Consider the following 72,089-nt stretch of genomic DNA (forward strand, 5'->3'; position numbering starts at 1 on the left):
ATTGGAGAGTTTTGAAGGTTAAGTTACTTAGTAAATTTTATTTATTTGTTTCCTTATGCCCTAAGGTAGGTATCACTTTGATTTTATAATGAGGGCTTCTTTAAGGTTATATCATTTAAAAAAATATTAATTACTATAGAAATTTTATTCTAAGGTGAGGGTTGCTTCCCTAATATAGGATGTTATTTGGTTTAAATGAGTGTATATGGTCTTAAGTTTGTGAAGTCAACGATTAGTCTATTTCCTTTGGTTCTTGAGGTTATTTAACTTATACACATTGATATTGTGGCAATAATTATTGTCATATATTGAAAATTGTAGGTCAATTAATGATAAGGTGTCATGTCACAACCCTTTAGGGCTTTAGCCTAGAAAATGAGGTCCCTAACTTCATACTCATTTTTCTCTCAAATTAGGAGTGCTTATGTAGTGTTCCGCATATCAATGGAAATATTTCGATGAGGAGAATCCAATGACATGGATCTCGAAGTCAAACTCAAATATTTGGCCCTTCAAAAACCCTTGACAAGGTTGGGTTACATCCTTAGTCCACGTAACCAAAACCCTAGGACTTGGGTTTTCAACCATCCAAGAGTGTAGCTACCAACTTTATGCAATCCAACAATTAATAAGAAGCTTTCATTAACAAATTGACATCAATGACTGCTGGTTTTAGTCAAAGTCAAACCTAGTCAACTCCATGGGTTGACATCAATGACAACACCATCCAACATTAACCTCTCAAGTTCTTACCTGTCCATTGTTTCGGTTCTTATTATATAGTTAGTATTATATATATATATATATATATAGAGAGAGAGAGAGAGAGATACATGGGCATATGATGTGTTGGAATAAAATTATGCGGGTTGTTGGTAGTCATTTCATAGAGTAAATTCATGATGTGCATTTTGAAATGATGCAAAGCTATAAGCCACTACTCCAAAATAACTAAGAATTTCCCTTTCGACCGCCATTGTTGAAAAAACTTTTGGCCTATAGAATTGTAATACCTATATGCAGTGGAAAGATAATACGACTTGGAGTCAAAACCACTCGCAACTATTTTAGAAGCACTGTATAAAAGTGTTGGAAAGACAGGTATGGATTCTTAGCTTTCATGCATAAAAAATTTAATTAGATTGATTAATAGTCAAGGTTTGTTTTTTGAAAATGTACAAGGTAACTCCCTATCCCTTGCAACTTTCCTCTTGGATGTTATTTATTTTAGACTTTATATGCATTAGTTTTTTCAGTCAACCCTATCTCTCATATCCATTCTTGTCTCTATAGGGTTAATATGACAAAGTGATATGTAAGCTATAGTGGATATTCGACTGGATAGTTTGTCACAATAAGTCTAATAATAATATATTAAAATTATGAATTTCTACACTTACAGTTTTATTAAATTTTAAGATCTGTAAACTTAGTTGTAATTAGTACATGCATGAGAATATAAATTATGTAGGAAAGTAGAGAATGACAAAATAAGCTCATACACACACATAAGACACAAAATATGCTTTCTGGGAAACAATTTCGGGAGAAAACCCAACTGGAAGGTGAGATCGCTTCGCTCTCTTTCTCTGTAAGAAAATATGGTTGCAGGTACAAAGAAGTCATGTTTGTGGCCCATGCATTGCTACAGTGCACAAATATTTTGTTTGTGGTCCATGCGCTGCTACAAGTGCACAAATATTTTGTTTGTGGCCCATGCGCTGCTACAATGCACAAATATTTTCTATGTGCTATACCTCCTATCTCTCCAAGCTATCTTTTCTCGGTTATGGAACAAAATTCTCTCGAAAGAATGGAATGCCTCTTTCTCCTAGTGGCTTGGTTATAACACAACCCGATAGCCTACTAGTGATTAATTTTGACTACATCAATTCTTAACTAGAGTTAAAATATAGACTCTTCTAGATTCTTTTACAATAAAATAACGTGGTTATCCCATTTTCCATGAATAATGGCGGCTGATGCGACATCCTCCCAAAATATAGGTGTGAAAAGAGGAAGGTCAACTTCTCAGTAGCATAACTTTTGCATATGGACTCTGATTGACATGCTTCTTGCATCGTTGGAAAGATCTATGTGTGTTGGACCTCTCATAAAACACTCTCAGAAGGTTTTAGACCCTGTTTTGCCAAAATGGGTCCCACTGGTAAGAACAGTCCCGTGAGTTTATTCCTCCACTTTTCCATTCCAAATGCATCGAGATGGATGACAAATAATATAATGATCCAATCTAGATCACACCTCCCCATTTTTGGATGCTTTAGGTCCCCAAAATATTCTATTGAATGAGGTGAGGAAATTTTTCCTCCACCTTCTCTCTGGAGTACCATTTATCTTTTCCTAGAAGTTGTCCCTTCAACCCAATCTGCCAAAAGCCATGTTGCCCTTGTCTTGTAGTTTTGGACATCTTCTACAAAAATGTATCATTTGACAACTCTACCTGAGCATCTAGTGTCAAATCCTGCAAAGAAGGTAGGACATGTTCCTCTTCGTGATCTAGCATGGAAGACTCATAAAGTTTTAAATTCTCCACATTCACAACTAATTAAATGCACATATATGGTGGTAAACTAAGTTGATACGCATTATCACACACCTTTTCCAGTATCTCAAAGGGTACATAGCTCAGAGCCTTGATTTTCTTACCAAGCCCCTACACCTCTCTTTGTTAAACTGTAACCATAATATGTCTCTGACCTTGAATGATTTATTTGTTCTGTGTTGATCATGCCTGACCTTATACTTCTCCTGTGACTTTTGCAATGCTTCTTGTACCTGTAGATGGATCTACCTAATATTCTTTATAAAATTTTGAGCCCTCAAAGCATCTCTTGTAAGATCTCTCCTCACTCATCCTTGCTGCCCATATGAAATATCCAAAGGTGAAGGTGGAAAATATCCAAAACAAGTTTCAAATGGGGAATTTACTATAGAAGTGTGGACTTCTCTGTTATAATAATGTTGTATATGTACCATATTTTCATCTTAGGTATTCAGATGCTTCTAGTTGTATCCCATCAGAAGTTGCACCAAATTCTTGTTCACTACTTATGTATGTCCATATGTCTCTAGATGGAATGTTGTATATCTCTTCAACTTCATGTCCATCTTCTCCCACAATGTAGTCCAAAATGCGTTGAGAAATCCTATATCCCTATCTAAAATGATGCTCCTTGGTATCTGTTATAGACATTTTTGGGCACTACAACCCCAAGCATGAAATGTCCATAAACCAAGGGCTCCTAAGTCCCTAAAAGTGTTGTTCTAACCCCTAAAGGAACAAGGTCAACAGATTACAGCTTCTCCCAGAAGTTCTCCATGAAAAACTGCTCAGAATTGGTCAAAACAAGATCATTTCAGCTGCTCCACTGGCTAAGTGCGTTGCATCTCACCTAAGTACACTGTGTGGGTGTGTTGCATTTCAAAAAGCCCTTCTATGGGGTGCGATGGGCGAGAAATGACAAATGGCAGTGTCATTCCGCGAGGTGGAGAGGCAATGGAAGCTTCCAGAAACTTCTCCTGTGACACTTGCCTCTCTGAATTCAACCAAGGATGAGTAAGAGATCATCAATGTCCAAGTGGAAGCAAGAAATATGAGAGGGAAGACACTAATCAAATCATAAGCTGATTCATCTCCATTACAGATATCTATATATGGATCCCTCATCCCAGAGATCCAGAGGCTGGAATTTTGCATATTGTAAGGAATTGCTGTTGGTTTCTTGAGACAAACATCAGATTGTTGGGTGATCTAAGCTTTCTATGAGGTGAAGAGGGGCTTCCTTGCTGAGAGGTTGATGCTGGGTCAGAACAACTGGTTGTAACTCCTCTTGGCTCTTTCTTGTTTATCAATAAAAGCTATTCAAGTTTTCCTCCATACGCTTGTGTCATTGTTGTTTGTTGCATTTGTATGGTCAATTTACATCTGATCCTAGATTGTTTATGATTATAGATCCATGTCTTTGTATAGTGCTATGCTACTGTGATCTTACAGGTACTTTGTGAAGCTAGGCGTGCAAGGGAACAAGTAGCGAAAGACTATCAAGGAAGAGAGGAATCAAATCAGGAGATTAGCGCAAGACAGAGGTTGGTATTTTTGTTCCTCTCTATCTCTAATTCATAAAGGAAAAACGAAAGTATCTTTACTCTGATTGTTTCTAAGGCAGCTGTCACACCTTAGTGGGTTAAACAGTTATGAGTAGACACTTTTACCTGTAACAAAATGGCGACTCCGCTGGGGACGAATTAGTTTGTTTGTTTATCATTCTTTGTTGTCTATTTCATAAACTTACAGGTAGCATTCGAACTGCATTTGCCATAGCAAATGCAAAGTAGATAAATGCTACTTCAGTCCATCTATGGGATCTGTTTATGATTTAAACAACTGATTCACAAACTCTCTGATTTCCCTTGTGATAGCTCTTAGATCCTCCTTAGATCTACCCCTGATTGTTGAGTTACTGATTACCTTTTGCTCGGCCAAAACCCATGAACTGAATTGCAAACTGTGATTCGGAACCCAAACAGAGTCTCGTTTCTGGCCCAGCGCAGGTACTGTTCAGAGAATCTGAACTTCAGCGCACTTCCCAAGTGGAGAAGGTGCGCTGCATTTCAAATTCCCTGTGTTACAGGTGCGCTGATCAGACTAGGCTTTGTGCAGTGTTGGTTTCTGTGATTCATTCTTTCCAGTTCTATTCCTAAATTTTGCTGCCTGTGATCAGTATATGTCTGTTTGAAACCCCTTTTCCTTGTTGTTATTCCGCCTCCTTTGTACAAAAGAACTGTAAATGTTTTTGTGTGTTTGTTGAGTCATTTTCAGTTCTCCTTAACAAAAGTAGCATAATCATACTGTCGTCCTTTGATTTGAAGCTGTCGCAAGTGTCGATTTCAATCATAGGAAAGAGTTTGATTGCTGTTGATAGTCGATTATCCTGTTACTATTGTTTTTGGTATGAATTGTAATTTTCTAGTGTAAAAAACAAGTATTCATTTCAAAATCGTAAGGTGTTGTGATCGTCTCCATTTTTTATTTCGAAAAGAAACTTGTTGATATTTGTCGCTTGAAAAGAAATTCAGATTTGTGCATCAACTTTCTTCTTATCATTCATATAGTAAGAAAGTCAAAAAAAAATACATGCATGTGCATTTGCATATAGACAGTCTGATTGGTTTGATTTAGGAAAGTGCATTTAGAGTGTGCTCTTTGCTCTTTGTGAAAAGATTATGTCTTTCTTTCCTTAGTAGCTAGGATTTTCATTGCACAAAGAAGATAAAAAGATTGTTTATCATCTTAGATTGAATTTTAGGAATTACATCTACATCTCGCGGTGAACCTGAAAGGCAAACTTCATAAACAAGATCAACTATAAAATAAATTCAATGAATCTAACAATGCTTTGGAACTTATTGCACAACATTTAGAAGTCTAGGCTAGAGACGTATTCCGGCGTCGTAAAGCCTGGTAACTGTTGTTCTCACTGATGGTTGGGTGATTCCTCCACTTTGAGACAATAAGTGCCAGTACGGACTTGTGCTCCCACATACCGTCGAGTATATTTTGGGAGACCCCAATAGGCTTAATCCTTTATCCATAGGAAGCCATGTCTGCCGCCCTATCGATCGCAATGCACTGAACACAGCATTCGGGAAGATTGACTGTCGTACCGTAAAAAGTATTCTGCAGTTTTGCGATTGGTTTCGTAATCCCTCTACCTAGATTTCCAGAGCAGTCCCTTTCGTTCCTTTTCAGACTCTTTAACAGAAAAATTCCATCTGAGCACTTGTCACTTCAGGCTCATTAAAAATCGAAGGAGACTAGAGTCATCTTTTGTTTTTTCTCAACTCTTAAAAATTGAAAAAACAAGTTGTGTCAAAGCGTCTAAAATTTATTTTAAACGGAATATTCATTACCCTTTCCTACGTTGATCTTCGGTTGAGAAAATAGAATCCACCAACCAGGGAATTCCCCTTGGAGGAAATCCTGGTCCCTTCTCCTCTTGGGGAGATGTTGGTGCACCCCATATGGCCACATTGTCGCTTCTAGGACTGACAATCGGCTTGCCTGTATGGATCCTCTCAACCTCTGTCGTTCAGAACACCGCAATTCCTGAACAATCGAATTAGCAACTAGACGAGTCCAGAGTTACCCACCAACCTTCTACTTCCTCTAATTCTTCCTCTCCTCCTTCCTCTTTGCTTGATGGGGCTGGTAAAGCCAAAATTCAAGTATTTGAGAAGAAGAAGGAAAAGAAGAAGAAAGAGAAGAAGAAGAAGGAGCCAAAAGCGAATGAGGGCAAACGAGTGTCGTCTAGCGAAAATTCACACACTGCACCGACCAGGCCTAAATCACCATGTGTCATCTGCAAAGGAGACCACTATCATAGAGATTGTCCTTGCATCCCTCAGATCTTAAGGGACTGGTCTCCTCGTTTGCACAACCCGGTGTCGTCAACCTCTAGTGATCATGTTGAAAACACACCGTCGACTAGTGAATGTGAAGCCCCAGGACAAAAAGGAAAATATAGATTTCCTTGTAAATTGTGCGAAGGCGGTCATGTCGTCCACCGTTTTCCCTTCTTAGACGAGGCTAAAATAGTTTTGGACGATCGTCCGGTTTCACCGTTACGACTTCCTCCTGGATATGAAAAACTCTTGCTGAGTCTGTCACTAGTTGAAAATCTAGCTGGCCCGCTCAGGTGGTCGGCTGAAGCATCTATCATTGAAGACAAACCATCTGAACCCATACCAGATGAAAGTCAAAAGGTCGAGGTGGCAGTTGACCCGGTCTTGCCTTCAGAGGTTCCATCTTCAGATGATACAGTCACCGAAGAGAACAAGGATGACACCGTCCAAATTCTTTTCATAAGCACAGACTCCAGTGAACATGGGGGCAATTTACCCGTTCCTTTACCACAGGAAGGAAGTTCGTCAGAGTCGTACCTGGCTATCTATTCAGTCCCACCTCCAAGCAACCTAGTTGTCTCCTTCAACTGGAATCAACTAGGCAGACCCCGTTTACCAGCTAGTGTACCATTCCGAATCATTGTTCAAATATATAGAATGGTTATGGCTGGTACCATCATATATGAAGGGGCTTCTGTGAGTATCCTTTCCTCGACTGCTTGGAAAGTGCTTGGTTCGCCATCGCTTTTACCTGAGATGAGAAATCTAACAGGCTTTGATAAAGGAACCAGTCGACCGTTAGGGATCCTTCCCAATGTGCCCATAACATTGAGGGGGAAAACCATTGAAATGAACATAATGGTAGTTCAAGGACCCCTGGATTATAATCTACTCCTTGGACGAGACTATATTTATTTCATGGGAGCGATTGTCTCCTCACTCTTTAGAGTAATGTGTTTTTCGCACGAAGGAAGAGTGGTCAAGCTCGTAGACCAGCTTTCATTCCCCGGTTCACGCATAACAAATAGTCATATACCATCCCTGAAGGGTCTTTTCATTCAAGAAATGTCTCAATCTCCAGTCCGCCTGCCTGATGAGCGCGAGTGATTCGGGGGACATGACTGAAACCCAGGGGGCATGCACCCAGGTCTGCTTCGGTAGGAAAACTTCGGGTATAGGGTAGGTTTCCGCGAGAGAATATGACTAGTCTGTACTCCCGTCCATGATTGGAAGAGGGGGTTATTCTAGAACAAGATTCTCTTGTCAAAGTTACGTGAGTGGAGTAGCCTCCTTCACTCACCTTTGTCTATTTTGGTAGACATCGCTGAAGAAGTGTTTTGTTTGTGCTGTGAATAGAACAATCTTTGGGTGACCTGTAAGAGGTAGGCCTCTCTCGGTAAAACAAATGTTTTAAAGGAAAGAAGAAGAGGTAACCTTGAAATTCTGTTTTATACCTGGGGGCATGCAAACCTTTTGGCATGCAAGCAAAGAGTGATCATTTATCTGTTTTTTGGATTGGTCGTTTCCTAACTTGCATAAAGAAAGGATGTGGGGAAAAACTCTAAAAATTGCCGTTTTAAATGGGACATTCTTATCACATGACTGGATTAATCGAGTAGTGTTACCGCAAGGTTCAAGCTCGTTAAAAAATAAACCCGCATCGAGCAGTTTTAGCACATAGTTCAAGCTTGTTAAAAAATAAACATAAGCCATGAGCAAATGTTTCCCCCCGCGTTTAAGCTCATTAAAAAATGAACTATTCCCCGGTAAACAACCATCGTGAATGTAGTACTTCAACCATTAAAGCCTTGGTCGTGTTTGCACCGTCACCTCCACTTTTGCATTGGCCGATCATTCACCTCCATTTGATTGTTTACCCATTTTGAGGAACAGCTGCGAAGAGTGATCTCATTAGCCATCCTTGTAACGCTGTCGTGATTGGAAAATTCCAAACCTTACCTGGAATCAGTGGCTACCCATTTTATCACTCGTTCCTCAAAAGACGAGTCTCCCTTAAGCTCTTTTCAATTGACTCGTAAAATATGAAAAGATTGCTGAGCCATTGGCCTCTCTAGCTCGTTAAAGGGACCAGAAGTGCTATCCCTCCTCTAAATTTTAATCTTTTTGGACCTAAGGGATTATTACACAAAAAGATCGAGCGCTTGTTTTGTTCGGCTCGTTAAAAGTATCGAAAATTCATCCCTTCTGTATTGTTTTATACTTTTTCGGACTTAAGGGATTAAATGATGAAAAAGGAATTTTGGAGTTACCTTTACGTTCCTTTTTAGACTCTCTAAAATTGAAAAGGACCGAGTTATCTTTGTCGTTAAACTCGTTAAAATTTTAATAGCGACAAACTTGTCTATAGACGAGAACGAGTTTCACTATCGCTAGGCTCGTTAAAACATAGCGATGGGTTTGCCCGAAGGGCAAATTATAGAACAAGCATATATTATCCTCCTCAAGATTGATAAAAATAAAGAGGTACTAGTCAGCAATGACTGGGGAAAAATTGGGAAGAAAACTTGAAGAAACTTTGTTGGTAGCAAGTCGCTCTTGAACATGACACTTTCGCTTCGCATCCAAGTCGAGTTGGGTTGTTTCATTCACCGGTCACATCACCATGGTCCCATCACAGCATCCACATTTGGGGTAATTCTACCAATCCATCATGTCAGTGTCGCCGATATGTTCAAGAGAAGTCATTCAGAGAATTCACCTGTGTCTCACCCACTACAATACATTTATACTCCATTCTTTCATGACCGCCACCCTGAAACTTATATCACTAGATTGTTTTCACCTCCATTAAAATCATTTGCTCCGTTCCATGTCATTGATGTGGGATTCATTAAGGCCCTCCTATGATGGATCGCTTCTTGTCGACGTCAGCTCATTATCCAAGAAGTTGATCTAGGAACACCCCATTTAGTACTTTGAAGCTTGCATGCCTCAATGGCAAGTTTCTCACTTCCGGCGACAGGTTTACGTCAATGACCTTCGATCGAAAGATTTTGCGTGGTGTTCGACACCAAGTCCTTTATTCACACCACGTGAATTGTACTGCAGTACCTTGAGGGTCATTATCATTATCGGTGATTCCTCTTGTGCTTGTTAAAAGCTTATATCGTTGGCTCGTAATCAAGCGATGTCTTTCCATGTTCGACTTCAGAACATTTCTCACATGGATAGGCTTGTACTTCGAGTGAAGATTGAACGAGATTGAAGACCCCGGATCTAGTTTCATCCATCCGAGCTGTGATATACATTCAGGAAAATAAAAACATCAAATGTACATCATTGCTGCACAGATAACCATCCAATCAAAGGGATGATGGCTCTATCAGAATCATCAGTCTACACTCAGACGATTGTTTGTCCTATGTACATGAAAATGAATTTATAAAGCTGAGCATGGGAATGCCTGCCTCAGCTAGATCATGAAAATATTATGAAGATAATGTATTGTATTGTATCTTATTACAGGTCTCCTCCCAGCTTGAAAGAACTTCGGATCCTGATAATAAAGCATTTCACCCGACATCAAAAGATTAACGACCTCATGCTTTAGGGGGCAAATGTTATAGAAATTTTTGGGCACTACAACCCCAAGCATGAAATGTCCATAAACCAAGGGCTCCTAAGTCCCTAAAGGAACAAGGTCAACAGATTACAGCTTCTCCCAGAAGTTCTCCATGAAAAACTGCTCAGAATTGGTCAAAACAGGATCATTTCAGCTGCTCCACTGGCTAAGTGTGTTGCATCTCACCTAAGTACACTGTGTGGGTGCGTTTCATTTCAAAAATCCCTTCTATGGGGTGCGATGGGCGAGAAATGACAAATGGCAGTGTCATTCCGCGAGGTGGAGAGGCAATGGAAGCTTCCAGAAACTTCTCCTGTGACACTTGCCTCTCTGAATTCGACCAAGGATGAGTAAGAGATCATCAATCTCCAACTGGAAGCAAGAACTATCAGAGGGAAGACACTAATCAAATCATAAGCTGACTCATCTCCATTACAGATATCTATATATGGATCCCTCATCCCAGAGATCCAGAGGCTGGAATTTTGCATATTGTAAGGAATTGCTGTTGGTTTCTTGAGACAAACATCAGATTGTTGGGTGATCTAAGCTTTCTATGAGGTGAAGAGGGGCTTCCTTGCTGAGAGGTTGATGCTGGGTCAGAACAACTGGTTGTAACTCCTCTTGGCTCTTTCTTGTTTATCAATAAAAGCTATTCAAGTTTTCCTCCATACTCTTGTGTCATTGTTGTTTGTTGCATTTGTATGGTCAATTTACATATGATCCTAGATTATTTATGATTATAGATCCATGTCTTTGTATAGTGCTATGCTACTGTGATCTTACAGGTACTTTGTGAAGCTGGGTGTGCAAGGGAACAAGTAGCGAAAGACTATCAAGGAAGAGAGGAATCAAATTAGGAGATTAGCACAAGACAGAGGTTGGTCTTTTTGTTCCTCTCTATCTCTAATTCATAAAGGAAAAACGAAAGTAGCTTTACTCTGTTTGTTTCTAAGGTAGCTGTCACACCTTAGTGGGTTAAGCAGTTTTGAGTAGACACTTTTCCCTGTAACAGTATCCCTAAGTGCACCCAGACCTGTCCAAAGAACAAGTTTGTTGCTTCCTTCCTGCTAATGTTATTTGTATAGGACATTAGAACAAACATCTTGTTGAACCTGTGAACTACCACGAATAGGTAGTCATGTCTCTTCTTGGTTGTTGTAAAACCTCCCACAAAGTCCATGGAAATGCTTTCCCAAGGATGAGTAGCTACAGTTAAGGGATGATATAGGATTTGTTTCCGGTTTCTAGGCTTGTTGGTACAACAAAGCATTCATCCTCTTATGAACCTAGCTACCTTCTTTTGCATCTTGGGCCAATACACATACCTCTGCAAGTTAGCCATGGTCTTCCCTACACCAAAGTGACTTGCAACCTTGTAGGTGTGAGCCTCTCTGATTAGCTACAATCACTCACCTTTAGGAACACATAGCTTATACATCCTGTAGAGTAACCCATCTTGGATATGGTAGTGAATGGTCATTACATAGACCAAATGGCATGAATGACCACTCATACAAACCTTGCCTGGTTTTGAAGGTGGGCTTCTAGGTATCTTCTTATTTGACTCGAACATGGTGATATCCAAACTTCAAGTCTAGATTGGTGAAGTACTTTGCTTTTTGCAACTGATCCAACAAATCATCTATCCTTGGTAGGGGGTATCTATTCTTGAGCATGATTTTATTCAACACCATATAATCTATACACATCTGCCAAGTCCCATCCTTCTTTGGCACAATGATGATATTTTACCCACATGGTGATGTACTCAGTCGAATGACACCCTATTCCAGCAACTACTGCAACTATTTCTTCACCTCACTTTATTTTATAAAAAAATACTTGTACAACCCAATATCTGGCAATGGGGAGCCTGGAAATAGTTGGATCTCATGCTCCACATATCTCTTAGGTGGTAACCCTTTAGGCTCTCAGAACACATCCCTTTATGATTGTAACAACTTCTCCAATTTTTGTATCTGTTTCTTAGTACACCCCTCCAGGGATGCCTTGACTCGTATTAACTCCTCTTTAGGTTGAATTTCTCTTAAAAACAATAAAGCATACTTCTTGCTGGAACTTATCAATTTCTTAGCTTCATTGGAACTTACCAATGAAATTTTTGACTTTCCTTTGTACATGTTGTCGACAAAACATTTTCCATCCTTGACGATTCAATACAAGTTCTCTCTCCTCATGAATATTGCATCACACATTTACATGTTTGGACTCCCAAACATGACTCCACATACATCAAGGGGAACCACATCTAGATCTACTTCATCAAAAAAATCGACACTTATAGCAAATCTGATTTTTCTATGTTTAGTTACCTTCAGCTCTGTATCCTTATTTACCCATCCCAGTGGATATGGGTTTGGATGATCATGAACTTACAACCCCAACTTCTTGACTAGCTCTACTGCAGTGAGATTTGCTTACGATCCTGAGTCAAATAGAGCATCCAGATTTGTCTTCTTGACTTATATCTTTATATGAAAGATTTTGGTCATTTCTTTCTTTTCATGTTGCTAAAGGCTACTTAGATTCATCTCTTTTTACACTAATGTGAAAACTATATTCTCATCCACATCGAAGCTACTTTCAACTTGGTTGCTCAAATCTGTAGCCATGAGATTCTTCTTATTATTATCTGGTTTAGCTTTGGATGCAACTTCCATAGCTTCTCCTCTGTATGGCCATCAATGTTGCAGTGGTTTCTAGGATATTTGTACTGCATGTTGTGGTTGTCATCTTTTTATATTTTCTCCCTTTTTGCTTCTTCTTCCCCTCCTTAGAAGCTTCATGTTGCTCCTGCTTCGATCCATTTGATTGCACTATTTTTAGGCCTATCTTTTCCACGTATTGTGTTTGTACACAAGCCTCGTCAAATGATTTGGGCTTGAACAACATCACTTGCTCATGTAGATGGTAGTGCAGTACATATGGTTTCTTTTGAGAGATATCCAACATTATAGGCATCTGTTTGAATTTTGTGGTGTACTCCTGCACGATTTGGACCGGATTTTTCCTGAAGTAATGCCACCAGATCCAACAGTCCACTACGTACTCGATGGGATAAAATTGTGACTTAATGAGGGTTTTGAAATTCTCCCACTTAGTCACTGGAGGTTGTCCCTCAAACCTTAGGGTTTTTGTGTCGCTCTCCCACCAAGTTAGTGCATGGCCCTCTAATTTCAACCGTGCGAATGAGATATTCTTGCCTTCGTTGATCTGATGGAGGTTGAAATAAACTTCCAGTTGCTGCAACCAGTGGTTCAGCTTCAGAGCATTGATATTTCTATTGTACGACTTGATATCGACTTTTTCTTCCATTTTAAATAATGATTAATTCAAGACACTTGAACTAGGTTGATCTTTTTTGGGTTTTTTCTTCAACCGGTTCTCCGTGTCTTCCCAATCTCTCGATCCCCCTTATGATTTATCCTCTGTATTCAAACCCCCATCTTCTCTAAATATCCCCAGATCATTTTTTAGGACCTCCATGAGGAGGTTTACATTGCGGTTTATATCTGTGACTTGTTGTTCAAGCCGCAAAAACCTCACCTCTGCAGGATCACTCAGATTTGTCGGACATGTTTAGGGTTTTACGATTTTCAACCACACCAACCTAGATCCCTTATAAATATCCAGAAATATCCAAAGAAACCTAATATGATACCAAATGATCTATAAACTACTATGGATATTCCATTAGATAGTTCGTCACAACAAATTTCATAATAATATATTAAAATTATGAATTTGTACACTATTACAGTTTTATTAAACTTTAAGATCTATAAACTTAATTGTAATTAGTGCATGCATGTGAATAGAAATTATGCAGGAAAGTAGAGAATGACAAAATAAGATCTCACACATACATAAGGCATAATATATGCTCTCTAGGAAACCCTTTAGGGAGAAAACCCAACTGGAAGGTGAGGTCGCTTCACTCTCTTTCTTTGTCTAGAAATATGAATGTAGATTCAAAGATGTAATGCATGTGGATATGGGCTGCCACAGTGCACAAATCCTCTCTGTGTGCTCTACCTCCTAACTGTCGTGGCTATCTTTGGAACAAAATGCTCTCGAAAGAAGGGAATGCCTCTTCCTCCTAGTGGCCTAGTTATAACACAACCTGATAACCTACTAGTGGTTAAGTTTGACTACATCAACTCTTAACTAGAGTTACAATATAGAATATTATAGAGTATTTTACATCAAAATTATATGGATAGCTCCTTTTCCATGAATAATGGAGGTTGCCGCGACATCCTCCCAAAGTATAGGTGTGAAAACATGAAGGTCAACTTCTGAGTAGCATAATGTTTGCATACAGACTCCAATTGATGTGCTTCTTACATTGTTGGAAATATATTTGTGTGTAGAGCAAAATGAAAAGGTGATACACTAAAGCGGTAATTTTTACCCCCAAAAAATGTCATCTAATGCCTCAAAATGCTCTGAGAAGGTTACAAAACCCATTTCGCCAAACTGGGCCCCACCGGTAAAAATGGTCACATGAGTTGATTCCTCCACTTTTTCCACTTTGAATGCATCGACATAGATGGAAAACAATATAATGATCTAATCTGCATCGCAAATTCATTATTCAGTCATAATATCTCTATTGTCTCATTACCCCATTCTTTTTGTTTTACTTGAAGTTTCATCTCTAGGTGTCATTAATATTTTCAATGGATGCACACTTTACCCCAAAATTATCTTTATGAAAAATTATCTCATATGAAATAGGTTACTGTGGGTTTTCTTTGATTTGAATTCTAACTGAAGGTGAGACTTTAGGTTTAATTTAGTTAGAGTTCCATATAAAATTTGGATGATAATGAAGCTTTAATAAGGTCAAATATTTTGCTAGATATTTTCTCCAAATTAATCTATGAAATTAAAACGTAATAAAGGTCTTTTGGTGACAAGGCTAACATATAGTTGGCTGGAAAAATAAAATTACAACAACTTTATGTTCTTTTCTATTGAGCAAGTAAAGGAAACTAACAACAATTTTGTCGATGGTGAATACACTTTAATGGACGAACTGTAGATTATTGGAGTCTGAAGTCTATGAAAAAATGACACTCACTATTGCAACTTGGGATTCCTAGGCCCAATAAAGGGTATTCACAACCAGGATTTACCGTATATCCCACGAAGTGATTAATCTTGAGACCACCCCACTCAGCTTTAAATCCATCTGGCAGTCTAGCTCAACCAAAATAGGAGAGCCCCATCATACCATGGCTATCCATAAATGGCAAGGCAAGGATGAAAACCACAATCACACATGGCAAGACCCATGCCAATGATAACAAGAGAACCAAAAACACACATGCATGTATCATGCATGCCAAAACTAGTAAGGAAATCATGCATGCAACTTGATACCTGTAAGTAATTCCATTGTAGTCATTTGATTCCTACTCTTCCTTGCTTGATCCTTGCTTCCTCTTGTTTTCTTATCCTTCCTTTTCCTTCTTTCCTCCAATTCTAGAGTGCTCCAAGGATACTCTAAGTGTCCAAGAGTATGAGAGAGTAGAGAGGATAGAGAGAGCTCCAAAACTAAACTGACAAAAAGGTTGTGAACTGATCCTCATAAGCCTTTTTATTAATGAGGTCTCTATTTTCTTCATTTTCCATTATTTCCCTTAATTTTCCTCCTTACATGTAGCTTGGGACCTTTCACCTTCATTTTCTCCTAATTTCCATTATTTTCATAAATAAAATTCCATTTAATGCCACTTTTCCTTTCCAAAGTATTTTCCATTTCCTTTGCCAATTTACTTAGCAATAATAAACCAAATGAACACCCACACTAGGATCTTTTGCCCAACATTCATATTGGAATAAATGTCCCATGAACTTGGTTATTATTTTTTATTTATTAACTATATTACATGGATTTTTTACTAGGGCTATTACAGAACCCTCCCCCTTGGGGGAACACTATCCTCAGTGTTCAATGACACCTACAACCAACAAGGCTGTTGTAAGAAAAACATACTACCCATAGAGCTTTATTACTTAACTCGATGCAATATTTACAATGATCATCCTACTGAGAAGCAAACCAACATGAGGAACATAAGAATATGATAACCATAATGACATGACACCCATACTACTTATTGGGGCTTTATAACACCACTCATGGTGGTATTGACATCCATATACATATATACATATACGAAACCATCACACCAAGACATATGCAAAAACATTTGCTCAACTAGTGAATAGAGAAAGATAAATAACCCACATCTGATCAACCTCTCCCATGTAGCATCATCAAGCCAAAAGTGCTTCCACTACAATTTAACCTTCTCGATAGCTCAGTTCTGGAGGATGAGCATCTTTCTCTGCAAAATACACTGAGGTTCCAGCTAGAATTCTCCTTCTTGCTCCACTTGCAATACAGACCAATCAATCATATGATCAACATCTTTAACATACTTCTTAAGCAATGACACATGGAAAACATCATGGACTTTCACTGTCAGAGGTAGTTAGTGTCGATAGGATACTGGTCAAATCCTTTCAAGAATCTTGAAATGCGCACAATATCGGGGTGCCAAATTCGCACATGACCTGATCCTCAAGGAGCTCTTCTTGGGCTTGATGCACAAGTACACATGTTCCCCAACCTGAAACTCCTTAAAAAACCCATTTTGATCTACATAACTATTTTTCCTATCTTTTGCTACCTTTAGATTCTTCTTGATAACCTACATTTCCTATTCTATCTCTACCAACATGTTTGGTCCTATCAACACCATGTTCAATACATCATTCCAACTAATGGGAGTATTAAAACTCTGCCCATAAAGTGCCTCAAATGGACTCATCCTCAATGACTCTTGATACCCATTGTTGTAAGAAAACTCAACCAATGGAAGGTACTCCTCCCATATCCTTTGCTGATGCATCACATATATCCTCAACATGTCCTCTAAGATTCTATTTATCCTCTATATCTGTTTGTAGATGATAAGTTGTGATGAAGGCCAACTCTATGCCCAAACTTGCAAATAACTCTTCCAGAATCTAGAAGTGAAATTAGCATCCCTGTCTGACACAATATTCCTTGGAACACAATTCAACCTCACTACATCTCAGATGAAGACATGTGCTACATCATTAGTTGATTAGGTAGACTTCACTGGAATGAAGTGCGCTACCTTTGTCAACCTGTCCACTACCACCATGACGGAATCATGTTGTCTAGATGTCCTCGACAAACCTGTAATGAAATCCATGGAAATGACCTCCCATTTCCACTATGGAATCGGAATTGGCTCTATCAATCCACATGGGTGCCTACATTATTGTTTTACCTATCGACAATCTAAGCATCTAGCCATGAACACTTCCATTTCCTTCTTCAGATTCGGCCAATAATAAAACTTCTTTACTCTTTTCAATATCTTCTGGTATCCTGGGTGCCTTGAATACATTCTTTCATGGAATTCTTGCAAGATAGTTGTTTGGTAATTTAATTGGTGTTAAGTTACTTACATGAATTATCAACCGGGGCTATTAAACTAATCAAATGTATGTGCATTGTTTGTGCTAGGATTCCTTATTACTTAAACAATTACTACATTAATTTTAGATATCAAAATGTACATGTTTCTCTATAGCTATGTAAGTAAATAAATCACTCGTAAAAATGGAATCAATTCTATTTCTCTTTCTTAAAGGAAATATCACAATCTTCTTGAAATAAACTTCACACTTGCTTCACACTTGTAAAAATAAAATCACACACAGACTTTTTTTGAAATAAAATCACACACACACTTGCTTGAAAATTAAATTTATCAATGTAAATAGATCTACTCTTGAGAAAAAAAAAGATTAACTCTACAAATGAAAATCCAATCTTATACAACTGCAATGTAAATCTATGCTACTGATCTATGTCAACTTATACTTTGTCCATGTGCACAACAAATCTCACTTCACTAAAAAATAGAATGATTAAATAAACCTACTGCAAAGCAATCATAAAATTAGATTCAAAAATAAAAACATGAGAGATTAAGTGAACTAACAAAATCATATAGGAAACACATAACAAAATACTAATTGCAAATAAAAGAAAACCTTACTATCTTGAGGAGGCCCTCTTGCGAGAATAAGGTGTTAATACAATGCCTTCATGATATGAATAACCATGCATTAAGTCACACATCATAGGAATAAAATAGTCCCTTTAATTGCAATAGCAAAATTTAGAAACAATATCCAAATCTTTGTTTGTCATGCCGAGAGGAAAATTTATCAAACACCTACGCATAATTTTTTCAGAGTATTACGTCCTTATGCTAAACAAAAATGACTAAAATTAACATTAAAATATAAAATAATGTGATTTCCTCATGATTTTGTATCAGCGAAGAAAATCATGAGGCTGAATATTTGCATTCACTAATTCCTCACTCGCTTGATTCACCTTCCTCGGTGGTTGAATTTCATTTTGACAGAGCAACTACGATGCTTTCCTTATCGATCTAGGTTATGGAGGTACGAAAAAAATTAGTGTACCATCTAATTTCCACCTGCCCATATGCCATTTTTCTTGTCTGAAGCTTCCCTAGCCATCAGACCTTAAACTTAGCTGCAGAATCATACATTAGTTTCAAAATCAATGTAATTTAGTAGCTCAAGTGAGTTAAATAATAATGAAAAATGATATTTATGAAATAGAAGATGATTATGTACCTGATATGCCATAAAAGTGGTAAACGGATACCCAAATTAGAGTTATGAAGGTCAAAAAGGGGGAAAATTGAGTATAAGAAGGTTGCCAAAAAGAGGCAATTTTGGGGTTCAAAATTCCCCCACATAGAAGACATTGCATGCACTCATGCAAAATTTCAAATTTTATGATTCTTTTCTATCACTGAGCTTCTTCAGACACCTAAGCAAGAACATCCAAGTTAGTCCTCTTTGTTTTCCTGATCCTGACAGCTGTCATACTTGATTTCTTCATCAAGATTCTACTCTGTAAACTTGTCACCTTTTTCTTAAGAAATTTGTTTTTAGTTGTCAATTTCTTATCTTTCTTATACCATAAACCAAGATGTAGCAAGATGTTATCATTTTGGGTTCTTTATATTTCGTATTACACTTTTAGTGTCTCATGCTCCTATTTTAAGTGTCTATTCAATATTTCCAATTCATAAATTTATTTCTTGACGGTGTCTTCAACTTGAACTTGTTTTGAAATATTAGAACGAATTCCTTCATTTTCTTCTTGGTTGGAGCATGATGCAACAACTTTACATGTAGCTATTCTTTCCAATGACTCTATATAATCATAAATTTCCAGTTGGACATGATCGATCTCTAGAGTTCTTCTAACTAGACTGACAACTGGAGATGGAATTCTCGGTTCCTCTTCTTCTTATAAATTGATAAATTACAGTGATTTATGAGACTATGCATGTAGCGTTTTATTAAGACTTATACTTCTTCTTACAATTGATGGTGGTTTTTTAGTAGTTCGGGGATGCTTTTAACTTCTTCTTGCTATGTTTCTTCTTTCAATGAACTTTCCCTTTTATTGTTGGCTATCTTTCTTCTAACATTCTTTTGTTTAATAGTTTCTAAGAAATTTATAAAAGGGGTTTCGTCATCAGAGTACCGCTCTTGTTGTATTTCTTGTGAAGGTGATTTTTCTTTAGGGTTTGAGGGAAATTTTCTTGTACTCTTCCTGGTGTTATCCATAGGCTCTTCTTTTTCTACTTCCTTAAAATGATTTCTAATTAAGAAATCTTCCCAATTATATCCTATGTTTCTTAGATGGGCCTCAATCAAGATTTTCACTAGGCCATGATGGTATAGGGCATTATCTATAGATTTTAACTTCCTTTGAATATTACCAGCCATCTTTATTAAGCTACGAAGTAGGAAATATGGTAGGTTAATTTCATTCCCATCAAGAAAATGCATCATTAAGCATGCATGATAAAAGAACATGTCACTGAATCTTCTTTTAGAAGTTATAAACTTTTGAATGATCATTAGAAAATTCCTCTATTTATTCTTTAAAGTTGTGACTGGTATTCCTTTTTTAAACATAGAAGTATCCATACTTGGATTCTTGAGGAAAATTTTCCATTCTTTCTCTTCAATTTTTCTGTTCTTAAACCAACTCTCTCCAATTCTTGGTAATCTGGTAGGTTCTACTACAGAAGACTATGTCAAAACCAAATTCACGTACCCAATTTTTGCTTCAATTCCATCGGATGCCCTAGTGAAAGACTTTGTCAGCTCTTTCTCATGCCCATCAAATTTCTCCATGAATTCTAGCCACCGTGCCTTCTGCAACAATTGTTTGATCCGTGGGTATCCTTCAAGAAACTTTACCCCATTTGATTCTGATCTTACAATGACCACCATGTTAGAGAATTTTAGCCCATAATTTAGGTGAGGGCAGTCTCGCAATGAAATAGGGCTGAGTGAAATGGTAAATGGAAGTATTGTGCATGAAGTGGAATGAAGAATGGAGAGGAAATGGAGAATTTCAAATTATATCAAGGTTCATGATCGACTTGGTTGACAAGACATAGATATTTCCATTAAAACTGAAGTCATGTGAGAGTAATAAGGGTAATCATTATTCAGTATGGCAGTAGAAACGATTAATCATCATTTATTTCATAACTCAAATGTTTTACCTTTATTATATAACTTAATATTTACATACCTTAGATCCTTTGTCTTACTGATTTTGATTTTTCTTTTGTAGGTTGTCAGGTTGCTCTAACTGCAATATTCATTGGATTTCCTTTTACCACGATCTTAATTTGTCCTTGTCACAATCTATTAAGTCAACTACAAAGTTCTATCAGAGTTGCAAATTGTTGACAAATTTGTAGCTACATTATTTTTCAAAAGAGAAAAGAGGAATAAAAAGAAATTGGGACTAGAATGGGGAAAAGAAAATCTAAGTTGCCAAGAACTCTTGGTTTTCAACCTAGATTTTTTTGTATAAACATGCCAACATTGTTGGCTTTGAAAAAGAAAGTTGAAGGCTAAGTTGGAGAGGAAGAAGAATCTTCCTTGACCAACTTCAAATCAAGATTATCTTGCAGATTTCTTATGAGTTCTTCCCTTGTTAATGGTTGATGATATATTCGTAATCTATGACCATTTACAAGGAAGGTTACTTTATCTTCATCAATGTTTCCAATTCTAACTGCTCCATTATCAAAGATAGTTTCAATCTCATAAGGGCCAAGCCAATGAGTTTGAAATTTTCCTCGAAAATATTTCAATTTTGAATAAAAAAGAAATGCCAATCACCAAGTTGAAATTTTCTTTCTTTGATAAACTGATCATGCCACCTAGATCTTTGCTGCTGAAATATATTGGCTTTATGAATAAGATCTTGTCGCATCTCATCAAGTTCATTCAATTGCTCCATTCTTTGTCTTTGAGCTTCTGATAGATCAAGACCCAACTTGGTTGTTGTTTTAAAAGTCTTTATCTGGAACTCAATAGGAAATAGGAATTTCTTTCCATAAACAAGTTCATAAGGAGTGTGTCCTGTTGTATTTCTTCATGTGATACAATATGCCCATAAAGCTATTGGAAGATTTTCTACCCAATCCATTGTATGCAGATGCACAGTCTTGGCAAGAATTGCTTCAATTACTTTATTAGTAGATTCAACTTGTCCATTGGCTTGTGGACGATATGGATTTGACTTCCTATGTTTGATTTTGTACTCCTCCATTATCCTTTGTGCCAACTTGGATGTAAATTGAGTGCCTTGATCTGTCAAAATTTCCCTTGGGACACCAAAACGAGTGAAAATATCCTCAAAAAGAAATAAAAATACAACATTTTCAGTAGCAAAAGAAAGTGCTTTAGCTTCTAGCCATATTGTGACATAATTTCTACAAACAATAATGTACCTTTTTTGTCTTGATGGTGATTGATTAGACCAACAAAATCCAAATCCCATTTCTCAAAAGATTCAATAAGTACCTGAGGTTGTAGAGGAATTTCATCTGAAGGAACAAGTTTCCCCGTTCTTTGACAACTATCACACCTTTTAACATATTACTTGGCATCCTTAAAAAGAGAAGGCCAATAATATCCTATGAGAAGGAATTTATAAGAAATTATTTTATTAGTGAAATTTCCTCCACATGGTTCATCATGACAAGCCTTTAATATCTCTGGTACTTCATCCTCTCTAACACATCTTCGAATGATTAAGTTAGGTCCTATCTTATACAATTCTTCATTTATTCATGAATAAGATGCATTAGTTTGAATAACCTTCCTTTTCTCTTGAGGAGACAGGTATGACAGTAAATTCCCTTTAGCCAAATAATTAGAAATATCTGAAAACCAAGGAGATTTAATAGATATTGCAAAAATATATTCATCAGGAAAATTATCTTCTACAAGAACATCATTATTATCATTTTGGATTCTAGATAGAAAATCAACAACTGTGTTTTGTTTTCCAAGTCTATCCAAAATAGTAATATTGAATTCTTGTAATAACAATAGCCATCTTGTAATTCTGCCATTAGTAATTGATTTATTCATTAAATATCTAATTGCAGAATGATCTGCGTGAATGAAGGTTTCATAACCAGTGATATAATATCTAAATTTATTGATGGCATGTACAACAACTAGAAACTCTTTTTCTGTTACAGTATAATTCAACTTCATATGGGTCAGATATTTTTTTGTATAGTAAATGACATAAGGAGTTAAATATTTTTGTCCTAATATAGCTCCTAAAGTTGCATCTGAGGCATGAGTCGAAATGTCAAAAGGAAGCTGCCAATTTGATCCTTTTAAAATGGGTGCTTCGAAAATCTTTTCTTTCAATGTTTCAAAATATTTTTGGCAGTCAGAATTCCATATGAATTCACAATCTTTTGTAATAAATTTGAAAAGTGGAGAGGCAATCTTTGTAAAGTTTTCTATAGATATTCTATAATAGCTCTTAAAACCAAGAAAACTTCTAACAACCCTTTGACACATAGGAACTAATAACTTGGAAACGACTTCTAGCTTAGATGCATCCACTTTGATTTTGTCTCTTTAAATATGGCGGCCTAAAAAAATTCCCTTAATAAACATCATAAAACAATTTTCATGGCTTAATAAGATATTTGATTCTTTACACCTAATGAGAACTTTTTGTAAATTTTTAAGAGCTTCTTCCAAATAATATCCATAGACATTAAAATCATCCATGTAAACTTCCACACAATCATGAATTAGATCAGAGAAAATATGTAGAATTGGCCTTTGGAATGTTGTAGGTGCATTACATAACCCAAAAGGAAGTACTCGGTAAGCATAGGTTCCCCATGAATAGGTAAAAGATGTTTTATATTGATCTTCTAGAGCTACTTGGATTGGTTATATCCACTAAAACCATCCAAGAATAAAAATACTTTTTCCCTCCCAATGTATCCACGACTTGATCTATAAAAGGAAGTGGAAAATGATATTTTAAAGTAGTTTTATTCAATTCCCTATAATCAATGCATAGTCTACATTTTTCATTCTTTTTTTCAGAAAAATTAATAATGGTGAAATCCACTGGCTATTTGATATTAGATAAATGAAATTAGCATTTAACAATTTTTGTAATTCCTCTTTAACAATTTCCCTTAGCTTTTGATTCATTATCCTCTGGGGTTGTCAGATTGGTCTAACATTTTCTTCAATATAGATATGATACATACAAGTGTTAGGTTCAATTATTTTCATATTAGTGTATTCCCATGTGTTGTCACTTAGTGCTTTACAAGATATCAGTTGCCCAAAGTGTAGAAAAGTAGTGAAGTTTGAAGCCATTTCCCAAGGCACAGAAGATCCCAAATTTTAGTGAGTCCCTGTCCATTGAATAGTGCTCATGATAAGATTTCCAATAGTATATGGAAGTCCAAAAATTGACTCATGGATCAAAGGTTAAAGTAGATTAAAGATACCCTTCGAAAGCTAGAAAACAAAGAGGAATAGCCCAAAGAAAAAGGCTCATCACAAATCGCAATTGGAGCTTCAAACAATAGCAAAGGAGGGCATCAAGATAAGTGATCGATTGATCACCGATATCACAAATCTCATATTGGCAGGTCCAGTCTTATCGTAAATTGACTATCGGCGGGGTCCCGGGCAATAGGCTTATGGTTTATCGGCGAGTCATGAGGTTGAACGTTGATATCCCAGGTCAGCGATCGCATGCGTAAGGAGGTGCAAACAAGGGCAGGGCCAAAATCATTGTTGAATGCCGATATCACAAGAATTGCTGAATTTGGGCTTTAGTGTTAAAGTGTCGGGAGGGCCAAAAAATGATTAACAAAGGAAATTAATGCAAAAACGGGGACAGACAGGGCTTTTTCTCTCTCCTCTAGGGGGCCACGTGGCAGACTACCATTGGCCCTTATAAATGACATCACAGTTCACGTCATCACAACATCGTGGCATGAAGGACACGTGTCACATAGAATCAACATTTTCGGGGTCCTAAAGGGGCATTTCTCGATGACACATGTCACCACTCATAGGGTGACACGTGGCAGTGATGACGTCACCCATTGCAATCGCATATCGACAATCACACAAGTCAAGTCACTCCTCCACCGTAGTCCACCGAGGCTTGATTTTTTGATATGCGAGGGATCTTATAAGGATTTTTCATTCAGAAAAGTTGGCTAATGCTATGAAAGAATGTAAAGAGGCTTCCTCTCCTGATTGCGATATGAAGGAAATTCCAGGATACGATATTTTATGTGTTATATCTTGTGAGGATTTTACATCCATACAATCAGCCAGTGCAAATGAAACGAGGTAAAAGGTCCCCTCTCCCATGTTGCGATTGCGATATCTTTGGTGGGTTCGATCCTGTAGATCGTCGATCGCAAGGGTCAAGGGTAATGCTGCAGACAAAGCACTACAAATTATCAGTATGCAATATTCTCCATAGCAAAGGAAAAATACCCCTGAAAGGTAGTTCAAAGATTCCAGCGCCTTAGGGCTAAGCCCTAGGTCACAACCCTTGGTCCTATTATGCAAAAACACAGAGAGGGGCTAAACCAAAGGGAGTTGAGGGGCATCATAGCTCGTGGTTTTGTAATGTTTCAATGTTAAAAGCCCGATTACAGCAAGGCACCAAGAGCATGATACAGGACATTGAAGGCATATGGGTTGGAAGTTGAGACTTTAAACATAAGTATGGGGGCAATGGAAGAGTGATATGGGTCGGTCCTGTAGAAGCCCCTGCAACAAGAAACCCAAGACAAAAATACCCTCAGAAATGAATTCGACTATTTGACCGTATGTCTTTTGAGAGTAAATGAAAGCATGGGGACTCAGGAAGATTAATGGCTCATCAAGGGGATCCGCTGAGATACACAAGAAAGAACTACCAGGACAACCTCCACTACTACTCTGTAAAGGGAAACTATAGTCGATCACTATCAGCTTTAGAGAGTGGGGAAGTCAGGCAGTTAAGGAGAAAGCAACAGGGACCATCTAAGTAGCTTGAGGGATGCACAATGACAGAGACACGACTTGACTAGAGGTTTTCACAGAAACCCCAGAAGGACCTCTTCCTCCATCATCCTCTAGTTTTCCTTTTCTTATTATTTCTGCAATTTTTGTTTATTTCCATGATGGGATAAAATCTTGAATGTAATATTTTTGGGGCACCAGGAGCTATGACAGGCTGAGGCAGCTAGTACATCAGACAGCGGGCATTTGGCTGAGATGTTTTTGTAACTATAATCTCGACTCCCCCTATTCTTATAAAGAGGGGGGAGAAACAATGAGAGAAGGTTCCAAAATTCTGCACCTACAGGTCAGGATTTCTGCGATTCCACTTTGGTTCTACATTCCAATCCATGAGGGACTTGAGTGATATCTTGGCTGAATGTAAACAGACTGGTATGTTGGACTCATATTGGATTAATGAAACTCCCTAGTGATTCCAAGATGATCAACGCGTAGTATGTTTTCCCTTCTGTAATCTTATTTCATATGTGTTTTCCTTCTCTAAAAATAGTGTGATGAATCTATTGGTTTCCTTTTGATTCATGGATTTATCTAGGCTACTAAATAAGCAAACAATACCTATGCATAAGATAGATTTACTTGTGTTAGCCTATAACCTACAGTACCTATGTACAAGACAGATTTACTTGTGTTATTTTATTAACCTGCAGTACCTGTGTGAGCCCATATTTACTTTTGTTGTTTAACGCTAATGGTACCCATGTTATATATGGTATGGAACCTCAGTGAGCACTTTTCTCTTCCACATCCTCTCTCTTCCATATTTCTGCTGGAATATCGTTGCTTAGGATTTTGTCTTGTCTACAACCCTCTGCATCAAATTCCCTCCTTCATTTCCTCCTCTTCAATTTACTACAACTTCAATATAACGCTGCTTGTTTTTGTGTGTCGGCCACCAAAATTAGACATTTCTCTTTGAGGTTGGCCTGATTTACCCCCTGACTTGGATCCATGTATCAGCTTGAGTTTACCTGCATGATAGACTTTTGAACCAAGCCCCATCTATTCTCTTTTTACTTACGTGACAATTGGAGTGCAAAATAAACCCCACTCATAATCTTCCATGCACTCCTCTATCTAACATGTCCTAGGCACTGATCTACAATCAACCCAGAGGCTGTCTCTAGGAGGATTTCTACGTCCCCTGAAGCACTCGTGCTGCAGGTGTTAGAAATAGCCACAACACCATGCATAAGTAGAGGAATGTTCTTGCAACATCTTTATTAATTATTTCTTTTGAGATTCTTCCAGATTATCATTAATATTCAAAGTTTTCCTTGGAAAATTTTCTATTAAAAAATTGCCAAATTTCTCCATAGAATGTAAAGCCATTTAACGAGATGATAGATATTAAATATTACATTGTTCTTGAAAACTGTGATGTTGTTCACAATATGAGGAAGATTCACTATTTTCCATTAAATTCAAAATTTGATCTTCTTCATCTATTTGGGAAGTGGCAAAATTTAGTTTTATATAAAAGTTTTCATTATCATAATCTATCCATACTTCACTTTCTACTTCTATCATTGTTTTTGCAGGAGGATATAATGTGAATTTCTTTGTCGAACTTCCATCAGTGATAAACATATCACCAAATCTGCAACTTATAAAAGCATCAGCTATAGCTAAACATGGTCTTCCCAGAATCAATGGATGTCCTCCTAGATTATTCTTCAGTGTCAAGATCATAAAGTCAACAAGATATTCCAAATAATTTAAGGATACAAATATATCTTCTAACACACCATCAGGTTTCATAACATATCTATCTACTAATTGCAATAATATAGGTGTATATTGAAGATTATGAAGTTTCAATTGATTCATGGTTTGTTTACTCATGATATTTATGGATGCTCCTAAATCAATCAATGTGTGTTTTCACAATGGGACTTCCTGGATCTAGATATTTTCAAATTGTTGTCTTTCCCATCATGATATCTGCAATTTTCCCAGCTAACTGGATTATTTTAACTTCTTTCCTTTTTCTTCTTGTTTTTTTAATACTTAAAGCTCTAATTGTCTTTGAAAATATTGGTATTTCTTGGATAGCTTGTAACAAAGGAGTTTTTATACAAACATTCTTTAGTTCATCTATTGTATCGCAATGAGGAAACAAAATCTATTTTTCTACCGCTTTGTCAATTTTCAATATTTCAGGAAAAGGTGGATTTTGAATAGAGACTAAAGGTTGTTATATAATGGGAGTTAAGTTTATTGGAATATCATTATAATGTACAAGAGTGGTTTGTTTCTAAGAAATTTCCTCTTTATGAGAATATTTCTCTTTCCCAGAGAGGTAATCTTTTTCAGACTCCTGGATAACAACATATGGTGACTTCTTTTCCAATACTCTACAATATCTAAGTTGGACATTAATTAGATCTAATGGAGTTATCATGTAAGTTTGGAAATTATGTCTTCCATGTTGTGAACAAGCTGTGAATTTTTATTTTTTGTATTTGGAAGTGGCTAAGCAGTTGATTTGGCTTTTGTGGAAATGGTAGCGAAAGTTGTGGGTTTGGATTTTGAGGTTGAGAGGGTTGAATAGGTTGAGGAAAATATTGTGGTGGAAAAACATGGTAATGTTTTTGAAATTGAGGATATTCAGGGTACCTGCCATAAATACTTTTCCATCCTTGTGCCCAAGGTTGAGGCCAAGGTTTCCAAGGCATGGGTGCAGTCCAATTACTTTGTGATGGTTGTGCATATGTTTGAGTGTTAAAACCTTGGGTAATATTTGATTATCGATTTTGCCATGGTCTCTTGGCAATAAAACAAAGAGGTTCTACTTGATTTGACATTACTTCCTCTTGATAGACAACTTTAAGATCCAGTATTGAAGGAAATTCCTTTGTATCATGATTTTCTACACATATACCACAGGTTTCCACACTTTTTAAGTCAAGAGGGAATTCTCTTAAGACATTTTTCTTTCTACATTTGGGGGAAAAGATAGATACTGCAACATTTTCAGCTTTCTTCTTGTTTTGTACTTTAAGGGTATCTATTTGTTCACTAAGACTCCCCAAAATATCAGTTTTAAATTTGTCAAGAAAATTTCCTATATCAGCCCTACTTACTATCCCAGTAGCAAATTTATCAATCCTAGACATAACAGGATCTCTTGGATTTTTCCCAGTTCTTGCCTTTCCTCTTGAAATGTTTATGAATAACTCATAAATATATCCAAATGATAACTGAGAAATATCTCCTTTACTAATCCAAGGATCTTTTGCTTATAGATGTATCAAAAGAATCACATGTGAAAATTGCAGCTTAACACAAGAATTTAATGTGCACATGAGAGAAGAAGAAGAAACACATAAGGCATAAAAGGAAGATAACAAGACTTTACAATGGAGTTCGTCCAACTTGGACTACATCTCCAGGACCTGCCCGATCAATGGGGAGGCCTTCATTCATTAAATGGCATGAAAAGAAGATAATACAGTCATTAGTTACATAAAAGGAGTCTTATACCTCCATTGTAGAAAATGGATGAGAAATGGACAACTCAGATGGAGAAATGGATAGCACCACTGCATCTGTGGCATCGAGAGGGGCTGAAACCATATAAAATTTGCCCAATTCAGACAAAATGACCTCTTGCCTTTCCCTGCAAGCTCTGCCTCGAATTGCGTGCCAAAAATCCTCTCCCCCTTGCACTTTCCACATGCATCGGGTTTTATAACACTTCCTTTGTTACAAGCGTGCTTAGATCAGAGGTCGGTTTGTTTAGAATAGAAGCTATTCAAATGGAAGGGTCGATGGGCACAACAAACCCCAAAGATAGATTTTTATTGTTTAAAGCGATAATACACAAAACATAAGAAAATTTGACCAAAAGCCTTTTAACCGGACATCAAATATATGGAATCGAGCTTATAAACCCATTAGGTTGTGCTATATCACAATCACATATCACTCTGTCAATGGCCCTATATATTGGGGGATCGCCGATCACCGATACGCCGATCCGCCGATCGTCGATACACCGATTTGATCCTAACCATTGATCTGTTTCCAATCCGATGGCTGAGATTGCAAGTCACCATTGGCATATTGCATCACTATGGCCTAGGGGTCCTGCCTTTAGCATCTGTCGACGCTGATATCAACAATTGCTATATCACATGTTGTTGGTTTTAAAGTCTTGATATCACACATAGCATGCCCCCGACTTCGATTAATCAGAGATTGCTAATCGGGGGTTCCCGTCCGCCTACCTTAAGTCCACCCCTTTGGACCCTCCAATTGTGATTTTCCCTTTTAAGGCTAAAAACCCATTTTTTAAAAGAAAATACCTCCTTTTCTAAAGGGACAGGGCAATCTTCTTTCTACCATAACTTCATCATCCAGACTCGGATTGGAGTGTTGTTCACACCATTGCAATTAGGGCGATGAGCACTTCGATCTGATGTCAAGATACTTGTTTTTCTGCCACTCTGAATTTTGAGCTTTTCCATGGCATTGTATCTAAAGATCCACCTGGATCAATCCTCCCCATTGAGGAGCTTTTGGACTACCAAAAGCTTTCATTAGTCAATTGGCAAGTGAGGGAATTGTTCCTTCACTCTTTCCTTCTCCATCCATTTTGCCTTACTGGGGTGCATCCCCTCGAAACCAACTCGAAGGTATTCCACATCTCCTCACCATGAAGTCCTGATTCTTTTGTCAAGGATGATGTATTCAGGTAACTCATCGAGATATTCTGGTGCAAAATCATTGCTGGCTTATTGGGGCCTGACCCAAGTTCAGAAATATTTAGCCAAACAAATCCCAAAACTACCGGCCCTTTCGGCAACAGTCTGCAGAGTGCGGACTTAGGTCTCACCCGAGGTAGTATGGGAGGGTGCTAGAACTAGGTTTCCGCACCCTAGCAATGTATTGATGAGGTCTGAAAGTTCACGAACCGATCCTATGCACTGCGCTACTTCCGTGCAACTGTCTGTTCAGAGTAACTACCTTTGCTGGGCTTAGAGGATGAGCACGAGTGCAAATTACCTTCTCTGTTCTTAATATTATTATAGATCTTGAATTAACTTACTAAGGCATAATACTTTCCATTACCATTTAACATAAACAGACATGCATGCAGTTAAACTGTAAACATATGCATAAGCCAGAATATAGAAATAGATACGCAATATTCCAAAACCAACTTACCTTTATTAATGACTTTTTCCAGTTACAATCCACTTCTTGCCCTATGCACATAGCTGTAGGGGTCCATGCACTCAGCTGCGGACTCTAACCAGGCCTCTGCACACACAGCTGTGGACTCTGACCAGGCCTCTGCACACATAGTTGTGAAGCCTCTATCCCCTACTACAACCCTCGATTCATACTTACAGGCTTAGAGTGACTATCATTGTTAACCACCCATACACTTTAGATCTTTTTCAAAATTTCCAAGAAAACTATCTTTGCACCTAGAGCCTTGCTCTATTTATACATTCTCATGGTCTGCAGACCATGGACAGGCTGACTCACTTTCTATTATTTTACCTTATTTTCAGGTGGACTACCCTTTGACTTGACTGATTACAACTCACGCTTCATGCACTTCACAGAGCCTTTACAATACCAATATCCCAAAATTGTGGGCTTTAAGCCCTAAATCCATTATGCGGGGGACCCCCTGCACAATAGGCCCCCAACACAAACATCATGACTCATCCTGAGTCACTTGGCCGGTGTGGCGATCTTCGCTCGGAGTCCATCTGACAACCTCTGTGCTTCACGGATGTCAGCCACACATTCCTTCATTGTCTGCTGTATCAATTGTGCACAACACTCTTATGCATCATTTTCAGAGGCATCCTCTTGCTTTTTCACATATGTGTCCTGCATTTGGGCCAGCTTGCTTTCGATCGTGGCAGTGACCATGAACACTTCCTCAAGCCAAGGTTGGATGCATGCTTTAAGCCCTGCTTCTTTTTGTTGCGTGGCATCCAACTGTTCTTTCAGATCCTAGACCTCCCTTATCTTGGACAATCGCTGGGTGAGGGTGACAATCTACGTGGTTCCCCGAACATCATCATAAGCTTACTGCAACTCCCGTGCTTCTATCTCTAACTACTGTAGCGTTGGGTCCTCCTGAAGTAAGGTGAGCATTAAGAGGGACTGGTCCCATTGGCTATTTGTTTTTCTATGGTTGCAGTGTGTGTGGGGACTTCGGTACCTCTGGTGCGCCTACTACCTCTCTAGGCTCCTCCTGGGTCACCCAGGGTTTTGGGCTAACTCCCATAACTCGCACTCTGGTTCTCGACATTGTGTTTATACTGGATTCAGTCAGTCGCGTATTCACGGGTGACAGGGTAGCTTGGGGCTCACTACTCTATACTAACTCAATTCTTAAACACCTTAGAGTTGCTTCAAAACTATCCTGTGGAATTTTATAGTGACATTTGGATTTGAATTCGGCCATTCCCTCCATTTTTGAGTCATTAGTACCTACTTGGTGGCAGATCTTCCTGAATATAGCTCGTAATTCACGTCTTAATGGCCCTCCACCTGCTCCTTTCTGCATTAAATTAGCCGTCCTGTTATGAACAGTGTCGTCAACGGTCACCCCCCAGCCTATCCGCGCAGTAGCGCATCCCCTTAAGCGCGACCGCGAGGCTTGTGACAAACAGGCCCTACGCGAAACCTCCTTTCCACGCAGATTTCTTGCAGCCTTGTTTATAGTCTCGCGCCTTCTTTCAACTACCTAGAGCACTGAGGCTGTGCCTTCTACAGATAGTTAGGTGGTCGCACCCCTGGTGCGAGACCGTGCTTTTCCCGCTAGCCCAGGCTGTGGGCACCTTTCACATGCCTTTGCATCTTGTTCCTTCATATATAGTACCTTCCCTTGTTTAGTAAGGTGTGGTTGCAGCCATGATAGCAGGGTTGCAACTCTTTCTAATGCAATAATAGGGCTAGCCAGACTCGGTCTCATCATACTTAATTTCTTGCAGCCCGCTTGTGTGGCTTCAAATTCTAGTTTGCGGATTTCTTCATCTAATGTCATACTTCTTTTCCTCAGCCATGCCCACTCATCATTGATTTCACAAAGTTTCATGCTTCCTCACCAAAGATCTTCTTGCAACTACCTAATTCCTTTACCCAGGTCCTCACGTCCTGTTTCTACTATGGGAGCCATGGTCCAAGGATTCTTCTCTGTCCTCCTAGTCTCTTCTCTTCTTGTCACTATTGGGATCATTTCCGCACTTCAATTTTTGCTTAAGGTCCTATGGGCCCATCGAACCACGGGCATACGTAGGTCCCAATCCATTCGTCCCACCTAGTAAACTTTCTTCATCAATCCACATAGCCTTGTTAATGCTCCGCCATGGTGTATTTTCGGTGTGCATCGTTCTTTTTGCTACTGCGTCGGGTCCTGATTTTTTATCCTTAGCCTGGGTTATGCCTGCCCAACACGTGACTGCACCCATCGACACAGGTGGGCATGCAAATTTCTTTTCCCTCGATTCCCGACTCATTTTGGACGCTGGGGACTCTCAAACCATAAGTGCATCCTCCTTCTGCATTCGCACCATCTCCCAATATTCTTCTGGTGCATCTGCCACCATTGTGCGGGTGTTGTGCGCAACGCCCAATCCATCGCATCGTATCACTGCTGTTTTAGTACTGACCTTCTAACTTTGTCTAAGAGTTCATCCCCACCTATGTCCCCATCATATGTTAGCAGTTCCCTAGCTTCGGTCATCAAGTACCGCAGTGATCTAATCATCATGTTACAATTTAGCGTTGAGACTTCATGCAACCGGTTCTACCAGTGTTCTATTTCTTCTTTTGAATCCAAAGTACAGGAACTGTTATGCTCTCGTGAGATTCTCCCATCTTCAGTCGAGTTTACCCTATCCTGTTCTTGTGCCGTTATTTGGTAAATGCAGTCTAGCTCATCATCGTTGTCATCTTCACACACAGGTTCAGTGTAGCACACTCCTTCAGCTGGATCCAGTGGAACTACTACGTGTAGAGACTTTTTCTCAAAATTCATTTTTCGCTTCTTTAGGTTGATGACTCCATTGATATTCGTAGCCCAATCTATCCCTAATAACACGGGGTAAGGGTTACTGTCATCCACTATCTCTATTACCTCAAAGTCTATCTACATGCTCGCACCTTCAATATCCACTGTAACCCCTTGTAGTCTTCCCATGGGCACGATCTTTTGTTGGTTCGCCATCCGTAATTGAATAGGAGACCAATCTAACACAGGCCGGTCCATTTGTTCCCAAGTCTGTTTTGGTAACACGTTCACATCTGAACCTAGGTCAAGGACTACCTGATCCATCTCATATTCGCCAATTTGCGCCGTCAACTGCATTTCCCTCCCAGTGTGTAAAGCATGCTTCCCCATCTTTCGAACTACGCATGGTTCCCCTAATCCTGCGCACCTAGTGATCAGCTCTTAGAGTACTTTAACTACCTTATTGTCTTGTAACAGCTTCATGCATGTCTCTAAAAAGGTAGTAAGCATAGACAGATCCATTCTCGGTTCAGGTTGATCCTTACTACCTGAAGTAGAGGCCTCCTTGAAGCTCTTCTTAGCTTCCATAACCGTTTCCTTTATGCGTTCCGAATCAAGCTCAGATTCCTTCGTAGGGGCCTTATGAACCCATGTATCATCCTTGTGTTGCTTTCTGTTATCTTCCCCTATAGTTGCGCCACTTCTGAGCACCATATTCACATTGGGGTCTTCTTCGCATGGTTCAGACCTCATCATTTGGATATTTTGAGTGGGAGTAGGCTGTACTACCCCTTTCTCGCGCATCTGTGCGATAAACATCAGAAAATCTACTGCTTCATGATCAAACTGATAACAATATAGATAACATATTCTAGTTGGATTCATACAGTCACATGCGTAGTGCCCGGGTCCTCCACAATTGTAGCAGATTAATTGTCCGTGCCTTCCTCTGGGTCCCATTCCTCCTCATCCTCGACCTCGCCCTTGAAATCCCCCCCATGCGATTGCTACAGCTGGATCGAGGCCTCACATTTCTATCTACATTTGATAAGCTAGGGTCCTATCCATCATTAGCTCATAGCTTTGACATGTCCGCTCATTGTGACCCACTGATCTACAGAAATTATAGTACAGTTGTTGCGGAGTCTGGGTATACTTCTACAATAGGTGAAAATTGTCCATCACATGCTTTCCTGCCACCTAACAAATCACACACTAGAGTGCGGGTGTCGCACTCAGCCTTGCTTGTGCCTTTGGTCTCAATGGCATCGGTCTCCCTCTTGCCAAATAGTTCGCGAATACAAGACAATGATCCTTGTGGTGACCCTCGCCTTTACATTTTATACACCACACTTCTTCACGTGCCTCTGGCCAGGGCACCCTATCTTGCTTCAAACTTTGCATCTCCAAGCATAGGTTTTGTAATTGTGCATGGATTTGTTGGACTCCCAACCCCAGATTCTGTATCGGTGTTTTGTGCAACCTCATCACCATTTCCAATGCCTCTGCCTAGGTTGAGAGCTTTTGTTGTGACAGTACTGTCCTCAAGTGTGGTTTCAAAGACGCCCCAAACCACGCACGATGCTGCACATCTGTCAGTGTCATATTAGCCTCGTGGATTGTAATTTTCAGCCTCTGATCCAGATCCCAGGGGGTTTCACCTGGAGGCATCATGATCTCCTTCAATCCAATGATCGACTGCGTCTCCGATTTTAGCTGGCTAAATTCTCTGTTCAATGCAATTTGGATCTCCACTATTCTGGCATTCAGGTGATCGTTTGAACGCTTGATATACCATGTCAGTGTACAATCATGCAGCGCACTTACCAATGTGGCCTTCTTAATGTTATCATCTATAACCCCGTACGCTTCCCACACTTCTCTTAGTACTAACCAAAACTGATTTGGATCTTCGTTCCCTACTCCTCTGAATACAGGCAACTTGATCGTGCTTGCCATGCTAAATTGCTGGTTTGGTGGAGGCAGTGTGGATGAAGATGGAGGTGAAGAAGGTGATGGGAGTGGTGGTGTTAGCGGGGATGATAATTGTGGAATGCATTACCTAATCGAACTGACCGCACTCCTCGAAGAAACCTAAGCGCACTCTTCCTTGCTTGCTCGCAGAGGTGAAATTAAAGGACTATTTCCGAACCCTTCGATCTCTTTGTAGACCTTTCTGCTCTACATCGTTCCACTCATTAATGTATTCACATCACCCATTTTTCACATAACAACATCTTAATCTAGGTATTCAAAGACTTGATGTACTTACCTCGTGGTCCCTTGATAAAATGTCTTTCTGCTTCACTGTAGCTGACAATTGTGTCTATCGCAAATTTATTGATAAACCCTCCTATTATCCGATCTAGCCAATGGTCTACAGCCCGCGTGATCTTATCTTCAAACGCCTCTAGTCTGCGCACCAACTCTAGAGTCCGCACTATCAGTTGATCAAGCTTGCACCTTCCCTGACTGTCTGCTAGCCTTGCGATCCAATCGTATAGTTCCGAAGAGAAGGTCGTGAAGAAGATCTCATGGATTTTTGTATATATGAAGCGATCCAACCACCTCTTCTCGGATATCTACGGTGTTTTGTTTTCCTATATTACAAACTCGTGTAGCTTCTGATCCAAGAAATCCTCAATTTCTTTCTCCGTAGGGTTCAGTGTTTCGACATCAGACATCCCTTAGGCAGATCTCGGTCTTGGCAACAGAACCATTTGTTGGCTTATTGGGGCCGAACCTAGGTTCAGAAATGTTTAGCCAAGCAAATCCTGAGACTACCGGCCCTTTCGGAAACAGTTCGCAGAGCGTGGACTGAGGTCTCACCCGACGTAGTATGGGAGGGTGTTGGAACCAGGTTTCTACACCCTAGGGATGTCTTGATGAGGTTTGGAAGTTCACGAACCGATCCTACGTGTTGCGCTACTTCCGCGCAACCGTCTATTCAGAGTAACTACCTTCACTCGGCTTGAAGGATGAGCGCGAGTGCAAATTACCTTTTCTGTGCTTAATATTATTATAGATCTTGAATTAACTTACTAAGGCACAATACTTTCCATTACCATTTAACATAAACAGACATGCATGCAATTAAACTGTAAACAGATGCATAAGCCAGAATATAGAAATAGATATGCAATATTCCAAAACCAACTTATCTTTATTAATGCCTTTTCCAGTTACAATCCACTTCCTGCCCTGTGCACACAGCTGCAGGGGTCCACACACTCACCTGCGGACTCTAACCAGGCCTCCACGCACACAGCTACAGAGCCTCTATCCTCTACTACAACCCTCAATTCAGACTTATAGACTCAAAGCGACTATCGTTGTTAACCACCCATACACTTTAGATCTTTTTCAGAACCTCCAAAAAAACTATCTTCTACACCTAGAGCCTTGCTCTATTTATACATTCTCATGGTCTGCAGACCATGGGCAAATTGACTCACTTTCTATTATTTTACCTTATTTTCAGGCGGACTACCATTTGACTTGACTCATTACAACTCATGCTCTGCACACTTCACGGAGCCTTTACAATACCAATATCCCAAAATTGTGGGTTTTAAGCCCTAAAACCATTACGCGAGGGACCTACTGCCCAATAATCATCAATTGTAGGAACTGTTCCCACCTCATCGGTGTCCATGATCAATGGTGGTTCATACAGTTTTAAGTTCTCCACGTTCACTACTGAGTACATCTGCATATATATCGACAAATCAAGACGAAAGGCTTTGTTTCCAATCTTCTCCAAAATGGTGAATGGACCATACCGAATTGGTCATAACTTCTTCCCTTCTCCCTTCATCTTGTCCTTGCTGATGTGGAACCACACTTTGTCACCCACTTGGATTTTATGGTAGACTCGGTGTTTGTCATGTCAAGCCTTGTAATGGGCTTGACTTTTCTCCAACTTCTCTTGTACTGCTTGGTGAATTAACTAGATTCACTGAATGAACTGCTAAGCTTTGTCCCTATCATTACGTCCACTGGAGCCATCTTCCCTTCCAAAGACCATATCAAAAAGGTCCTTTGGCAGGTAACCAAAACATGTATCAAATGGTGAATGTTGCATAGATGAGTGCACTACTTGGTTGTAGGAATGTTGCACATATGGGAGATGCTCATCCCACAACTTAGGATGTTTCCCACAATAGCCTCGTAACAAGTGTACCACGGTGCAGTTGACAACCTCTGTCTGTCCGTTAGTTTGTGGATGAAATGTCGTACTTCTTTTCAACTTGGTGTCCATCATCTTCGACAAGTTGGTCCAAAACTCTCTAAGAAAGTGAGGGTCCTGATCTCTCACAATCGATGTGGGTAATCAAAAATGGACCCAAACATGCTGAAAGAAAAGATAAGCAGTCTGCTTTTCAGTGATCTGCTTTTTACAAGGAATTGGAATACACATCTCGTTAAAATAGTCAACGGCGACATACAAATAGTCATGACTCTTTCTAGACAAAGGCAAACCTCCTACAAAGTCCATCGACACACTTTCCCATGGATGACTCGGAATAGGGAGTGGTGTGTAGAGCCCAAATTTTCTATTAGAGGGCTTTGAAACAGAACACATCACAGAACCCTTTACATAGTGAGTCACAATGTTCTTCATATGAGGCCAAAAACAAAATCTTTGTACATGACATAAAGTCTTTTCGACACCAAAGTGTCCAGACACAAGAGAGGTGTGGGCCTCTCGAATTACATGTACTCTTTCCCCTGTGGGAATACATAATTTGCCAAGGTGATACAACAGTTTCCCCTACAAGTGATAGTTGTCCACCTGTGAACCATGGGTTAGTTTTGCATAAACCTATTTAAATTCGTCATTGTTAGCATATTGTTCAGCATAACTCTCAAAAGACCACAACGCATTATGCAAAATAACAGAAGCAAAAATAGGAGGGTGAGATAGCATATTGGCCACTTTATTGCTAGTGCCCTTCTTATACTTTATTACCAGATGAAACTGTTGAAGAAAACCCATCCACCTGAAATGAAAAGATTGCTGCAACTTGGTTTGTGACTGAAGATACTGCAAGGGCTAATGATCCGTATGGATGATGGTCTCCTTGCCGATCAGGTAGTGTTTCCACTTTTTCACACTCTGCACCAAGGCATAAAGCTCCTTGTCATAATTTGGATAGTTTATCACAGCCTGAGAGAACTTCTCATAATGGTAACATATCGGCTTCTTTTGCTACATCAGTATAGCTCCCATGGCATAGCTGCTGGCATCGGTTTCGATCTCAAATGGTTGTTGGAGATCTAGTAAGGCTAAGACTGGCATGGTGCTAATATTTTCATTCAATGTTTCAAAGGAATTTTGCTGTCTTCCTCGCCATTGGAAGACCTATTTCACACTTGTCAATGTGTGCAAAGGTGCTACAATAACAAAGAAATTGGCAATAAATCTCCTCCAATATTGGACTGCACCTAAAAAGCTGTGGACCTCGGTTACACTAGTAGGCTTAGTCCAATTTACAATTGCTTCAACTTTAGAGGGATCAATTTTTAACTGACCATGACCAACAATATGACCTAGGTAACCCAAAGAGGTTTTCTCGAACTCACACTTTGACAAATTTACATAGAGTTTTTCTTTTCTCAATACATCAAGCACTTTCTTTACATAACACACATGTTCATTCCAACTTTTACTAAAGACAAGTATATCATCCAAATATACAAGAAAAAATTCATCAATGAAAGGCCTAAAGAGATCATTCATGACCCTCATGAAAGTGGCGGGAGTGTTGCAGAGTCTGAATGGCATCACCATCCATTCGAACAGAACATGTTTAGTCTTGAAGGCAGTTTTCCACATGTCCTTCTCTGCAATTCGGACCTGGTGATAACCACTGCACAAATCCAATTTGGTGAAATAAACAACATTCTTTAACTGATCTAATAAGTCATCAATGTGTAGAAGAGGGTAGCAATTTTTCACTGTGATTTTGTTTAGTGTGCAGTAATCCACACACATCCTCCATGTGTCATATTTCTTTGGCACTAAGACAATTGGTGAACCACACAGAGAAGTGCTCAGCCTGATGACCCCTTGGTCCAACAATTCCTGCACCTGTTTCTTGATTTCCTCCATCTCAATGGTTGACATCCTATACATGCCAATATTTGGTAAAGGAGCGTCATGCTGCAAATGGATTTCATGTTGGATTTCCCTCTTTGGAGGTAATCCCTTCGGTTCCTTAAGCATCTCATCATAATTAGAAATTAATTCACATAATTATTATTTATGTTCCTGATCATAACCCTAGAAAGCATCAGCTGATTCTGCCTCTTTTTCCCTTACAACCATAAGCATGCAACCCTTACTGGAATTCACCAACCTTTTCATTTGTCTAGCACTTACAAGGCTATCATTGATTTTAGTTTGATGAGCCCTTACTATATATTCTTCCCCATCTTTTGCGATTTGGTATTTGTTTTCATGACAGAAAAATACTGCCTTTATATCATATAGATACGAACTCCCTAACACCATGCCATAGATATCCAATTGGATCACATCCAGTTCTCCTTCATCCACTAGCTTAGAAGCGATTACAAATTTTACTTTACACTGCTTGGTTACATTCAGTTTTTCTTTATCATGTATCCATCCAAGCAGGTAAGGTTTCGGATGTGGTTTTGTTTTTAAGCTGAGTTTCTTTACCAAGGATTCTGCAATTAAGTTTGCATGGGATCCGGTATCAAATAGAGTTTCTACTTTAGTATAATTTATGACAACTCTGATATGAAACAGTTCAATTCTCTTTCGATCATTAGGGAGGGACTCATTTACAGAACTAGTGCCTTCATGCGATTCAGAATTAACATGAGGTGTAAGAGTACCTTTTGTTCCTGCTGCTGTGATCAATGCTTCATCTCCCAAATCAGATCTAAGGTCTTGCTACGCAGTCGCCACCTTCTTCTGCTTGCCTTTTCCTCCATACTTCTTCGGTCTCTTTTCTGGGTGCTATTTCCAATAGTGATCGTCATCGTGACCTTCCTTTTTGCAGTGATTGCAATACGGACTTTCTCCTTCTTTGGCTGTTTCCATTTTCTTCTCCTTTCCTTTCCATTTCACTTTAGATTTGCCATTGGGAGGTTTGAACACTCGTTTTCTGGAATGATCATCTTTTTCATTTTTTCCCCTGTTCTCAATATGAATTTCCTTTATGCTAGATGAGTCAATAGTGTTTGGTTCAAACAACAATAATGAATGCGTAATGTAACTATGTAGCAATCCAATATACTTAGTTACTACTTTAGGTGTATCAAGTGCAATACCCAAATTAAGTGCTTGCTTTCTAAACTCATTTATAAAACTCTGAACATCCTGACCTTTTCCTTTCCTTAAATACTACCAATTCATTAATGCTTTTTGCTTGTAACCCAACGGATAAAATTGTTCCTTTAACGCAGAAATAAAATTAGGCCATGAGGAAAAGAGGTTATCCACATTCTTACTACTCTACAATTTTCTCTCCCACCAAACGAGAGCAATGCTGCTCAGCCGTAGAGAGGCTAGCTAAATCTTTTCCTCGTCCTCCACGATATGTTGAATCCTGCAGTAGACCTCCATCAACCTAATCCAATTATTAAGCTTCTCTACATTACTTTCACCATTAAACATGGGAAGATAAAATTTGACATCTAATTTAAAGAAAGGTTTCTTAGATGCATCCCTTGAATTTCTATGATTATGGTGGTGAGAGGAAGAAGAACTTTCACTCGTGGAAGGAGAAGGAGGGGCTTCTACTCCACCATTTCCATGCATTGAACCTTGTTCTTCTTGGTTTCTCTCTTCTGCTTTCTCCAGCCTTAAAACCAACTTACCGACATTCTCTACCATGGAATAGAAGGTCTTACAGAAATTGCACTCCTCTTCAAGATGAGCTTCATCTTCTGCCATCTTTCTCCTTCGATGTGCATACCCCGCTTCGAGATTGAAAGGCTCTAGTTCCCCTTTGCCTCTTTGTAGCATGTTTCTTGTTAGCATACAAACATACAATTCACATCTAAAAATACCTACTCTGATACCACTTGATCCAGGGATCTTTTGCTTATAGATGTATCAAAAGAATTACATGTGAAAATTGTAGCTTAACATAGGAATTTAATGTGCACATGAGAGAAGAAGAAGAAAGGCATAGAAAGAAGACAACAAGACTTGATAATGGAGTTCATCCAACTTGGACTACATATTCGGGCCCTGATCGATCAATGGGGAGGCCTTCATTCATTAAATGGCATGAAAAGAAGAGAATACAATCATCAGTTACATAAAAGGAGTCTTATACCTCCATTCTGGAAAATGGTTGAGAAATGGACAACTCAGATGGATAAATGTATAGCATCACTGCGTCCGTGGCATCGAGAGGGGCTGAAACCATATAAAATTTGCCCAATTCAGACAAAATGACCTCTCGCCCTTTTCCTGCAAGCTTTGCCTTGAACTGCGTGCCAAAAATCATCTCCCCCCTACACTTTCCATGTGCATCGGGTTTTATAACACTTCCTTTGTTACAAGTGTGCTTAGATCGGAGGTCAGTTTGTTTAGAATAGAAGCCATTCAGATGGAAGGGTCAGTGGGCACAACAAACCACAAAGATAGCCTTTTATCGTTTAAAGCGATAATACACAAAACATAAGAAAATCCGACCATAAGCCTTTTAAATAGACTTCAAATATATGAAATCGGGCTTATAAACCCATCGGGTCCATGCTATATCACAATCAGATATCGCTCTATCAATGGCCTTGTATATTGGGGGATCGCCGGTCGTCGATCCACCGATCGCAGATATGTCGATTTGATCCTGACCGTTGATCTATTTCCGATCTGACGGATGATATTGCACAACGCCATTGGCATATCACATTTCTATGGCCCAAGGGTCCTGCCTTTGGCATTCGCTGACGCCGATCGCCGATGCCGATTGCCGACGCCGATCAGCGATGCTAATATTGGCAATCGCCATATCGCATGTTGCTAGTTTTAAAGTCCCGATATCACACATAACATGCCCCTGACTCTGATTAATCAGAGATCACTGATCGGGGGTTCTCGTCCGCCTGCCTTAAGTCCACCACTTTGGGCCCTCCGATTGCGATTTTCCCTTTTAAGGTTAAAAACCCATTTTTAAGAGAAAATGCCTCCTTTTCCAAAAGGGACAAGGCAATCTTCTTTCTGTTATAAATTCATCATCCGGATTCGGATTGGAGTGCCATTCACACCATTGGAATCAGGGTGATGAGAAATTTGATCTGATGTTAAGATACTTACTTTTTTGCCACTTTGAATTTTGAGATTTTTCATGCCGTTGTATCTGAAGATCCACCTGGATCATTTACCCATCAAATTGAGAAGATCTATCCATTCATCTCTAATAGATTATAGTAAGAGAATTTTCAAAGTTTCTTCACATAGATTATGCATTTTAGCCTTGCTTACATCATAATAAAATCATTCAACGAAATAATGAAGATTTTCATCTCCTTTTTGAATCATTTTAAAAACTTCATCTTTAAGATTATGATGCATACAATAATCCTTGTATTTTTCTAAGCATGTAGTTTTCATTTGTTCCTATGTTCTCATAGAATGTACTCCTAATCCCATAAACCATTTTAATGTTGCATCCTTAATATTGGCTGGAAACAATTTCAACTTTTGAATATCAAGCAAGTAGTCATAGGATCTACACAAAACTTGAAACTCAAAGAGAAATTTTTCAAGATCCTCAATTCTTGATCCTTGAAAATTAGTAAGGATGGAGGGTGAGATATTTTTCATTGTGGATGTGGTATCTTCTTTGAGGATGGGAAATCCAAAAGGTTCTTGATCTCCTCTACTAGCTCCTCTTCCTCTTCCTCCACCTTTCCCACCTCCAATCCTAAGTTGTTAACCATTCACATTATGTACTTCTCCTTTCCCTTCTCCTGCCATTGTAGATTCCTCAGAACTAATGTAACGTTCCAAAATTGGATTTTCTAGTTCCTCTTGTAGCTCCTCTGGTTCTTCTAGCAATGGAATGTTAAAATAGGTTTCTTCTTCTTCCTCTTCACTAGGGATTTCTAGTTCTTGTCCTAGAAGTTGTTTTCGGGTTGAAGATAGAAAAATTACTCCTTCAGTTGGGGATGTAGGATATTCTTCTTATACTACAACTTCAGTAGAGGAAGTTGGTGAATCTTTAGATTGGATTTCAGATCTATGTACCTCAAGAAGTCTATGTCTGCCTGCAATTGATGGAATATGAGTTTGGGTGGATGATATGGAACTACGAGATCGTGGTGGGGTGAGTGGTGATGTTGGAATCAAACTCCCACCTCTACTTACAAATCTACCTCTAGAATTTTTTTCCCTATGAATATCATTTTTTATTTTTTAATGAAAATAAAAAGAAAAAGACTCCTATATAAACTTCCCTAGCAACGACGCCAAAATTTTTGGTAATTTAATTGGTGTTAAATTAATTACATGAATTATGAACCAGGGCTAGTAAATTGATGAAATGTATGTGCATTGTTTGTGCTAGGAGTCCTTATTACTTAAACAATTCCTAAGTTAATTTGAGATATCGAAATGCACATGTTTTTCTACAGCTATGTAAGTAAATAAATCACTCATAAAAATGGAATCAATTATATTTCTCTTTCTTAAAGGAAAGATCACACTCTTCTCGAAATATACTTCATGTTTGCCTCACACATGTTAAAAATAAAATCACACAAATGCTTTGCTGGAAATAAAATCACACACACACTTGCTTTAAAACGAAATCACACTTTCTTGAAAATGAAATTTAACAATGTAAATAGATCCACTATTGACAAAAAGAAAGATTAACTCTACAAATGAAAATCCAATCTTATACAACTGCAATGTAAAGATATGATTTGATCTATGTCACCTTATCCTCCGTCCATGTGCATAGGAAATCTTGCTTCACTCAACAATAGAATGATTAAATAACCTGCTACAAAACAATCTTAAACTTACATTCAAAAATCAAAACTTGAGTGATTAAATGAACTAACAAAATCCTATACGAAACACTGAATAAAATAGTAATTGAAAATAAAATAAAACATTACTATCTCAAGGGTGCCCTCCTGCAAGAAGTAGGTGCCAACACAATGCCTTCACGATATGATTAACCACACATTAAGTCACACAACAGAGGAATAAAATATCATCTTTAATTGCAAGAGAAAAATTTAGAAACAATATCAAAATATGTAACTATCATGTCGAGAGGCAAATTTATAAAACTCCCATGCATATTTTTTTTTAGAGTGTTATGTCCTTATGCTAATAACCAATGACTAAAATTAACATTAAACGATAAAATAGTGTGGTTTCCTCACAATTTGCTATCAGTGAAGCAAATCATGAGGCTGAATATATGCATTCACTAATTCCTTGCTCACTTGATTCACCTTCCTCGGTGGTTGACTTTCGCTTTGACTGAGCTGCTACGATGCTTTCCTTATTGATCCAAGTTATGAAGGCAAGAAGAAATTGTTGTACCAACTAATTTCCACCTACCCATATGCCCTGTTCTTCGGCTGAATATTCACAACCCATCAAACCTTGAACTTAGCTTCAAAATCATACATTAGCTGCAAAATCATTGTAATTTAGTAGCTTAGGTAAATATTGAGTTAAATAATAAATACAAATGATGTTTATGAAATAGAAGATGATTATGTACTTGTTATGCCATAAAACATGTAAAATGATACCCAAATTAGAGTTATGAAGGTTAAAAAGGCGAAAATGGAGTATAAGAATGTTGCAAAAAAGAGGTAATTTTGGGGTTCAACAATAGTCTTCTTGAGCTCACTGTTGTTTGACATATAGATCATGTCCCAAAATATCACCAAACCATCCACTGTGAGATGATAGTCCACATCCTGATCACATGTACCATGTTGTAGCATGTTCCTAAGCTCTATGTACTTGTCATCCTGTTGATTCTTAGACATTGAATAAGCCAACGCTCCCTATGTGTTTGGCGACATGGAATAACTACCTCTCATCATCCTTATCTCTGGCGATGTGATCATTGACTAACACCTGCGAGTTTTGGTCTAATGAAAATCGTGATTCCCAACAAATGGTATCAGAGTGTAGGTCACGAGTTCTCTACACACTCGACTTGCGTTGGGGGGAGATTGTTGGACATTGGATAAGCAAATGCTCCCTGTGTGTTTCACAACGTGGACTAACCGCGTCTCATGATCCTTATCTTTGGCAATGTGATCATTGACTAACACCTATGGGTTTTGGTCTAATGGCAATCGTGATTCCCAACAGTCCTACCTATAAAATATGATCATGTAAGTTCCCCATAAGAACTCATAGCTGCTATGTGATTCACCTGCACACTCCTGCTAAGAGTGTCTGCAACCATATTTTCCTTTTGCTTGATGTACCATATCTCAAAGTGAAATTCGGTAATCGTGGCCAACCATCTAGCTTGCATCACATTTTTATTTGGTTGGTCAGATATATACCTCAATCCACTGTGATCGCTCATCAATGCATGGATGACCACTTCCAACTCAAGATCATGTGTTTGATAATTCCACTCATGCTCATTCAGCTTCCGTCACTCATAGCACACTACCTATCCTTCCCGCATTAAGACTCCACCAAGTCCTCTCTTGCAGGCATCTGTACACTCTACAAAATCTTTGTCTGCATATGTAATATTTAAGACTTGAGCATTCGTCAACCACTACTTCAATCGCTCAAAACTTATTTCACATTCTTTGATCCATTCAAATTTCTTAGCTTTCCTCTGTAGTGAAGTAATATGATATGAAATCCGAGAGAATTTCTTAAAGAACCTCCTATAGTAACATGTTGGCCCCATAAATGATCTTACCTCATCCACATTTCTAGGAGTTACCCACTCCATGGTAGCTCTTATCTTCTCCAGGTCCACTTCTATGCCTTCCTTGGAAACAACATGTCCCAAGTAATGTACCTCTGTCTGAACGAAACTACATTTTCTAAGCTTGGCATCCAACCAATTCTCTCTTAGAAATCTCAACACTGCTACTAAATGTTCGGTATGCTCTTCCTCATTCTTAGAATATATCAATATATCATCAATGAATACAATAAAAAAATTCTCCAAATAAGGACGCAACACACTATTTATCAAGCACATGAAAGTGTATAGAGAATTAGTTAAACCAAATGGAACTACAAAAAACTCATAGTGACCATACTTGGTCGAGAAAGTAGTCTTGTAGATGTCCTCTTCTTTAATGCATACTAGATGATATCCAAATCTCAAGTCAACCTTAGAGAACACTATTTCTCCCTTCAACTGGTCGAACAAGTCATCAATCCTTATAAACAGATACATGTTCTTGATGGTCACCTTGTTCAAATGCCTGTAATCAATGCATAACCTGAGAGTACCATCCTTATTCTCCACAAACAACACTGGTGCACCCCAAGGCGATACACTTGGCCTAATGTATCCCTTTTCAAGAATTTCCTTCAGTTGCAACTTCAACTCTACTAATTTTGGTGTGCTCATGATGCCTTGATGTTAGTGTTTCCCCTTGTACCAACTCAGTAGAGAATTCCACTTCTCTGCGAGGTGGAAAATTTAAAATATCTAATAGACACACATCTTCAAACTGCTGCAAGATTGGGTACCTCTTCATAACTTTTGCATCCTCAACATCCTTACCTTTATTAATAGAAATATGCACTGTAAATAACACACACCCTTTTCTGTGACTACACTTTTCCTGCATAGTTGTCACCATTCTAACTGATGTAGCTTTCTTATTACCTTGCAAGATTCTTTGTTCCCCACTGCCATCCAAGCATTCAATAGCTTTGTCATAGAAATCCACCTCAGTCCTGTGAAGATACAACCAGTCCATACCCAAAAGCATACTATATGATCCCAACAATAGTACATTCAGATGTGTTGAGGTAGACATACCATTCAACTCAAATGCATAAGCTCTTACCCAATGATGAACTCTCTTTTTTGTACCTGTAGCCAATTGCACTAACAAAGATTCTGCATGCACTTCTTTATTCAAACCACACTTGTCCACTAGGTCAGGACTTACATAACTATAATTGGATCCAGGGTCAATCAAAATAGAAACAACTTAATCAAAAAGCTTACCATCTATCTCAATAATATATGCCTGGTGTTCCGCCTTCCAATTATCCAATGCTGCATAAATCCAAGGAATGCTCTGCCCAACATACCCAACTTCTTGTATGTCCTGTGCACTATAAATATGATGCCTACCACCCTGATTCTTTGGACAATAACTCTTGAGATTGCTATGGGAATAATACAACTAGGTTCTGGGTTGAGAACCCCAACAAATTGAAGTAAATACACGAATAAGATGCAAGAAAACAAGTAATCCTCAAGCTTAAACTACTAAAGTAGGAAGAAGAGAAAGTACCCAAAGGTCCTATGTTTGAGGTCATTCCTGTAGGGTCCAAACTCTCTACTTCCTCCAATGCTTCACAACTTGCAACTCATTCAAGAAAAGCATATATACTAGGAGTAGTTCAAAGCATGTTTAAGATATAGATGTTAGATCATATATGCATATAAATATAAAACATGAAATCATACATAATTAGATTATAACATGAATTAAAGCATTAATATCATAACATCGGGAATAAGACAAAGCTTCTTTATTAATGATTGCAAGAGAATGTGGAAGAATACAACCTAATTCATTCACGACTCCAAGCGAAACCTTCCTTTGGATCCATCCAGCCCAAGCCTCAACAATCCTATATCTATCTAAAGGAGATAGACATCTCTATGACGAAACAAGGGTTCCCTATAGCTGGGAGTGCAGGAGGCATAGGAATAAATCAGACTTGATTAGGGACCAATTGGATATAATGTCAATATCCTCTCTTTCTCTCCCCATAGGCATTCCCCATGAGGTGTATTTACATCACCTCAAAACAATTTTTTCATTTGGGATATAGTTAGGCCATGGGCTCCTATAGGTAGGCTTCTGGTGTAACCCGTAAACCCCACCCATAAAATAGGAATTTTATATTTTTTCATATTTTAAATCATATACATGGGTTGGGTATAATTGAACCCACATGTGCATGCACCTTTTGAAGGGCAGAGTCACTTATGGAATTTAAAATAATATATTTTAGTAATTGGACCATGTTTAAAGGGAAAGGGCTACCCAAGGCCATGACTCAAAGCATCAAGTATATAAGGGTGATAAGTGATGCTATAACAAGATGCTTCTTGCCACATATCCAACATTACAACTATCCCTTGCCATCACCTTTATTCTGCTACCCTCTAGGCTATAACCCATTAAACTTCTTGTAAGGTGAAACATTTTCTTTCTCTCTTGCATTCTGAGGTATTTTTTGCTTCAGCTGCCATTTACCTTTATCTTTTTATTTTTCTTTCCAACCTTGCTAATATTTCATATTATGATTTTATTTCTCATAATAGTGCTTCAATTTCCCAATGACTTCTTCAAGTGACTGAGGCTCATCATACTCAATCTGATCTCTAAATTATAATGGCAATCCACTAAAAAATCTCTGAACTTTGGTTTTTTCATCCTTAAGATATGGTTCATACATCAAAAACTCCAAGAACTTGGTCGTATACTCCTCATCTGTCATTTACCCCATCTTTAGCTCATAGAATTCCCTATCTTTGTTTCCGTAGTACCTCTCTGATAAATATTTCTTCCTGAAAAGTCTCTTGAATTCATTCCAACTCAACTCCTTTATCCTAATGTCTCTAACCCACTTCAAATCTTCACACCAGATGCATGATTTCCCTTTGAGGCTAAAGATAGCTTTTATGGCCTTCATGATCTCTGTGTAATCATGTAGCTTAAAGAAATTCTTCATTCGAAGTAGCCATGCCTATGCATCCTACGAATTCTTTAAATCCCCATCAAAAGTATGTGTCTTGGCTTTCTTGAATTCATCTGGCAAATATCCCTTGTCACTCCTCTTGTAAGGATGATAATGATGATGATCATCATACATGTCAGAACCAAAACTAGAATAGAACCTCTTTCCATTACCTCTTCTATCTGGCATGTCCAAGAACCTATCATCTCTGATCATGTCATCCCTATCCAACCTCTTCCCACCATGAGATATACTTCCATATACCGCATTAATCCTATCCTCCTACCCATGGATGATCCTATGAAGTCCCCGTCTCTGCAAGTCTAACTAAATCTGAAGGATTACCGCATTAAATTTTGTGTGTTTCTCCTGTCCCTGAGTGATTCTTTCATTATCCCCTTTACAACTTCTCATTTATACCTTGAAACTTATAAATGTCTCTGCTAAGTCATAAGAGTGCCCATCACCATGTTGCTCATTTGATCTATAGGTAGAATCTCATGAACTGTAATCTACCATATTTCTAGTCATCTTTGATCTTCTTCTTGCAAGTATACCATGTCAACTAAACCAAAACATAACATAATCAACATACCGCAATATAGTTCAGGGGATGATATCTCATCAAGAAGATCAAACTGATTAGCACAATACATGTGTAAACATAATCATATCAGTACGTAAACATCATTTCAACCATCAGTCAGTTACCATGCATGACTATACCAACCACAAACCATGACCTCATCCATGAAAACTATAACCATGTCAATGTATGCATAATGACATATAGACACTGACATGTATAACAAGTGCATAACCAACATACACTTATGACGAACATATCCAACAACAACACCATCAACTTCCACGAGGCAATACAATTGCAACAATGATCACCACCATGCATACAAAACAATCACATAGACCACAAGCATAACAAGCACATATGCAATCGACATGTGTGCATGATCAACAAATTATGCCCATCCAGTCCAAGGGGTGAACCATGCTCTGATACCACTTTGTAGCACCCTCCTTCCACATTTACCCAAGCTAACCAATCCACTAGGGTAAAAATTTGATGAAGAGTTACTATGATGTGATTAAACTCCCCATGTACAGTTAAGTGGAACCAACAAAACAAAACCAATCTGACCTTTCTCATGAGCTACAGAACATTTAGGAGACAACCAACCCTTCCAGATTCTTAACCCCTGAGACAACTTGTCATTTGCTGAGCTAGACCCCCAGTCCCTCACATGACAAGCCATGCATGCAACTAAGACCCTCCATTCACTCCCACAACAAGGAATGCATGCAACTGTGGCTTTCTTTAGGCAGTTCTAAGCCAATAACCCCGAATTTTGTCCCACTTTTTCAAGGCTAGGTCTCAGGCCTCTGACCAAAACGTTATGAAATTTCTAGAAATGATAAATAATAATTAATTAAAGCTACTAATGTAAACATTAATACAAGGAATTGACCTGAACCCTACTAGTGATGACAAACATTTCGTTAAACATATTAGAAACATGTAATCTACAATTCATAACCACATATTTGAGCATAGGGGTCTCATACTTATTTTAGAATCATTAAGAAGAATTGATGCCTTATCAAAATAGTTGCATTATCATCTATTAGGTCATATATTCATTCACATTTCTTGTACTAATAAAATCGTGAACAAAGCCATAACCAAAGTCTATCATGAACCATGCTTATAACCAACATATAACCAATAGAGTAATAAGAGTAGAACAAACATAAAAACCACTTATTAACAAGTACACTTACACATCAAATACCAAAGGAAAACGAGTTCTTATTAATGTATGCATAAGCCAACCAATTTGGGGATTTCCACGAACCACCTAACTATAGATTGGGCTAAACCAAATCTTTCATTCAGCTAATCAGCCCAGTGCCATATTCCAAGCATGAATGTGGGACTCACAATAAAACCAATCAAGGTTTCCTCACGATTTACTGTATATCCACAAGGGAATCCTAGGCCCAAAACCCTCATTAATACAACCATTCTTTACTGCAATCCCATTGTATTACTAGGCCCTAAACAAGCATGGATGTCTCTATATATCTCCACCTAAACCATGAGGAATTTTTCCATCTCCACCTCTCAGATTTACTGTGTATCTTTCCATTACCGTTCAAGGGATTCCTAGGTCTACGAGGTCTCCACCCTCTGGGATTTACCATGTATCCCACCATTACTGGTCAAGGGATTCCTAGGCCCAATTAAGGGTATTCACAACCAGGATTTATCATAGATCCTACCAAGGGATTCCTAGGCCTTGTGATGAATCTTGAGACCACCCTACTTAGCTTCAAATCCATCTGGAAATCCAACTCAAGAAAAACAAGAGAGCCCCATCACACCATGGCTATCCATAAATGGAAAGGAAAGGCTAAAAACCACTCTCGCACTTGGTAAGACCCATGCCAATGAAAGAAAGAGAAACAAAAACATAGATGCATGTATCGTGCATGCCAAAACTAGTAAGGAAAACATACATGCAACACGATACCTGCAAGTAATTCCACTATAGCCACTTGATTCCCGCTCTTCCTTGCTTGATCCTTGCATCTTATTTCTTTCTTTTCCTTCCCTTTCCTTCTTTATCCAATGCTAAAGTGCTCCAAGAATACTGTAAGTTTCCAAGAATATGAGAGAGTAGAGAGAATAGAGAGAGCTCCAAAACTGAACTAACTGAAAAGGTTGTGAACTGATCCTCATAATCATTTTTAATAATGAGGCCTCTATTTTCTTCATTTTCCATTATTTTTCTTCATTTTCCTCCTTACATGAAACTTGTGACCTTTCACCTTCCTTTTCTCCTAATTTCCATTATTTTCATAAATAAAATGCCAATTAATGCTACTTTTCCTTTCCAAAGTCTTTTCCATTTCCTTTGCAAATTTCCTTAGCCATAATAAACAAAATGAACACCCACACTATGATGTTTTTCCCAACGTTCATCTTGGAATATGTGTCCTATGACCTTTGTTATTATTTTTCCTTTATTAACTTTATTACATGGATTTTTGACAAGTGTTATTACAACTAAATTCCAGTAGAATCATGAATCAGATTGAGCAAATGAAATGCAAAATCATGGAGTGCATTTTAAGGATTTCAATTCAACGCATCATAGGTACCATTTTCCATAGCATAACATAGGTAAATATGCAACTTAATATTGAATCCAACAGCTACAATTACATAATTTATGAAGAAGAAAAACACATATGAACTATTAAATAGAGAAAGGAACACATGCTACTCATCTCAATGCTTGGAATCACCAAAAACTTCTTCATTAGTATTAAGAAATGATATACATCTCATAGGTCCAAATCTTGTGAAATTTGCAGAGAAATTACAACCTTTAGGGCAAAAGAACCGAGCCCTTACTAATGAGTCTTTCTTCCCTTTCATACAGAGAATCAAAATATAAAAAATTACAAAATATCTTATAATGTTACAGTTGTCTAAACTACACAGTTGTTTGAGCACAAATCTAGTCTAGTTTTCCTAATTATTACATAACTTGATTCTCTTTCTTAATAATAAAATATTTACAGAACTACAAAAATGACATGAATATGTCATGATCCACTGATAAAAATATCTTCGTTGTTGACTCCTTTGATACATTGAGGTGGACCCAGGCTCCATTGTTCAGACTCATGGTGGTTTGATAAACCAATCACATTTTTTCCACAATGTTGGATACAGTGCAGGACTGTGAATGAGAGAACTCTAAGCCACCCTCAATTTTGTAAGGTCAGTGTAATTAGGCTTAGCAACAAACAAGGTTTTCACTAGCCAAAGTAGCTGAAAATCCCTTGGAAGATAGTTAACTATAGTCCTTCCCTTGAGAGTGGAAGTCTTTTCATGTGAGGAGTCCACCTTGCTTTTTCCCTCAACTAACAACTACTCATACTACTCCCATGGAATCAGGTTCCTTTGAAAATCCCAACAACTAGGCAGTATTTTTCTAGTTCTCTAATCAAAACTAAAATTAATGCAACTACCAACTTTATCAAATAATTCACACATTCATCAACTCTATTTGTTGTTGCTTTCCTCTGAATCATTTTGGAAACTTCAATAATTACCCCTATCATGTCTATGATATACATTTCTCTCAGTTGATTAACTCATTTTTCATTTAGGTACCTAATGAATTTTTTTTGCAGTCTTGGAATTTTTAGCATCGTCATTCGTGGATGATAGGACGGATAATTCAATGGTCTTGACTACAAATTTTTGTTCTACAAATAATTTCATATGCTCCTGTATTTTCTTCATCTCAAAAATAATATAATACCATATTATTTTCCTAGCTTTAATGAGCAACATGTTACCTTTCAACTTATTGTTCAGCACTTTGATTTCATCTTGTTCAACCTGTAATCTATTTTTATTTTGTTACACACTTCCCTGGGTGGTCTCGAGTTGTTTATCCTTCTTTGGAAGTAGGTACTTGGTGTTTTCTAGGTCAATCTGTATTTTCTTGAGCCTTCTCTTTGATAGATGCAAATCAGTAAGAGCTTTGGTAAACTATTATGTAGGATTTTGTGGGTTGTCTGGCACAATCACAACACGAAACTGAGAATCATTTCTTTTTTTAAGCTTTACAACTTTTTTCTTGAGATCCACCACCTCATTATTTCTATCTATCAACACTATGGCCATGATTTCTTTCACATTCTCTACCTGGGCCAAATCCTTTGTTTTTACATGTTCTGATGCAAGAATCTTAAGTTGTTGCCTCAATGAATGGATCTCAGATTGTGAGCCTTAAATGATCGTCTCCACAACAACATTGTCATTTGGGTCTACCCCCAATTTGACAATTAGGCTCTTGAATTGTATTTTTCCTAATTTATTGTTGTGGCATCCTTCTCCAATATCTTCTAATCCTTGCTGATAGTCAAGGATCCTTTGCTCAATTCTTGGTAAATCATCTCCCCTGTCTGCTTGTGCAAGTTGATTTTGTCTTGCAAGGGGACACTAGCCATATCCAATGAAAATTCCATTGTCCTAATATGTGGCCTAGCTGGGAGGGATTGTGATGATAGATGAAATAAAGTAAACTTCATTTGATTTCTCTCCAGGTCCATGGCACCTAGAAGCTCGGTTTGGTATGGAGCTGAATGAGATGCAAGATGTGATAGAATTTCATCCCTAATATTGTTATTTTTCTCCTCTTTCATACAACCTTCTTTGCATTTAGGGATTGCTACTGATGTACTCCTTATTGAGCCCAAAATTGCTGCCCCAGTTGAAGTAGAGGTGGATTCTTGTTGAGGATCTTCTAGGAGCACTTGGAAACCTAGTTGGTCTAGATTCCTCTCAGTTAATTTTACCTCAATCTCTTCATCAGTTTTCTCCGACAGTTTGACCTTCTTGGTTGATGATGCCTCCTCCATCTTTGTATCTCTAGCCTCATCCACATTCCATTTCTGATTTTTATCTTTTGTGGCTGGTGTCTCAGCCTCCATCTCTATATTGATAGGCCAAGAATATAAATTAGCCTTCCATTCCAATTCTGGTTTAGATTCATCTTCATAAGTAGAAGCATTTATTTATTTCCTCATTTTTGATATAATACCATGGGGATCATAGTGACAAACTTATCCTATTTCAAAATTGAATTATTTTAACATATCTTCTACTTGTTGGAAAGCTTTCCTGGAGTTGACAATGAAAGCACCTACAGTTCTACCCAGCTTAAACATGAAACCTTTTTTAGTAGGGACAAAGTTGATCTAGTCAACATTTAAGTTTTTCCTAATAAACTCCAGGGAAAATATCCTCAAGGGCATAAACACAGGGAACTGATAAGGAGGCAACTCAGACCCATATACCCTAATTTTAGTGTATTCTTCAAATAGGAACTAGCCACCTACCTTGGTATCATTGTTAAGCCAAAGGAGCTCTCTCTATCTAGGCAGGAGTCTAGGAGGAGAGACATTATTTATAATTTTATATGTAGTAGACGGAAAAGTGGAAATAAACTGGAAGAAACCTTCATTGTTGGGTTTCTTCTTCAAAGCACTATCCCAATCAACTACAAACTTTCTATTCTTTTTTGAGTCTATGATACTGAATCCTATGAAGTCAAGTTCTTGTACATGAGTGTATAGGAATAGGTAAATTAGTATGGAGTATTATTTGAAATAGGAGGTAAGGTAAAAATGGTTAAACTGAAACTTGATAGTTTCAACAAGAAATGTTTGAATGTCAAGAATAGTGTTAGGCTTCATCATTGAAAGAAAGAAACCTAGATTTACTTTGGTGAAATTTTTTGTTTCATCCTCACCTAATAGCAACAAAATTATGGCTAAAATGGGTTGCACAGTTTCTGGAAATAGAGAAATAGGGAATGTCTCTAAATTTGTGGACAATTGGGAATTTGGAGCTGAAATCTGCTAGAACAAGGCTTGTATTTCTACAAATGAGATTCCATTGTAACTAAAAATGAGGGTGGTCTTAGTAAATTTATCTAGGTTTATGGATTTGGGGTAGTTGAATGTGTTTTGGATAAGTTCTAGTGTGATTTCCAAAATATTCTCCCCAATCGATGAAGTGCAATAGTTCTTTTGTTTGATGTATGTGGCTATAATCCAAGACACAATCTTAGGGAAGGGATAGATGGTTGGGATAATAAGGTAGTATAACCCTAATTCGAAGACTCAAAATAAGTCCTCTTTGTTCAGGTAAATACCAGATAGGTCAAAATGGAGGTTTGATATGTAAACACCCATCCTATATCTACCTAGTTTCATTGGCCTGCGAAGGTAAACATGAAAGTAGGAGCTACTATTTCATGACCAAACCTCCTACGTTACTTTAAGGAAGTTGGGCCGATTATGGAAGACAAAATGACAACCCCACACGTCCTACAGGGGCTGCGAGTCACTCAGAGGTTGAGTAACCACCATAAGCACCAAAAACCTAAGTTGGACACCCTTTTTTCTTATCTAAGCCCTCAACCGCTCCCACAACAAGGAATTCATGTAGTTGAAAGCCTCCAAACATTACCACAAGCTTTCTTCCCAATGGTTGCAGCCCAAAATGTTAAGTTCATAGTATGTGGTCCTAAATTCTATGCCTAATTTCCAGGTCAACCTCCAGAACACTACCCATACTCAGTGAGACTTTCTAGAATCAGTAATGGCATCAGGACAAAGCTATCCATACAAAATTTTATCTAGGACTTGACCTAACTAGGTCTAACCATGATAAAAATTTTGTCAATCATATGGTGAATATGTAATCTACAGGTCATGAATGCATATTTAAACATAGGGGTTTGATACCTATCTTAGAATCATCATGAAGCCCTAATCCCCTCTTGTAATAGCTACAATAACATCCATTAGCTCATGTATTCATTAACCATTCATCAACAAATCAAAACACATCAAGATCCATATCTAATATACATTTTATAACCAACATATAACAAGTAAATGAATAACATATACACAATGCTAGAACAACCATCAAAGAGACATAAGAACAAGTATAATTACTCATGAAAATACAATAGGAAAGATATATTATTAGCATATGAAAAATCCAACCAAGTCAGGGACTCTTATGTACCACCTGACCATATATTGGGCTGAACCAAATCTCTATTTCAGCCAATAAACCCCATGCCATATTCCAAGCATGCATGTGGGATCTCATGGAATAATCCAAACAAAAGCAAACCAGGGCTTCCAGAGGCAAAACCACCTCAAACCTCAACCAATGATTCCAACTCATGGTCGGAAATCACTAACACCAACCAGATCGGTCTCTACCCAAGTTGTCCAGGGCTTCAAAGTGTTTGTCCCAACTACGACTCTAGGAACTAATAACTCAACCCACAACCTTCCAGGGCTCTAAAGCATTTTTCGAACCAAGGCTTCAAGACTAGTAACTCGACCCACCAAGGGATCCAGAATGTTTTTCCAACCAAGGTTCTAGGACTACTAAATCAACCCAAGTTGTTCTAGGGCTCTAGAGAATTTGTCAGAACAAAGAACTCCAGGAACCTAAGCACATAATACCTCAGAATTGTTTGAAGGATGAATGTAGAAAGTTGCGTAACCTAGCTAAAAATTATATTATTACCAGTGGCACCTTGTATTGTTGAGTGATTGACTCAATCCTTAGGTGTTGTTTAACCTTAGAGGAAGCTTAGTCTGTTCTTCATGAATGCCACAATGGAGCTTGTGGAGGTCATCTATCCGGGCTTGTTACAAGCCAAAAAATCTTGCGTGCAGGCTATTTTTGGCCCTTAATTTTTAAATATTGCATGGAAGTGGTTAAGAATTTCCATCCTTGTTAGGTATATACTCAGAAAATGCACGCTCATCTAGCTCCTCTTTTCCCCTTCATCGCTGTCGGTGCTTTCACTAAATGGGGTATTGATTTTACGACTTGCAACCTGGCCTCAGCTAAGGGTCACAAGTACATTATCATAGCCGTAGACTACTTTACGAATTGGGTCAAAGCTATGCCTAATTTCAATAGCGATGGTGAGATAGCAAGTCTTTTCCTATTCAACCACATTATTTCACGTTTTGGTATTCCAAGGGATATTGTCATTGATCATGGTAATCATTTTCATAATAAGATGATGTTTGAGTTGGCTTTAAAATTTAGATTTCGGCAGGAGAATTCATCTCCGTACTATCCTCAAGATAATGGTTAGGTTGAATCTATGAAAAAATCCCTCAAAAATATCCTACAAAGGATAATAAATAAAGCTAAATCCAATTGGCACATCATCCTATATCCTGCACTTCGGGCATACCAGATGTTTGTTAAGACCACCACAAGCTTTACTCCTTTTCAACTAGTTTATGGTTTGGAATCAGTATTCCTTATGGAATATGCGGTCCCATCTCTACTCTTGAAAAACGCCTAATTCATTTGGAACATCTCGATGAGTAGTGTCAAGATGAAACCACAATGAATGAAGCTCATAAAAAGACAGTAAACGCCCAATATGACAAGATTGTGCATCTCAGGGTTTTCTCTTAAGGTGACCTTTTCCTAGTTTATGACCAAGATAATGACACCTTGGGGGTAGGCAAGTACAAACCCATGTGGTACATTCCTTTTATCCTCCAGAAGGTCTTGAAAAAAGCTGCATATGAGTTGGTTGACTTTGATGGAAACGTGTTGTCAAAGCCCAGAAATGGGCTCTATCTTAAGAAGTATTATGCCTCGGCTATTGCCTAGAATTTTCTTTGTTTTGTAAATATTGTACATAGTTGTTTGTTTCTATCTATGGGTTTCGTGGTGATGTTGGTATTTTTTATATTCTTTGGCAAGTTTGGATGGGTGTTCTAGTGTATCTAGGGTTCACCGATGGTGCTAGTAGACATACTCAAAACTTAGCTTCTGCAGCTTAGGTAATATATTATCCATCTAGTCATTTGTTAGTGTCAAGAGGCATATGTATTAGTCCTTCATCTGACAATATGGCTGAATATAGTGCTATCATTAATTTACTATCTGAAGCAATATATTTTTTTATTGAATTGTTATTGGTTTGTTTGGATTTATAGTTGGTGGTATCTCAATTAAATAACATATATTGTGTGAGAGATCCTTTAGTACATCGCCAATTTATGAGAGTGATATTATTACAAATATCATTTAATTTTATTCATATTCCAAGATCAAATAATTCATTCGTTGATTCTATAGCTAATCAAGCATTAGATTGACACATTAATCATTCATCACATTAAAATAAAATAAAAATATCATAAAATAATCTGTATATATGATCAAATCATGACGAAACTGTCTGTATATAGATAGGAATAATATGTCGAAAATATTACAAAATGTGGACAAATGTCCTATAAAATTAGTGCTTAAGCTTGATCATGTCCATACAAATATCAATCATCTAATCTAAGTCTGTGGGCCTTTCCCTAGATCAGTTTCATAAAAGAAGACGATGGCATTTTCCACCCATCGGAAGTGTCACACCCACTCTTTTGGTACTATACCACTCACCTCTGAATGGCCTCAAGGATATCCTCTATGGCTACCATGGGAACCTAGCGAGTTAAATTCTCCAAGTTCTTCTGAATTGTATGAAGGACTCTCTCAGTATCTGTTATTGCTCTCTTCACATCTCTCTCACGGTGCCTATGACTAGGTAGACCCTTAAGTTTCACTGGTCCAACATCTCATCATGATTAAATAATGTTGTAAGATTTTTTTTCATGGAAAAAATAACTTTAACTTCTTAAGATCATATTTAAAATCCAAAAAAATCAAATAACATACAATTTTTTTTTTACCCATGTCACCCCATGCAGTGCCCTCAGGAAGTGCAAGATCCAGGTCCTCTCGATAATGTATGCCTACATAGGGGTATTCATCTATAGATATGACTTGTTCCTCTCACTAGAGGAAGAACTCGTTGTCAAATTCTTCTCGAGTGACTTCACCTCCACCAAGTCGCTTGATCAAGTCTACCCATCTAGCCATCCTCAGATATCTAGGACTGTTAATGGTTGTAGACACTTTGGGTCAAAGTGTTGGTACCCTCTCAAAGAAAAAGGAACAAAGTATGCTCCTATAGACAAAATGCTTCGTTTTCCCTCATCTCACTTAAGACAATTACTTTTTCATGCAGGCCAAGAGCCTTGTGCATCAATAAAAGACTTTCAGACGAAGGAACTCTACTGCCAAGAACATGGCAGGTCGAGAGGCCTGATGTAATGTTGTCGAGCCTGCTACCCTGGCAATGGTAAAGAGGATAATTTTAATCAACAGGGCCCTTATATTTTTTATCGGAATCTAAAATCTGACCTTACCTATCCCTGATGTGTAATAGAATCTATGTAATCTGAGGCATTTAGGCTTCCTTGGGCCCTCTCTTTCAGATCAACTGTATCCTCTCTTCGGAAAAGTCTTGCGATGAAGTAAATCTATTCCACATCAATCTGTAAAGGGATTTGATCAATCATAAATACCTCTTGCTCTAGATCCCAGTAATGAACAAGCATTTCTAACAATCGAGTTTGGGTTTTCATGTTTGACATCATAAAAAAATTGAGCAATCCACATCCTCTCAATGCATCCAATGCCATTAGATCATTTAAAACCTCATTGTCAGCATCACTGTGCTCCCTCTCTTTCCAAATAATTGACATCCTGCAAATTTAAGAGAATTCATCCATTAGAAATCAGGTTTTTCAAATCTCTTGCACGTACGTGACTTTATTAAACAAAAGTTGCATATACATGCAGCTTTTCCTTTGGAAACCCACATGTAGGGATTTCTATACGTGGTTTCCAAAGAGTTGACTCGCATACACCCAGAGGTAAATTTTAAAAAGAAAATTCCTATGGTAAAAATCGATTGAATTCATTCAAAATGCATAAAATGGATGACATTATGGATTTAGAAATACCTGCAAGCCTTCAGTTTATTAATTGGTTGAGGAAATCGTGAAATGGAGTTGCCCAAGTTTTCTACCAAGCTCTCAAGCTTTCAACACTTGCAAGTTAAAATGAATTTTTTGTGAGTTGAAATGTCTTTTTATATTAAAACTTTAAAACCCACTTTTATAAAGTTCATAATTTTTTACTTTATTATTTCATGAAATTTTAAATTTTGGCTTGAAGTGTTGGGGGAGGTTGTTTGCCAGGGTAAATGAAGACTGTGTGAGATTTTTCAACACTTCGACTCCATGATCGTAGACCTATGATGGAAGGTCTCATTGTCTTCACTGGCATATAAGTTAGGTGATATCACTCTTTTCGCTGCATTATGCATCTTAATCTCATACTGTGATATTTTTCCATATGGTTGACCCCATTATGTTGCGGCTTTCAAACCACTTTCACTCGTTGTCTTATAAAATCATAACATAGTGGTAGAGCCATTCTTTACATGGGCTTCCTAGTTATATCCTCACTAGCATATGTTTCCCATGCTACAAGAATTGTTTAGGCTCAGAAGTCCTCTTTAGCCCCACTGTGACTTTGCATTTAAGCCTCATTCCTCTTCTTCTTCGCTATCATTATGGCTTTATACCCTAGAGGCTTCCATGTGCTAAGTTGTGTTGTTGCATTGCATATTGACTACTTGTACCCTTTTGTCCTTAAGCCGAATTCACTTGGACTCATGTATAAACCACTTTTGATCATGACCTTTCTCCAAGTTCAAACCATGCATTCATTAGCCTCTATGACTTGACACCTTTTATCCATGGAAGGAACATTTCTTTGAGTGTTGACGACCATTATTCACCACCTTGCATTGAGCATAGGGATGTTCTAGTACCAGGAACTAGTGAATTTGCCTTTAACACTTGTTCTTTCCACTATAATATAGGAATTTCTTTTTCTTTTTCATGATTTAAATATGAAATAGAAAAAAAGAATTATATATTCCAAAAAGAGCAGGAACGGGACATTTACTTCGATATTTGATGGAGGAAAGAGTCACTTATGTCACCCTTGAACAAAGCACTCAAAATAAGCCTTTCCTCCATTGGGATGGGACTTAGTTTGATTTTAGGAGAGACATAACACTTTTCTTAAGTTAGTCCTCCTCCATTTGGTTATATCTTCCAATCACATGGAGAGTTTGTCAATGCCTCCTGCATTGGAAACTTATACAACGTTATCTTATGCTACCATAGAGTCACATATGAGTCATGATTTTGTTCAAGGGAAGTCAACCTGTGTCATCCATTCTATGGTGTCCCTTGACTCATTTTCAGTCAGCCATACTTGGTCTGTCAAGTTATCTTTAGTACGACATCATTTATTTGGTCCTTCACTCATGCTGGTTAAGAAGGTCTCCACTAGCTTCTTACTAGCGGGTATGTTCTTATCAACTCCAACAAATTGCTCTGAGAGTAGGCCTAGAGTTGCACCCTAGCCCTATTCACATCATTGATAGGTGACCTTGTGCTCAACATCAATCAATATCATGGGTATTTGACTGAGTGGTTTCCATTGTGTTCAATGTCAACTTACATTATCACACATTTGGATTCATGCAGTACCTTGGTTTCCATTTGAACCTATTGGTGGATTCCTCATCTCTATGTCAACTCTCATTATTGGTTGGTTTAGAGGGTTTCTTCTATGCACTAGCCACACATTGTGTACACTAAAAACATACTTCAAAATGGTTACTTCATCTCTTTTCGTCTGAGTTCTTCCAAATTATTGGCCTGTAGGTTACACTCATGCTGGTTGATATGGGATGCCTTAATGCCTTCCTTCCAACAAATATTTTCCCTTTGAACCCAGCTCATTTCTCTAGGAACAAGATCTAGAGTCCTTTTTCAGTACCTTAGGGTTTGCAGTCATCAATGGCAGGCACCTTCTCTATCGATAGTGAGAATACATTAATGTCTCCTAATTTATCGATTCTCTCAAGTGTTCAACATCAACACATTTGTTCACACTTGTTAGATTGCACTGGGGTAGATTGACTCTCATCATCATTATTGGTGAGTTATCTCGCATTTTTTAATGATATACATCAAAGACTAGTAATCAAACGATTTCTCACATGGTTGAATTCAACTCATTTATTCCCATAGTGTATGAATGTACCATCTGCAGTTGGTGAAGACCTTTAGTTGTGTCAGAATCTTGGTTCGCTTGTCAGTTCCTTCATTTTTTTGCCAGTGTTACCAACGACCCTTATATGTTGCAGTTCATCACAACAACATCCTGTATGTCGACACTCGAGTTTATGTAGTACCACTATGTTAAGAAATTTACTGCATAACATAAATAATTACTAAGAGGAATAAATATAAAAAGAACCAGCAACTACCATAAACACATAAACACAAATGTTTATCCGGGAAAACCCAAAATCCGAGGTAAAACCCAACCTAATAAGATCTCATTAGCATTGGCCAAAGCCCTGGCCAATCTGACCAAGTGAGCCTTCACCCCTCACCTCCAGGTATTGCATTACAATGAAGTCCTTCCAGCCTTTTATAAGCTCCATTACATATAATACCACGGGCAGAATACTATGGGTGCACAATACCAAGTGCCCCAAAACCATCACTGTTTAACCTAGTCAACTTTGACTCTATCATGAGTCAAGTTTACCTAACACACTATTCCACCTATATGACATGGTACTATTATGAGGATCAATTAGGTAGCATCAGTGAGCACACATTCTTCGAGAAACATTGATCAATTTTTTTTATATGTGATATTGAGACATAACTCTGTTATGTTCCTTTGCGACTATGACCAGATGATCCACTATGTATTCTTCAGTCTTATTTTTACACTTATATATACATGATGGATCTACTTTGTACTTGATCAGCAAACATGATTTACTATATCTGAGCATGGGTATGCCCACCTCAAACATGAGTCTACTTTCTGATTCTTTTTGTAAGTATTCAGTGGACTAGAATCTTGTGATATTCTCTCAGGTCCTCAAAAGATCTCTCTTTATACTTAATACATTTTGGCCATCATGTACCCCTTCTGACCTCATATATTAGGGGGCATCTGTTATAGCATCATTCAACACTCATGTGTTGGAAATAATACTGGGGAGGGGGGTGAATCAGTATTTATCGATTCAATAACTTTTTCTTTTCATACTCAAATTTATATATGCTACTTTAGTGAAGGTAACTCGCGTGTACATGCAACTATCTTTAAAGAAACCAACATATATCCAACATACTTATGATTGAGTTAATTCATCATATGCTGATCTTTAATCAGTGCATCGGTACTTCATTAAACATATAAATAGTAACCATGTGTAGTAATAACAGAATAAACCATCAGACATAAGCAGCACACATGAAGACCAAGATTTAAGGTGGAAACCCAATGTGGGACAAAAACTACATGCTTCGCTCTTCTTTTAATATAAGAAAAACCTGTTTACAATCTTGTACTGGTGCATACTCATACCAGTACGCAGGCACCCACCTGTAGAAGGATAAAACCTTATCTCGTTCTACAGCTTCTATTGGAAGGGAGTTACAACCCCCTAACTCTTGTACTAGCTAATCCATTTACTAGTACGTAGGCACCGACCTATAGAAGGCTCCAACCTTCACTCATTTTCTAGTTGCTACTAGAATGGAGCTCCAACCCCCTTGCTCCTATACTAGCCAATCCATTTACTAGTACGTAGGCATCGGCCTACAGAAGGCTCCAACCTTGACTCATTTTCCAGCTGCTACTGGAAGGGAGCTCCAACCCCCTGGCTCTTGTACTGGCCAATATGTTTACCAGTATGTAGGCGCTGGCCTATAGAAGGCTATGACCTTCTCTCTTCCTCTAGGGATCATGTTTCATAAATTTTCAGACTAGATACTCCTAGAACACAACACCACAATCTGAAGGACTCTTTTCATCAAATTTTCATACTAAACCCATCAATAACATTGAAGCTCAAAATTAATCACCACTGCAATACAACCATCAAATACATCTGCATCAACCAATCACTAAAAACCTGTCATCACTGAAGCAAATCACAATCAATCAATCTGAACATTCAAAACACTGTCACCAAAACTCAAAGCAGAACCTAGAATTCTGCATTAACAACCAGAACCAACTGCAACTTCAAACATCATATTTCATAATGTATACGCTACTTTTATGTGTCGAATCCGGTGTGTATACGTGCTTTTAACAAAGCGATCCAGTGTATAGATCTGCAAATACTAACTTAAACTTCACAACTATTCCAAACTTCAGTCATACCTAGATCATAACATTTACAGAATAAAACATGTGTTAGTATTCAGATCTAGCCCAATCAACATTAGATCATGCAATGATAAGTCATTTCAGTTTTTATGATACTGATCTAACATTGTATCCAAAGTGCACAAAATATTTCAGATCATCTCATAATCATAGGCCCCGCAACATAACATATACTTCATATAGAAGTATTCCTTAGAAACCGATTCACTTGCACATCATGGCCTAATGATATTCTCCTCCTTATATAGCCTTAGGCCTTTCTCAATACCTCAGACCAAAACCACTTAGGACCAATACCTCAAACCAAATACCTCAGACCAATACCTTGGACCAAATACCTCAGACCAATACCTTGGACCAATACCTTGGATGAAAACCTTGATTTTCCATCCCATACGTGCTTTTCCTTTTGTGAAAGTGTGTGTATATGTATATGCTCCTTTTGTTCTGTTGACCCGCGTGTATATGCTACTTGGACAAAATGAACTAGCGTATACCTTTTAAACCATTTATGGAGTCTGATTTGTAATCCTTTGCTATTAACCTATTGCACTGTGAACTATCATTTATGTGAGTTACCATGAAGGACAACACCTATATCATAATGACAACAATCTCCCCCTTTGGACTTGATGGCAACCACAACACCAAGATACTCTCCCCCTTTGGCATCAAGGGAAAAGGGCGGACCAAGATATTCTCCCCTTTTGATATATATTATGTTGTCCATTCTCCCCCTGAGTACAAGGAGAGTCTGCAAAGATATTTTTCAAAAGAATAACATGACTCTATAACTCAACTAAGTGAGTATGAACTCCCTAACACCAATGACTCATACATACATCAATCACCCGACCAAGTTGGGATATACCAAATGTTTATACATGACTGAAATAGCAATTATTACATCATCCTTCCCATGCATAGTGGGGTTACAAATTCGGTCTTTTCATGACCTTTACATCAAATCATATACATGCCATTTATAACGAGGACCAACAATATAAACAAGACCATGATAGTCATTAGAAACTATCATACACCGTATATGATCAGCATCATCAGCATCAAGATCAATAGCCTGTATATGTCCATCATCAAGAGAGTCACCTGATTCAAACAACTATGTGGATCAAGCAATATAATTATCGTCATGTACCAAGGTATTCTAATATAGTGCCAACAATGCATTATTAGAAACTTATGCTCCCCCTGAACCTGTGCCAACTGTTTACTATCAGATCATACCATTGCATTTGTTAGTAAGAATCATCAAGGCATCATCATCAACCAATTATTCATCAACTTATTAACATCTTATGAAGGCCAAAAACATTTTCATGTATCATCAGCAGACTGTAACCATCATCAATCAGAACATAATAGATAATTGATAATTGACTAAACCATGTCAGACCCCTTTTCTTGAGTTTGTGCCACTTCTTTTTCTTCAAAACACCATATACATGATTGTGCAGCTTCTAACTTGCATATACACATGACTTATCTTCATGATAACTCCGTTTGAGATTTAGAAAATTGAAGTTTCACACTTTCAACTCCCCCTGAGTTGGTTATGTCTATATACTGTGCTATGCCACATATTTTTTACTGTACTTCCTTCTTCTTCCATATCTTCAAGTGTGATGATGTTTTCACCTTTTGGTATGGTGGCTGAAATTTGCTCCTCCATTCCTTTGCTATATGTCCAAACTTGTTACATGCATAACATCTTAGATGTTTCATATTCCTTCTATCGCAATCAATAGCTTCGTGACCAAACATATGGAAAGAAAAACAATATCCCTTAAAGTAGCTGGAAACTGATGATCTTTCTCTGTGATGGTCTTGAACCATTCTACTTCTGCATATGGCTGCAACATGTCCAAAATTATGACATACAAAACATTCAACATTATTCATCAGAGGAAATAACCGACTATCACTTCCATAGTTAGGAGTAAATGATTTTCTTTGAAGACTTTCTTTCCTTGGTTGTTGATGGGGTTGACCTCTTATCTCCTTGTTGAGCATTTCAGATTTTGCATTAGAGTTCCTTGCCTCATCTTGTGAGCTAGATTCACCTTCAACAGTTTCATGAAAACCAAGACTAGTTTTGATGGTAGGAGACCTTTGACTACTAAGAATATTATCCAAAATCTTAGTACTATCTTGAAATCGTAACAGTTTATCCTTTTCTTCTAATTTACCTTTTAAGATATTTACCTCAACCTGATATTTCTCTTCCTTTTCTAGATATTGCTTCTTCATGATTTCTTCAACCTTTCTTCCTTCTTCCACTTGTTGCTTTAATTTTAGAATCTTATTTTCTTGTTCTTCATCTGCTTGAGGTGGTTCTTCATTCTGCTTATTTGAATTTTCAAGATCTTCTTTTAGAGAGAGGATCTTAGCTTCAAGACTTTCATAGTAATTAGATCTATATTTAAGTCTCTTAATTGTTGTACTCTTTTCATTTACTTCATTTCTTAATGATGTCACTTCAGCCTGCAACTTTTGACATTGATCTTCCTTTTCCTTTACATTGCTTCCTTACTTTGTTTCCTTCCTCCAACTAAGCTTTTAATCTGGTAACTTCTTCTCTGAAGGCACACTCCCTTTTGTTAAATAGATCTTATTGATCTCTGATTTTATTTGTGAGTCTTTTAACTTCTGCCTCAATATTTCTTTCACGATCATTTCAATATATTCAACATTGCATGAAGAGAGAAAAGTATCACCAGAAGACCAAAATTTGTACCTAATACTTCTTTTGTTTATTCATCTTCAATCTAAGGTGATTTTGAATCTGAATATGTTCTTCCACCTAATGGCCCATTGTCTCTCCTGTTGTCACTATTCCTTTGAGATGTCTTCTTATTCTTCTTTAGATTCTTTCCCATTGTTTCTACAGATCTCGTTCAAGCGATAAAGCTTTTGCCAAAGGACCTGCTCTGATACCAATTATTGGAAATAATAATGAGGGGGGGAGGGGGTGAATCAGTATTTATCAATTCAATAACTATTTCTTTTCATACTCAAGTTTATATACGCTACTTCAATGAAGGTAACTCGTGTGTACATGCTACTGTCTTTAAAGTAACCACTGTATATCTAGCAAACTTATGATTTTATTAATTCATCATATGTTGATCTTTAATCAATGCATCAGTACTTCATTAACCATATAAACAGTAAACATGTGCATTAATAAAATATTAAACCATCACACATAAGCAACAAACATGAACACCAAGATTTAAGGTGGAAACCCAATGCAGGACAAAAACCACATGCTGTTGTCTTCTTTTAATATAAGAAAAACCTGTTTACAATATTGTATAGGTGCAGACTCATACCAGTATGTAGGCACCCACCTGCAGAAGGCTACAACTTTCTCTTGTTCTCCAGCTTTTACTGGAAGGGAGCTACAACCCCCCAGCTCTTGTACTAGCCGATCTGTTTACTAGTACGTAGGAGCTGACCTACAGAAGGCTCCAACCTTCACTTGTTTTCCAGCTGCTACTGGAAGGGAGATCCTGTTAGCTCTGCTTTAAAATTCAGTTTTTATAGGTCAAACTTGGGACTGATGGTTGGTTTGTGTCGAGAAAGGAGTGTGCTGCAGTCTTTTTACTTTCTTCCTTCGGTTTCCTCATACCCACCTAACCTCCGCTGTCTCTGTTTCTTCTATGGAAATATTTATTCCCTGGTTTCCTCCATTTTCCTACAAAACCCTTCGAAACCCCATGCAACCCGTGCCTTCATTTGTTCCTCGAATTAACCGTTTCCCTGTCATAACAGTGGGAAACCTGTGTAATTAACCCTTCACCTTGATCTCCACCGTCGATCGCCCACGATCCGACGGTCTCCACTATGTTTACCGCATGATTAAACCCTGCACACTTTCCTCGTAATCTGACCGTTCGTCGCATGATCGGATGGCAGTTGCAAGCCCCAATCACACGACTTGCACGTGCGTTAACCTGCGGGGGTGGTGGTTTTTGTCCGCCACGTGTCACGAAAAAACTGGATCACATAGTCATATACGGATACCGTCGTTGCTCCGTAGGCGATGCGGGGAATACCACCCGCCCGCGAAACAGCCTGTCCCCCAGCCGTTAACCTCCGCGTGACTTCTGCTCTCGGTCACCATCAAATCTGCTACAACCAGATCCGACAGCCCTCATTGCTTCGTCTACGTGTCCTCCTGATACCTCCTTCTGATGCTTTCTCCACTGTTGATTTATATGATTCGACGGCTCACAATGCACTCCACCCGCTTATCCCGATAGCCCCTACAATTCATCCTCTGCTATTCATCTGTGGATCCAACGACCATTAATTGTTCTCGTTCTGTGCCCACCTCTACCATACTGTCTTAACTCCATTGACTATCTTGAGCTCCCGAGGGACAACAACAATCAGCTACCCTATACCTGCACAGTAATATCTCAGCAACTGCATTTAACAAGCAGCATGGCCGAGGAAGAAAAGTACAGGAAAGAGCAGTTAAAAGCATTTATCAGGCATGGAATTTCATCCATAATTCACTCCAGCTACCCGAGAAGGACATCAGAATATCAGAAAAGGCTGATTTTGTTCATTAAAACACTTAGATTTCAGCAGAGCCCATATCTAAGAATTAATGTGGTTGGTGATCAGTTATGACCCCTCCACGCATAGGTTATGTAGAGAAATTTTGTAATCAACCTCCATATATACCCAGAAACAGAATGTAAGAGGTTGATGAATGTTGTTTTGTTGTAAGCTTCAAATTCTGGAGACTGTAACTACTGTGATACCTGCAGTGTCTGGTCTTCATTTTCAGCTAATGCAAGCTTCTTTTGCTATTAATTGCTCACTTTCCACTTCTTCTTCTTTGTTCCAGGTTGTGCCTGTTATGCATTGATTCATGTGCTATAGATGTTTAGCATTAGAGGGGCTGTCATCCACCTTTGTGTTAAAATCTAGTTAGTATTATTGAATGTGTATGCAAGTTTCTGTTGTTTTAATGCTAGAGAGCTGTCATCCTGTCTGCACATTAAGAAATAGATTTACAGACCTTTAAACTAGTTGCAGCCGGCCATCACAGGGTCCTGTGCATCTACTGGTGTGGTCAGTCTTCTCCATCAACACATTTTCCTTAAATTGTGAGTATTTGGTGGTCTAAAGCCTTGTAGTCTGGGGGTGTTCACCCATGTCTGGGGCTAAGCATAGTAGAAGTGGTTATCTGGCTTGAATATGCAGCATTTCTTTCATTCATCCACCATTTTTCCAACATTTTATTGAGTTTGTAATGTTCCCGAGCATCTCTGATATACAACCTAGGAGAGTTTCTTGGGGTGATAACATTAATTGGCACCATTGCCGGGGAGAGGAGATTTGAAGCTCAGCTTCCCTAGGAGAACGACATAGTTCCAGATTTTGATGATAGACAAAGTCTGGGCACATAATTTGGTTGTAATCATCGATCTAACGACTCCATTTGAGGAAGACCATCCTTTGGCAACTCCACATTACAATTCTGGTGCAGTTGGTGGCGCGTGCTTGAAGACATTTTTAGAAATCACCAGCTAAACCAGTGCCTGATCCTGAGAAGATCGTTCAGTAGAAGAAAATATTGCAGTAAGGAGCATCAGGACCAGGTAAGCCTTAGAAGTTCCATGTATCTCTGTTAGTGAATGTCACCTTCAGATATTCATAAAGCTCCTTAGTCATTCATTTCCCTTTCGGACATCAGGTCAAACAAGCATCCATGTTGTCCATCATATTCCTCTATTTCTGTCATTCTTTTCATTGATCCATTCCACTTAGTCTACCAGTGTCCTTCCACTTACCCCAGTCATGGCAGGTCAGCAAGCCCTTACAAAGATAAAAAGAATAGTTGCTGCTAGGTATGGACCCTTAGTCTTGCCTACCCCTTTGAATGCCATGCCTGTAGGAGATTATCAAGAATTTATGCCAAAGTTTACTGGTACAGAAGGAGTATCAGTAGAAGAGCACCTTGAATCTTTTTATTGTTATGTTGATAATCTAGATATTAATGAAGAGGATGTTTGGATGAGGGTTTTTGTCCAAAGCCTAGATGGGGAGGCTAGAAAATGGTTTAGAGAAATACCCCCTAAGTCTGTAGTAGACATTGAGGCCCTAGATGATGTGTTCTTAAAGAACTGGGGGAATAATAAAGATCTACTCTTTTATTATACTGAATTTAGGAACTTGCAGAGAGAAGATGGTGAGCTGTTGTCTGATTTCAACAAAAGATTCAATCTTATGTACAACATATTGTCAGTTGAAGTGAAGCCCACCCCTGCTTTTGCTATGATCACTTATGCTAATGCCTTCGATTCTCAGTTCTGCCTGCTGTTAAGAGAAAGAAGATCAGCTTCTTTGGCTGATATGAAAAATGCAGCCTTTGAAGTAGAATCGAACATTCTGGCTGCAGAAAGACTTGAAGGTGATGTTGAAAGGAGAAGACGGGGAGGAGAGTCCTCATCATCCTCAGAGCCTGAGATTGATAAATTAGCTAGGATGATTGAGTTTTTTGCCTCTGAAGTTTCCAAACTAAAGGATGAGCAGTATTCTAAAGAAGCAGGAGCTCCTTGTCCCTTTACTCTTTCAAAGGAAAACCCTTATAAAGGAACATAGGAGCAGTTGCAGATTTTGCAAAGAATCATAGTTGCAAATGAAGATAAAGGGGTAAAGACCCTTTTGCAGAATTCAGTCATGGAAGAAAAGCAGCCTGAAGATGAGGAGGAGGTTCATGGTTTAGGAGATA

This window comes from Pinus tabuliformis, chromosome 7 (assembly GCF_031772625.1).
Source record: "Pinus tabuliformis cultivar Carrire ecotype Pingquan chromosome 7, CPIR1, whole genome shotgun sequence".
Classification (NCBI taxonomy): Eukaryota; Viridiplantae; Streptophyta; class Pinopsida; order Pinales; family Pinaceae; genus Pinus; species Pinus tabuliformis.